Genomic DNA, 72,089 nt, shown 5'->3' with positions numbered 1-72,089 from the left:
TACTTAAGTAAATTTTGAATTCCAGACTTGTACTTGTAACAGAGTACTTCCACATTGCAGTATTGATACTTTTACTTAAGTAAAAAATGTGAATACTTTTTCCATGAATATTCGTTCGTGAATATTCTAGGGTGACACGTTATACCTGCGCGTGCGCATGAAAAATGACTGGCCACACACCGTGGTGTCCCGTGAAGCACTAATTGATGTGTTAAATACAAACCCCAGATCTGCCCACGGTCACATTGAAAAACAGAACAAGTGTGTCTTGTTGTATGAGTTTACAATACAATACACGTACAAGTATGAGTTTACAATACAATACACGTACAATTATTAATCATTTATATAGTATATATATGAGTAATTTATTTTATTTTCTGTTCATTAGTCTTAAAGGATTAGGGCTTTTACGCTGTTTAAACAACCCATCTCTATTGCACAGTTCATAGTTTTAATTTCACAAATTGTTGCTGCCGGGCAGAATTCGATATTTCATCTTTATGGGGTTTTGTTTCCTTCAAAAATGTATGTCCTATATTGATTTACACTTCATCACATGACAGTGTTGCGTTAAAATAGCGGATCTATAAGCTAACGCTGCGAGCATATACCGTAGATTGGCTAACTTTCACATGCCCAAAATAAGGACTCCCAGGTTGAACGTGGTTATATGTCTATCTGTGGGGAATGAATAGTGTGAATAACTACATTGGATCCATTGGAACACAGGGTTTTTTCCCCCCCCATTTCCTGAAAAGTAATGGTTTTGGACATAATGTCTAATGTTTTCGCCCGACAAAATCTTCTGTGCTATTGCGCCTCTCCTTTCTCACAGGCCTTTTTCCAGCCCTGTGTTAGCAGCACCTGTGGACCCTCTCTCCATGAATCCCCCCCCTCATCTATCACCACAGTAAGCACTCTGCTTATCTCTCTTTTTCTCCTTTTTCCCACTTTGTTCTCCAATTGTCTTATTTGAAATCTAATCCCATTTCTTCAACCCCATCCCCCTGACCCTTAACAGACTGTTCCCTAGCTCCAGCCAAAGCTCCAGAGACAGTTATTGAAAATGGATCTGTATCCACTGGGGTTGAGTTGGTTCCTTTTTTTTCATGCCTCCGCTGGCAGACAGCCATGTGCGGAGGCAATGTGTTTTCAGGTTGTTCGACCGCCCCACCGTCGGTCTGTCCGTTCTGTCCGTCCCTCCGTCTCTCCATGTCTGGACAAATACAAGAAAGCTCGCCCCAAAACACACTCGCCCAGGGTCAAATCCGGCGACCTCGGAATGGTCGCCACCAGGTATTCCTAAATGTAACCTCAGTAAAACTATGCAACCTTATTTCTAAACTTAACATCAGTAAAACTATGCAACCTTATTTCTAAACTCAACATCAGTAAAACTATGCCTAAACCCTAAACGTATTCCTAACCTCAACCTCTCCCGTGATAAATGGGGGCGAGTGTGTTTTGGGGCGAGCGTTCTGGTTACCATTGTCCCTCCGTCCCACCGTTGATCCGTCCGTCCGTCCGTCCGTCCATCCCTCCGTCCGTTCTGTCCCTCCATCCCTCCATTTGGACGTCCAGCTGTCTTTACGTACTTCCATCTGTCCGTACGTCCAAACCTTGTGAATGTGATATATCAGCAACGCCTTGAGGGAAGTTCAGGACATCTGCCACGAACGTCCACTTGGACTCAAGGATGAACTGATTAGATGTGCTGTACTGTAGGTGGCCACCAGAAGTCAAAGTCACTGTGCTCTCACCACTATCAGGGGTGTGCAACTTTGATGATGGAGAGGGCCACTGTGTTTCCACACTCACTCCAGGGGGCCACATTGCATATACTGTCGGGCAGTCGTAAATTAATGTACTTCGCCATTCTATGTCACACAAAAGTAGCAAAAAATAGCCGACCTCGGCGCGTTTTGAGTTTTTTTTTTGCCGTTTTTGAATTGGAATCCTAAAAAGTACAATTTTTATTTAATTTCATAACGCGTCACCGAGTGCGCGCTATGTTTTGAAAGATAGTGGAAATATTTGCAAATCTTTGAATATATATTTTTTAAAGCCAACATTTGTAAAATATTTTGTTCCAGGGACCCCCAGAAGCAAAGATTTGAGTTACAAATGTTCGCTTTAAAAAGTATATATTCAAAGATTTGCACACATTTTCACGATTTTTCAATAGCAGAAATAACAGATCTACACAAGCTCATAGCGCGGCATTCTGTGGCGTGCTATGAGCTTGTAGATCGGCTATTTTTGGAATAGCCAAAGAAATCTAAAAATGAGACCGATGCGTTCCCGGTCTTTATGGGTTAACCCATTTTGCACACCTAATTTGCGTGCTACCGTCATTGTCTCTGTTTACATACAGTATAATATACTGTATACTGTACATGCATCATGCACTTAGGGATTTGTTTCTTTCCATGCACACACACGTATACGAGGTGAGTGGCTTGTTAGCTCACATTGTAAATACTATTATCCTTGTTGTATCCTGCACGACCGTTGGCTTTTGTTGCAGGCTGATGAAGTCGATGAAAAATTCAACTTACAGTATAGGAGGCATTGATATGGAGATCTAATAAACAAGCTAGTACTGTACGTCTGTCAAAAGACATATTGAAAGTCCAGGGTTGCCCGATAGCTGAGTTGCTACGTTGTGCTTAACGGTAGGGAAAGTGAACCAAAGTCTTTGGTTAAAATAAGTGTTAAATAGCTCTATTTTCTGATAGCACTCATTGCTATAGAGTGTTTGTTCAGTAACTGGAGTCTCCATGTCTCTCCAGCTCTTTAGGCGAGAGAGTATGTTTTGCCCCCTGTAAGTCCGTCCGTCCGCGTGTCCGTCCGTCCGTGTGTCCTGTCCGTCCATTGCAGCTAATCTCCGGCACCGTTGGCCCGGTCGCTGCGAAACTGCACACACACTCCCTGGATGCCAATTCAGAACCTCTGCCCCCACATTTTTCGCCTGTCATAGCGCCACCAGGAGGCCGATTTGTGCAAAACCCATTTTTTTAATAGTACTTCTACAGATTTTATCCAAACATCACACAAATCGGTACACACTATCTCTATAGTCATGTGATCAATACGGTTCTGTCTGATTTTCCATATTCCATCTTGCTTGGCTAAGGTTGGCTCGCAAAGTTTGCAGGATTGGTCTGGAACAAAATGCCTCGAATCATGAACGCAGCTTGCGATTTCTGTAAAATTACACACGCGCATGCCCACTAGGCTGAGGAACAAATGCCACTTGAAAATTTTCAAATCAGCCTCACTAAAACTGCACCGATCTGCGTGAAACTTTGCACGCACACTCCCTAGAGGCCAAGGAAAAACATCTGCCCTGCATTTTTCACATCTGCTTTTTACAGCACCACCAGGAGGCCAACTTATGTAAAACATTTTTGTGGATATTATTCCTTCAGATTCTGTCCAAAAATCACGCAAATTGGTACACAGTATCTCCATAGTCATGTGATTCTGATGGATCTGTCCGATATTTCATGTTCCATCCTAATTGGCTAACAGTGGCTTCCAAAGTTTGCAGGATTGGTCAGTTTTGAACAAAATGCCTCAAAACATGAACGCAGTGTGCAATTTCCGTGAAATTTTGCACGCACATTCCCACTCGGCCGAAGAAGAAATGCCCCCCTTTTCACATTGGCCTGTTATAGCGCCACCAGCAGGTCTGATTTAGCAAAATACATTTTTTGGAACAAAATGCCTCAAATCATGAATGCAGTGTCCGATTGAAAGGCCTAAGACGAAATGGCACCCTTTTCACATTGGCCTATTATAGCGCCACCAGGAGGCCACAATAACCTACCTGACCAGGCGGAGACCTGTGCGCCGAGGAGCACTTTTTCTAGTTAAACATAAAATGCATTTTCAGGTCGGGATACCAATGTTATCCAATCAGGATAGAGAACTCAGTCGGCATACAGATAAAACAAGTGGAAAAGTGATGACACAATAGGAACTGGAACACTATGAAATTGGCAGATTTTTTTAAACCCAACTTTGTATTTTATGTTTATTGAAGAGCACGTGAGGAGAAAGACAGAGAGAGATATCAGGTGAATGACAAGCAGTGAATGGCCCGTTCGGAGAGCTGGGTAAAAAAAAATAAAGAAAAAAAAAGTTAAATCAAATTAAATCTGAGATAACAAGAATTTCAAAAGAACTTCATATGAGAAAAAATAAATAAACTTTTAAGGAGTGGCCTAGTGGAAATAGCCTACAAGCTCAAAATGTGTTGCAGATCTGTTATTTTCACTAGTAAGAGTCCCGGGGAGACATCAAATTCCCCTTTTGGGTCTCGAGCTAAAAGGTTTGGGAACCACTGCTCTATAGCAATGATTACTATGCTTTAACCTTTTAACAAGAGCATTTTTGTTTTAACCAAAGCTCATCACTTGCCCTATACCTTTAAAACATAGACTCTAATACCTATCAGCAAGTCCCTGGTTCATTCCCAGGCCGAACGGGCCATTCACTGCTTGTCATTCACCTGATATCTCTCTCTGTCTTTCTCCTCTGGTAACTATCAATAAAAGCTCAGAAAATCCTGAAAGCAACAACAACAAATTGAAAGTCAAGACCAGTGATGCCATGTCTGCTTATTATAAGCTGTAAATTCACTTGTAAATATTGGCATTGGTTTTGGGGCGAGCATTACCGGCTACCCTCTCAAAGACGCTTTCCAAAAACAAACTAAGGAACCTTATTAAAGTTTTCATCTGATAAGCCAACTCACGTGCTCTTTTCCTTTTAAATATTAATAATAATCACATGTGTGAGTGTGTTGTTCTTACTTTGCAAGGTGTGAAGTTTGGACATTACTCCACTTGTACTAAAGCAATTGGTAATTAGTAATAATACAGATGTGAAATGCCTGTTTCTTGGTGCATGTAAACCAGTGGTGGGAAAGTACATTTACTCAAGTACGGTACTTTTACTTTACTGGAGTATTTCCAATTTTCAATACTTTTACTTCTACTCCACTACATCTCAGAGGCAAATATTGTACTTTTACTCCACTACATTTTTTCGAAAACTTTAGTTACTTTGTAGATTTGAATTATTATTACAAAAACATACATTAACCACTTCAGCCCTATTTAAACTTCGGCAATTTGAAAATAGCCGATCTACAAGCTCACAACGCGTCGCATCACGGCGTGTTGTGAGCTTGTAGATCTGCTATTTTCAAAAGATTTTTATACATTTTATACTATGATACCTTCTGAAACGGGTCATTCTGCATAATGAGTGTTTTTCCTTTTGGTACTTTAAGGACATTTTGATGCCAAAATACTTTTGTACTTTTACTCAAGTAAATTTTGAATACCGAACTTGTACTTGTACAGACTATTTCTACAATAGGGTATTGATACTTTTTATTTAAGTAAAGAATGTGAGTATTTCACCACTGCATGTAAACACCAGCCCACAATGGCGCCTCTGCTCTTTGATAATAGCATTTAGTTTCCTGTTAGTAGTATGGCTTCAAAGGCCCCAGAGGGCCACGGGGGGGACAAACAGTGGGCTCACTCTGGGCTGTCCCGTCCCGTCTGAGTCGGTTCGGCCTCCACAGGGGGTGTGATCGACTCAGACGCCCCCAAACAAAGTGGTCTGACTCTCCTATCAGAAGTTAATTTTGGTCCAGCGCACTTCTGATGGTGTCTCTGAGTGAACTCGGAAGCGGCGTTGTGCTTTTATTTCTGACGGCTGTTTTTCACCGCTTGTTGTCGGCTGCTGGTGGCTGGAGGGATGATTGCTGTTCTCACTTATCGTCTCAAAGCCGGACGGGTGGAAACCTTGTATGTCGTAAAAATGTAAATTTTCAGGAAATGGAAAACAGAACCTGTGTTCCAATGGATCCAATTTAGAAATGTAATCCTTAAAGTCATAAGGGCTTGTTGATACTTTTAGACCTGATGATGATTCTACAAATGCCTTCTAAACCAGTAGTTCTCAAACTTTTTTGTGCCATGGACCCCCCCCCATTTGGCCGCGGACCCCCATCTGAAAATGTTTTGTGCCAGGGACCCCCCAGAAGAGAAGATTTATGTTACAAAAATCTAAATGATTCAACATTTTCCAAACACTTTCAAGATGTTTCCGAATTTTTCAAAAACTAGACCATACCCGTCGGGATATTATGAGCACCCAAAGTATGTGCAGTGTGGGTTATGCGCTGTGCACAGACAGTGTATCAGGGATGGAAAGGGACTTTGTACTTGGTACCTGCAACACTTCCAACAGACACGCACGCGCTCGTCCCGTCGCCGTGTCGTGGACCCACAGAGAACACACACAAACACCCGCTAATAAACAGTTCCAACAGCCGGAGCCGTGCCCCGTCGAGAACACACACACACACACACACACACACACACACACACACACATACACACACACACACACACACACACACACACACACGGCCGTCGCGCATGCGACCTGTCGCGAACACACACACACACACACACACACACACATACATGCAGCCAGAGCCGCCGCCTGTTGCGAACACACACATTATTACATTACATTACATTACAGTCATTTAGCAGACGCTTTTATCCAAAGCGACTTACAATAAGTGTATTCAACATAGGTAGGGAACGAAAACTACTAATCACCAGAAGTCTTTAGTGCATTTTCTGCAAAAACAAGCAACCAAGAGTATACCTAGCGCTAAGGTAAAAGTGCAATATATCAGCTACCTATTTCCTTAAACAGATGAGACAAAATAGCTAAATCAAATGAGCATGAGCTAAAACAAATAATCGACTAAACAAGATCCAATAAACAATCCAATAATCCAATAAACAATACAGCAATAGAAAACAAGCGTTCGTACAACTAGTTAACAACAAGTAGGTCAGGCAGAGAGGAAGGGTAGTGTTTCCTGAAGAGGTGAGTTTTCAGCCTGCGGCGAAATATGGGCAGTGACTCTGCTGTCCTAACATCAGTGGGAAGTTCATTCCACCACTGTGGGGCCAGAACAGAAAAGAGTCGTGACCGTGTGGATCGGCCAGAAGGACCCTTGAGTGACGAGGCAATCAGTCGCCCCGAGGTGGCAGACCGAAGTGGTCGGGCAGGGGTGTAGGCATCGACCATAGCCCGGAGGTAGGAAGGAGCTGTTCCTTTCACTGCCCTATAGGCTAGCACCAGGGTTTTGAACTGGATGCGAGCCGCTACGGGGAGCCAGTGTAGAGAGCGGAGAAGGATGGTTGTGTGGGAGAACTTGGGGCGGTTGAACACCAGGCGAGCCGCAGCTTTCTGAACAAGCTCCAGAGGTTTGATGGCAGATGCCGGAGCACCAGCAAGGAGGGAGTTGCAGTAGTCCAGGCGGGAGATGACGAGAGCCTGGATGAGCACCTGGGCTGCCTTCTCCGTGAGGAAGGGGCGAATCCTCCTGATGTTGTAGAGCAGGAATCTGCAGGACCTCGTCACTGATGCGATGTTTGCCGAGAACGTCAGTTGATCGTCCAGGGTCACACCCAGATTCTTCGCAGTCCGAGTTGAGGTCACCACAGCATTATCAATGGTGATGGCCATGTCTCGGTGCGGACAGCCCTTCCCCGGGAGGAACATCAGCTCGGTCTTGTCCAGGTTGAGCTTCAGGTGGTTTGTCGACATCCACTCCGAGATGTCAGCCAGACAAGCAGCAATGCGTGTCTCCACCTGGGTATCAGAGGGGGGGAATGAGAGGATTAGCTGGGTGTCATCGGCATAGCAGTGGTAGGAAAAGCCATGGGAGTGGATGACAGCACCCAGAGATGTAGTGTAGAGAGAGAAAAGAAGAGGACCCAGAACCGAGCCTTGGGGAACCCCAGTTGTGAGCCTGTGTGGTTCTGACACAGACCCTCTCAGCATCACCTGGTAGGAGCGACCCGTCAGGTAGGATGCAAACAGGGAGAGTGCAGAGCCTGAGACACCCATCCCCTCGAGGGTGGAGAGGAGGATCTGATGGTTCACCGTGTCGAACGCTGCAGACAGGTCCAGGAGTATCAGAACGGAGGAGAGAGAGTTCGCTCTAGCGGCATGGAGCGACTCCGTCACTGCCAGGAGGGCAGTCTCTGTCGAGTGACCCACTTTGAACCCAGACTGGTTGGAGTCCAGGAGGTTGTTCTGGTGGAGATAGGAGGACAGTTGTTTAAAGACAGCACGTTCGAGAGTTTTAGATAGGAAGGATAGAAGGGAAACCGGTCTGTAGTTCTTGATCTCAGAGGGGTCAAGTGTCGGTTTCTTCAGGAGGGGGGTGACTCTGGCAGTCTTGAAAGTAGAGGGAAAGTAGCCAGATGTCAGAGAGGTGTTAATAAGGTGGGTTAAGAAGGGAAGAAGTTCAGGTGCAATAGACTGCAACAGAGTGGATGGGACCGGGTCCAGAGAGCATGAGGTGGGGCGACTAGAGGTAATAAGGAGAAGGACCTCGTTAGGGGAGAGGGGAGAGAAGTGGGATAGAGAGGGGATGGGGGGGGGAGAGGAGTAGATGAAGGTAGAGAGGGGGGGGTGGCAGGCAGACGGGTGTGGGTAGTGCGCAGGGCACCAGCCGGGGGAGGAGGGAAGGAGGATCGGATATCGTTCACCTTCTTGTCAAAGAAGTTGGCGAAATCGTCGGGGAGGAGGGACGAGGAGGGAGGAGGGGGTGGTGGTTGCAGGAGAGAGGAGAAAGTTTCAAAGAGTTTTTTAGGGTTGGAAGCAGAAGCCTGAATTTTAGTGCAGAAAAAAGCAGCTTTAGCAGCTGATAGAGAGGAGGAAAAAGTAGAAATGAGAGATTGGAAGGTGAGAAGGTCCTCCAGGAGGTTGCCATTTCTCCATTTGCGCTCAGCCGCTCTCAGGCTCCGTCTCTCAGTCCGCACTGAGTCCGACAACCAGGGGGCAGGTGGAGTTTGGCGTGCAGGCCTGGTGGTGAGGGGACAGAGATGGTCGAGAGAAGAGGATAGAGTAGAGAAAAGAAGATCTGTGGCGGTATCATGGGATAGAAGACCAAAGGATTCAGGGGCAGGGAGAGCAGAGAGAACAGAGGAGGAAAGAACAGTGGAGGAAAGTGAGCGAAGACACACACATGCACTGTCGCGAACACACGCACGCACGCACGCACGCACGCACGCACACGGCTCTTGTATGACGAAGTAGGGCATTGATTTATGGGGGAAAAGACATAAAAAAGTTGAAATATGGAGATACAAGGTTTCTTTGTATCTTGAATAGTTGCAGATAGTGCTTCCACAGTCAGCAGAGAAGCAGGCAGACGTCTCTGTTGAGGGTCTGCTGCAGGCTCTGCTCTCCTGTGGGTTTCATCATTCCTGGGAGATGTGAGACATTAAACTTTAACATTTAGAATGTGTCATTATTTTGACAGTTATTAGTTTTGGTCCTGATAGTAATGTTTTGTTGCTTCTTTGATATCAGTGTTCCAGAGAACAGGCCTCACTCAGTGCCCTGGGCTGCATTTGGCAATGATGAATATGGTAGAAAGTAACTACTAGTACATTTACTAAAGTACTTAACTAAATAAAACACGTATGTTGCTGTAGCTAAAATCTAAAATGACACAGATGCTTTCCCAGTTTTAATGGGTTATTTGAGTATGTCCATGTTTCAGTAATACTTCTACTCCACTACATCTCAGAGGCAAATATTGTACTTTTTACTCCACTACAGTTATTTGAAAACTTTAATAATAAGTTACTTGGTAGATTATTATTACAAACACTTTTATACGTTTTCTATTTTAAAATCGCTAAACTATTGAGCTCACTATTATTGTATATTATATATTTCTTCTGGAAAATGGCTACATTTCAATACAGCAACACATTGATATCAAAAAGAAAATGTACTTTGTAATTTGTACTTTTGAATTCTAGATCATGAAGTATTCAAAAGCACATGCTTTTAAATACATCAGTATTTTTTTAAAGCAGTACTCCAGTACTTTAGCTCAAGCACACATTTGGCAGAGCAATTTTCACTTGTATTGAGTCATATTTGACCTGAGTATCTATACTTTGACTCAAGTACTTTGTCCACCACTGACTGTCATCTTTCTATTCAGATTTTTCCATCTATAATCTTTCTGTTTGAAAACCCAATATTTTGCAGGTCCCATTGTACTAAAGTGAACCTAATATAGTTTGAAGGAAGCCAACCCAGGTGAATAATTATATAGCTTATCATATGCATGATTTGACTGCATGGATTTATAGTAACATTTTCTGTCTTCAAGCACCAGCCATGGCCTTATAAATCTTTATATCCATATATATTACAACGATTTCTAGTGCTATTCATCGCTGTTGAGTGCAGACCTTGTATGTCCATTTATACTCAGTGGAACAATGGCGTCGCTCGCTTAACTCTCTCAGTGCCAAGCCCCGAGTTATCCTGAGTTTTCTCTGAATACCCTCCCTGCCAGAACGAGAAATCCAGAGTTTTTACTTTTTACTGTGGTCGCGTTATTCTGTTTATTTTTCATGATCACTTTCACTTTCTGATTCCTTCAGACTCATTGGGTTCCGGTTTCATGAGACAGATTCCGTTTCCGGTTCTCATTTTTTCCCGCGGTCATTTTCGGCCAGAATAGGGAAAGTCACGGTTTTTCACACGGTATAAAAAACGAACGCAGAGCTGCACTTCTATTTTCTATAGTCTGGGTGACGAACAGTCATCGTAGTCGTGTATCACATCGTTTTAAGGCCGATCAGGGATCGTCGAAAATGTCACAACCGGTATATGACCGGATGTGACGTGAGCCTGTTTGGGAGGGGGCGAGCGAGTCAGCGAGGTGCTCAATGTGTCGATTTGATGCTCTCTGCTGGTACAACTGTCGCGTTTAAAACCGCAATCAGAGAATTTATTTGAATGAAAAATTACAAAATTAAAAAATTAAAAAACACGCAAATCGCTGGCACTGGGGGAGTACTTTATGAAAATACTCTTGGCAGTGAAAGAGTTAATAGAACTGATCTTCAAGTTGTTATTTCCGTTCGTCCGTTGAGTATAAATTGATCTTTTTTGAACAGTTGTGAGATATGCTTAATTTCACAGTTGTGATATGCTTATGTTGGTTATGTAGCCTATGCATTTATATAGAATAACTTTAGCTACAGTATGCAGTCGTTTTAATATTCTCATTCAGAGGTAGGACTTTTCACTGCTTTAATCCGCTGCAACACGTCAGCCAAAGCCGTCAACCATGATCAGATGAAATATGGTACAGTATATAGTTTTGGTCCTCAGCACTCATCATCGGAAACCCTTTTTGTTGAAGCACATTTCCTCTATAACCCCATCCACCCCCTTCCTCCATCGTACATATTTTTAACCCATTAAGACCGGGGACGCATCTTTGTCATTTTAAGATTTCTTTGGCTATTCATTCATAATTTTTTTTAGCGTGGAAAATTTGTGCAAATCTTTGAATATATATATATGTGTTTTAAAGCGACCATTTTTAACTCTGATATGTGCTTCTGGGGGGTCCCTGGAACAACATATTTTGAGATGGGGGTCCACGGCCAAACACATTTTGGGGGTCCTTGACATGGAAAGGTTGGAGCACCACTGATATAGCGAGAACATTTTTATATATGTATTTGGGCACGGACTCCCCATCTCAAAATTTTTAGTTCCAGGGACCCCCCAGAAGCAAAGATTTGAGTTACAAATGTTCGCTTTAAAAATACACATACTGTATTCAAAGATTTGCAAAAAAAAAAATCAAGATTTTTTAAAAATAGCAGATCTGCTCATAGCTATGAGCTTGTAGATCTGCTATTTTTGAATAGCCAAAGACATCTAAAAATGACACGGATGCATTCCCGGATTTAAAGGGTTAATTGAAGAGTATTGCAGCGCATATTGCAGCAGCACATCCACCCAGCGCGTTGCTCTTTGGTGTTATAACATCTGAACATATTTCTAATGTTTAATTCAACGTGCAGCGCCCGGCCTTTTGTGTGTGATCAGAGTGATCACACGGAATTGCAGAAAAACATGTGCTTCAAGAGTTATGCTTCTTTTTTTGGCCTTGTTTTGTTTGGGGTTCTATTAACTTTCAACGCACAATCCTATAACTAAAGTGGTCTATTTGTCTATAGCACTATTTTATCCAAAGCACTTTGCAATGTGCGTTACACAGTCACCCATTAACGTAACAATATATTTGACTAAGTAAAAGTATCAATCACAATTTAGAAATTCTCTGTTACAAGTAAAAGTCCGGTGTTAGAAATGTACTTAAGAGTACAAAAGTATTGGCATCAAAATATACTTAATGTACCAAAAGTAAAAGTACACATTTTGCAGTATGTCCCATTTCACACGTTCGGTGTGTATAAAAATCTTTAGAAAATAGTAGATATACAAGCTCACAATGTGTTGCAAAGCGTCGCGTTGTGAGCTTGTAGATCGGCTATTTTCAAATAGCCAAAGTATATAGGGTTGAAGTGATTAAATGTTTTGTAATAATACTCAAAATCTTCAAAGAAACTAGTAACTAAAGTTTACAAATGTTCAAAATTGCTGCTGATTAGCTGCTCACAGACAGACGGACACACGGACGGATGGACAGGGTCCGTCCGTCGGAGTGTCCGTCTGTCTGCGAGTAGCTAATCTCCGGCATAATAGTGTTCGGGAGCACCACCTACCATCAGCTTCCAGTACTTGCCTTGAAACAGTTTCTGGGATTGAACCCAGAACCTTGTGATTCAAAGGCGAACGCTCTACTGACTTAGCTACCCAGACACACAACCGTACAGCTACAGTATACAGATAGATACATTGATAGATGGATGTATGGATCATCACTCAGTGGCAGGATCATCACTAATAATGGAGTTGTGTTCCTGTAGAACAAATGCCTTGTGTGTGTTGTGTGCGCAATATGTGCATGTGTGTCTGTATGTTTATGAACAAAGTGTCAGTCACATTGCATGGTCCTAATGCCAGCTCAGCAACACAAAGCTACATTATAATTCTCCCTCCTGTCAGAGGAGTCATTCATTCACACACACAGATAGTGTGTCTTTATCACAATGCCCAAATATGGATTACTGATGTCATAGTACTGACACAATTCAGATCATAGATTTAGCTAAAATTGCCATTCAGGTTGAGTAACGTCATTAGCTATTCCACCTAATGATGACATCACGCAATGATATCAGATGTAGCTGTCCTTTTAAATGTCGGTATTGCAGGGAAATCAGTTTTCAGCAACTTCTGGAAACAGATTGCCCTGTCTTCTAGCAGCCTCTTCTGTAAATTAGTTGCGCTGATTCACAAAGTGGTGCTGGTGTGTGAAATGTTTCACTGGACGACACATCTGAAAGGAGGACATGGGCTTATCTACCCAGATGCTGTGTCAGTCGGACACAAGCTGTACTCATTTGGAGGATACAGTAACAAGAACAACAGTGATCAGATTGAAGTCCACATATTCAACACAGTGTCTCTACGCTGGAGGAAGTTGCCCCCATGGACAAATGGAAGAGGAGAACATCACCTTGAGGTTCCCCGCGTGCGCAGGGGCCACAAAGCTGTTCTGGTAGAAGATATTGTCTACATCTGGGGGGGATATCCTTACTGTAACGTGATTTATGCATTTGATGTTGACAACCACAGATGGTCCAAACCAAATATTGCCGGTACTGTTCCAAAGCCGAGGCACCACCACTCAGCCTGTGTCTTGAGGAAGGTCATGTATATTTATGGAGGAGACATCCAGCTGATTGGACGCACTAATGACATCTACAAGTTGGACACCACTACAATGGTCTGGTCTTTAATTAACACCAGGGGCACACCACCACCTGTTTCATCAAGTCACTCTGCCACCATCATCGGGACTAAGATGTTTGTATTTGGGGGCTTTGGGGACCAGAGTAAAGACTACTACAACAACATCACAGTGTTTGACACAGAGACCAACTGCTGGCTGAGCACGCCTTCTGTACAGCTTCATCCAGAAGGAAGTGGTGGTAATTCAGCCTTTGCCTACAATGGAGAGCTGTACATATTTGGTGGCGGAAACTGGAGCCCGACCTTCAATGATCTGTGTAAATTCAATCCACAGACCTTCTCATGGAAGAAGGTTGAGCCCAAAGGGAAATCCCTGTGTGGGAGCCGGTATTGGATGGGTTGTTGCATGGTGGGAGAAAGTATCATCATCTTTGGAAGATGCTACACACCTGATGACATGTATATCTTAGATTTAAGTCCTAATCTGAAGATGGTATGCAAGCTAGCAGTTATTCAGTATGGTGTGGAGCAGTGTGAACTCACACATGACATCAGGTGGGAACTGGCTGTCATGACTGCCAACAATAACTGAAAACAACATAGCCCTATAAAAAGAGAAAACAACTGTGATCCCACTATAAATAAATAAACAACTAAAGAACTAAACAAATACATAAATACATAAAAAGTGCTCCTCAGAGCACAGGTCTCCGCCAGGTCAGGTAGGTTATTATGGGCCAGCATGTTCGGAATTGGCCAGTCAGGATGGAATATAAAAAATTGTACGGATCCGTCTTGATTACTTGACTATAGAGATAATGTGTACCGATTTGCGTGATGTTTGGACACAATTTGTATAGGAGTAATATGAAAAAGAATTTGTGCAAAAAACGGGAGGCACTATAATAGGGCAATATTAAAAGTGCTGCATTTCTTCCTCAACATAGTGCAAATCTGCGTGCAAACTTTCACCGCAATCGGATGATTTGCGGCATTTAGTTCAAAACGGGCCACTCCTGCAAACTTTAGTGTCAATCTTAGCCAATCAGGATGGAATATGAAAAATTTAACAGAACCGTCTTGATCACATGACTATAGAGAGCATGTGACCGATTTGCGTGAAATTTGGATAAAATCTGAAGGAGTAATATTAAAAAAAGGGCTTTACATAAGTGCTTTACATACTATAAGTCCTGGTGGCGCTTTAAAAAGCAGATGTGAAAAATGCAGGGCAAACATTTTCCTTTGGCCTCTATAGGGAGTATCCATACAAAGTTTTGCACACAGGTGCAGTTAAAAACGCAAATTTGCCTGTTATAGCGCCACCATGAGGCCGATGTGAAAATGTTCAAGTGGCATTTCTTCCTTGGCCTAGTGGGAATGTGTGTGCAAAATTTTACTGAAATCGCATGCTGTGTTTATGATTTGAGGCATTTTGTTGAAAAAGTTCTGCAAACTTTGGAAGCCAATCTTAGCCAATCAGGATGGAATATGAAAAATCTGGAAAACCTGTTTTGTTTAATGACTATAGAGATACTGTGTACCGATTTGCGTGATGTTTGGATAAAATCTGTAGGAGTACTGTCAAAAAAATTGTTTAGCAAAAAACTACCTCCTGGTGGCGCTATGCCAGGCCCATGTGAGAAATTTGAGGCAGAGGTTCTGCTCTGTTATCCAGGGAGTGTGTGTGCACAGTTTTGCCACGATCAAGCCAAAGGTACCGGAGATTAGCTGTTCACAGACGGACGGACGGACAGACAGGGTGCAAAACATAAGTCTCCCCATGCCTACAGCCTGGCGGAGACAATAATACTGAATGCATGAATGAATGAATTCATTTGGTAATAAAAGGAAAGAGCACATCAGCGCTTCCATGACATACCGTATGACAAACACAATATCACCGAGGATAAAAACCACAATAAATTCCCACGGCTATTTTCCATTGTGAACCGTCCTCCAAAAAACACAGAACAATCACACTAAAATACTATATATTAAATACCTAAGCCCTATACCTAATACCTAATGAAATGAAAAAATGGTGATCAACAGTGCACTTTATTAACTTGCACTGCTTTATGAATGCAAAGCTTTATTAATCTACATTAACTTGTATTAAAATATTACAGATGGCTGTTAGATACATGTTATTCACATTCTATAATGTGAGCATTACTAAATAATGAAAATATGAATGTAAAAGATAATGTAATGCCTACAGTGCATTATTGAGCAGAATATAAATGCAGACGAACCAAAGCAAACACACAAACTACCACATGCAGCCACAGCCATCATGTAGCTGTACCATTAACACAATGGCACCGGTAATCAATCTGTATTGAGTAAAAATACAAAAAGTATTTGGCATCAAAATAACCCTTTCAATCCAGGAACGCATCTCTGTCATTTAAGATTTCTTTGGCTATTCAAAAATAGCAGATACACGCTCATAGCGCGGCACTGGGTGCCGCACTACGGGCTTGTAGATCTGCTATTTTTGAAAAATTGTGTTTTTTGTTGCAAATCTATTATATTTTTTCAAAGTGAACATTTGTAAAATATTTTTTTACAGGGACTCCCAGAATCAAAGATTTGAGTTTCAACTGTTCGCTTACAAGCTCAGACCGAGTGCCGTGCTATGAGCTTGTATATCTGCTATTTTTGAATAGCCAAAGAAATCTTAAAATGACACGTTCCCGATGCGTTCCCGGTCTTAATGGATTCATGTACCAAAAGTAAAAGGACTCACACAGAATGTCCCGTTTCACAAGTTAATGTGAAACAGTTTTCCCTTTCCGTCTTAGCCAACAGATCCAGTGGTTGGTTATGGAACATGATCTGTCGTTCCATCCTCTGTAAGGAGCATCAGGGCCGTTGTTAAACTCAACACAGTCTTCTCTTCCGTTGTTGTTATTGGGCTGACCAGGGAGCCAGTACCTGGAGAAGAAAAGACATTTAATTAATTTACAATACCTTGAATATACCAAGGTATATATTGAATACCTTTTCTCTCTAAACCTTAAAAAAAATAGTTTTTTTTGGGTGTAGTTCACCCAAATAATTACTTTTTATTTTTAAGATTTTCAAGTGGGCTCTGATTCAGAAAAATAAAATTTTTGAAAATGTGTGCAAATCTTTGAATATATATATTAATTTTTTTAGTTGGGGGGGTGGGGTCCGCGGACAAATACATATCATTTTGGGTGGTCCTTGACATGAAAAAGTTTGAGAGCCACTGATATTATAGCAAACATATTTTTTAACTGTTAGGATTTAGAAGACATTTGTAGAATCCCAGAAGCAAAGATTTGAGTTAAATAAGATTTGCACAAATCTTTATGATTTTTCAAAAATAGCCAAGGTATAAAATAATGGTTATAGCTAAAATGTAAAATGACATAGATGTGTTCCCGGTATTGAAAGAGTTAAATGTTTGTTGAAATGAACAAGAGAACAATGAAGGTAAAGTCTTACGTTGGTGTGGTCAGTGGGGTTCCATTCACCCACCTAAATGTGCCCTCTTCCTCTCTGTCAGTCAAACCCAGCCACACTTTCTGGTTTAAACGGTCAACAAGGTCCTGGACAGAAAAGCTGCTGGTTACTTACTTAACTGTACATTTAGATCACGCACGCACACACGCACGCACGCACGCGCGCGCACACACACACACACACACACACACACACACACACACACACACACACACACACACACACACACACACACGATCACGCACGCACACACGCACGCACGCGCGCGCACACACACACACACACACACACACACACACACACACACACACACACACACGATCACGCACGCACACACGCGCGCACGCGCGCACACACACACACACACACACACACACACACACACACACACACACACACACACACACACACACACACACACACACACACACACACACACACACACACACACACACACGTACACGCACACACGCACACACACACACACACGTACCAGAGTATATCTACATTGCAGTATTGATAAAACATCGCTACACACACACCATACCTGTAGTTCTTTGCTGTTTATGACCATCAGGTCGGCTCGTCTGTCTCTACAGTATTGTCTGCTCTCCTCCCAGGTCTTCCTCTCAGTAGAAATGTAATAACGACCTCTGCCAAACTTCTGCCAAATGTCTGCGTCGGTCAAGTTGTTCTTATTGGCCAGTGACTCGCAACTGGTTGCTCGTTGGTCCCTCACCACCATTTTGCACTGGTCTGAATGGGATACAATATTTCCAAAATGGAAGATCCATTATTTAAAAATACTATTATTTTTTGTATTGTCCAATTATCAATGCTGCTACAGCTTTTGTTATCACTAATACATCTATTTTTAAAAATCTTATGACCTTTGTTCAAGAGTTAGTATAGCGCCACCATGGGGGTGATTTGAAATAATTGAGCTTTAGTGATCTACTGGCCCACCACTGGTGCCATGCATGGAAATCAGCACTTTTGCGTTAGTTCCTGGATTCAGACGGTGACAAAAAACATAATCTTTGTCCCCCGCCTTTGGTCCTGAGATAAAATTAAAAAATAACATTGTTATGAAACTTGACTTACAGAAAGTTAGTCCGAGAGCAGTGATGAGGACAGCTTGAGCAACACACAGCCCTAAACCTACTGCAACCAGCCTGTAACGACTTGTGACAGAATGACACACACACACACACACACACACACACACACACACACACACACACACACACACACACACACACACACACACACACACACACACACACACACACACACACACACACACACACACACACACACACACACACACACACACACACACACACACACACAATATGAGGGAGTGAGAAGCAAGTTCATATATAGCACACTGTGTCTCAGAGGTGGGCTGCGGACAGTTCAGAATTCAGAAAGTTCTGAAACTCTTCCTGGAAAGTTTGATATACGTTGAAATAGAACATAGAAGCCCCTGTTTAAAATCAATACAATATTTTTTTATCTTGTTTGAAATGAATGACCACTAACATGACTTCCTGAATGACTTCAGTCGGCACTAGTGATGTGCGGATCGGGAGAGAGATAAAGTGAGTTTTGGTGTTTTTTCTTTCTTCCGTGGGTTGACCCGCTTCACCCGCCCCGCGACAATTGCGTCGTATAATCTATAAACAGTCCGCCCGCCCCGCAGTTCAACCCGCCGGACCTGCGGGTTACGGGTCGGCCCGCGCATCACTAGTAGGCACATTTTCAACCCATCCACAGTCCACCTCTGAGACACAGAGCATGTAGACGAAAATGCCACCGTCTCGTAGAGAGCATTAGCACCACTGTATGGAGGTGATGTTGAAATAAGTGAAATGTTCCTTTAACCGCTCAAGCCTATAGGCTATATACTTTGTTGCTTGTCAAATAGCTAAAGTAGTGTTCACCTATTTATGCCAAAATGTTCACGTACCAAACCTTGACAGGCCCAGCATGGGGACAATACACAGAGCAGATGATCGCATTATGATCGGTTGTTTTGTTTCATTAACATCTCTCTTAGACTGCTGCATCTTCTGTGGATCTTTCTCCTGATGAGCTGTAGTCTTGGTCACAAAATTCTCATAGATTGGATCCTCTTTGACGTTGTTTTCAGAATGCCCAGCTACCGCCATTTCTACCGTTATGCCTTTTATACAGGCATTTGATATGATTCACCTCTTCACAACAGACTGAACAAAAGAGAAGTGTGGTCGTAAAAAAAAAGAAGCATTTATTAGTTGTCATACTTTACCATGCACAGCCCCGCGCCCCCTCCTTCCTCCTCTTGTTTCCTCAGTGGCAGTATATCAGAGGCAGTGAGTTCACACCTCCACCCCCTCCACCACTTTCAGTATGTGATCACCTTCTACGTGTTCTTAAAAGATATTTCTATGCATCTTTAGCCTTTACAAAGTTTACATGACAGAGACAGGAGACAGAGAGACATTAGGGGAATGCCAATGATGCAGCAAATGGTCCAGCTAGAGCTCCATGATCACGCCATGTTAGAATGCAATAGACTTGGTTGTTAAACTAAACTAAAAGGGTGTGATCTCTAAATGATGCTTTTATACGGTCTAAAATTAAAGATAAAAATGTATTAATTTGCACCCATATGGAATACCACTCTGTTCTTTTTTTAAATGCATATTTGTATTTGTAGTGTGCTCTCTTGAAGGGATAGTTCACCCAAAACATGACTTATTGTCTCCGCCAGGCCGAAAGGCATGGCGAGAGAGTATGTTTTGCCCCCTGTCCGTCCGTCCGTGTGTCCGTCCGTCCGTCCGTCTGTCCTGTCCGTGTGTTACCAGCTAATCTCCGATTTCAGATTGGCCTGTTATAGCGCCACCAGGAGGCCGATTTGTGCAAAACACAATTATTGATACTACTCTTACAGATTTTCTCCAAACATCACACAAATCGGTACACAGTATCTCTATAGTCATGTGATCAACACGGATCTGTCCGATTTCCCATATTCCATCCTGATTGCCTAAGATTGGCTTCCAAAGTTTGCAGGACTGGTTCATTTTGAACGAAATGCCTCAAATCATGAACGCAGCATGCAATTTCAGTGAAATTTTGCACGCATATTCCTACTAGGCCGAGGAAGAAATGCCACTCTCATATTGGCCTGTTATAGCGCCACCAGCAGGTCTAATTTTGCAAAACACATTTTTGGAACAAAAATGCCTCAAATCATGTATGCAGTGTCTGATTGAAAGGCCTAAGAAGAAATGGCACCCTTTTCACATTGGCCTATTATAGCGCCACCAGGAGGCCACAATAACCTACCTGACCTGGCGGAGACCTGTGCTCCGAGGAGCACTTTTTCTAGTTTTCTATAAATTACACACCCATGGGGTGTGTAATTTATAGAAAACTAGAAAGCCTTGAATTCATGGAGATTTTATTTATTTTTTTGTGGCATTTCAAAGCCAATAATTAGATCACCAGCGGAAAGATGCTAATGTCTCCGGTAGGAGACTCAAAGATGACTCTTTTGAGTCTCCTCAAGCCTCCGCTGGTCATCAAATTGGCTTAGGAATGCGACAAAAACAAAACAAATCTCCATAAATTCAAGGCTTCATGGGGTGTCTCCATGGGGTGAGTAATACCCCATTATGAACTGTATCAGAAAGGTAAACGGCCGGGGTGGCCAAAGAGTGGGTGAAGAGGCCAAGCCTGGTGAACTATCCTGATCGCAGGAATCTGCAGAAGACTCTTCTGCAGAGCGGTCTGGGCCCAAGCGCTGTTTGGGCGTTTTGCTAGAAACCAACAAGTGTAGAAGCCAATCGGCATCTTTGCTCAGGGCCCTGTGATTGACAGACGCTGATTGGCTCTTCCACTTTTTGGTTTTTCTGCAAAACGCACACCAGACCAGACCGGTCTGTTAGAAGACTCATGATAATGTGAATTCACACGACCGCGGGATGGTTTACCAGCCTAACAGAGGCCGTCGGGGAATCGTTCTACCTATGGGGCGGAATCTGCCAATGCTTTTCAATGGGAATGGCGTGGTTTGATGGTCTTGCGCATCTTTCCGTGTGTCGCGCACACCTTGCACTCTATACGCCATGTCTATTTGAAGCAGGTAAATGCTCGAGACAGATGCTGCTTTTCCCCCCTCTGTCCAATCGGGTGAGTCGAAGGCGAACCGTCCCAAGACTCAGGAGCTCGCGATAGAGCAACTGCGGGCTACGGGGAGGGTCCTGAAAGTGAGTGACAGATGCGTCACTGGTTATTGGGACAGAATACGCTGCAAGCTACTCCGTTTATTAGAATGCGCTGGCTGCAAAAAACTATCGGCCGCGCACAACCTGAGTTCTATCAGCGGGCAGCCATAGTTTGGTGTGTGACCGTGCCCTAAATAAGAATTTCACCTCACTTTTACCTTGTATCTGTGTTGTGACAATAACGATTGGTTGATTGATTAGATGGCATGTTATGTAGACAGATGTCAGGTTCATTTGCTGACCTGGCATCCTATAGTTTGTATAGTTTCAATATACATATTATTATTTGTTTTTATATTATAATGTTTAGACGCTGATGCTGGGTTCTCGGTTTAGATTACTGAGGCACTATACACTGTCTCTATGCATTACCTTGTGTTTACCTTGCTAACTGTAAATCGCTCTGGATTAAGAGCGTCTGCTAAATGCCTAAATTGTAAATTGATTGATTGATTGAGGTCACAGCGCGTTGTCCTGTGACCCGTTGTGATCGATTGGAAGTGTTTAACCTCTACTAACCCCCAGTACTGCTCCTGTCTCCGGGTGCAGTATTAAAAGCATCCACTGCTCCTAATAGTTAGGATGGGTAAATGTAGAGGACCCCTCTACGTAATTTTGTGCAGATTAGGGCAAAATGTACTGTAGCAAATACCCCAACAACAACTACAGGGGACACAGTTGTCCTTGCAGTTGCACTGAATATGAAGTAAAAAAAAGAAAAAACTACGACCTGATTTCAGAAAGCTGTTTGACTCAATTGTAACCGAATCCTTTTTTTATGAAATGATAGTTGAGTTTCTTGATGTGAAACACTCGTACTGGTTGCGTTGCAACGCGTTGTGACCTTGTAGATCTTCTATTTTCAAAAAAATATCTTGAAAGAAAACATTTATTAACTACACCAATCTTGTATGGGGATCCCTGGCACAAAATCCTTATAAGATGGGGGTTCGCAGACAAATACATATTAATTTGGGCAGTCCTTTACATGAAAATGTTTGAGAACCACTGGTATAAGCAGCATATACTGTAGGAAACAAGCCCAAATAAGCAACTACACTTATAATAAGCAGACATGGCAACACTGGTCGAGGGGCGAGCGAGGAGTGGGGCTGAGGTGTGAAATGACCTCACATCCAGGAAACAAGAGTATGACGTTTTTATCATCCCCAGCAGGGGAATTTGGTTAAAACATATTTTTTTCTCTTAAGCACTGGGACAACAAAATGCAATAATAGACGTACATACACATGAAGACAGACTACAGTTAACACTTCATCATGCTGCTATTATCACCTGTCACACCAGAGCCATCAGAGAGCTTAGCGGAGCCAGAAATGGAACGCTGTGTGTCACACCTTTACAGATGTGTCACAGCCTCCGTTTATTTAACCACATGAACCCCAGCATCCCTGTTCATGGGCATGACATCATAATAGGAAGAAATGAGTGAACATTGAAGGCAAAAATGTATGAATATTTCACAAAGAATACAGGGGGGAGTATTGTATACTCGCATCAATTAACACACATGTAAAAACAAACAAAAACGAAGTAATAATGCAACAAAGTGTCTTTAACCCATTAAAACCGCAAAGCATCTGTGTGGCGTGCGTGCGTGTGCACGCGTGTGTGTGTGTATATATATATGAAAATAGCCGTTCTACAAGCTCACAACGTGTCACAAAGCGACTTGTTGTGAGCTTGTAGATTTTCTAAGGATTTTTATACATTTGAAAACTGCATTTGAAAAATGCAGGGACATTCTGCAAAATGAGTACTTTTATGTTTGGTACTTTAAGTACATTTCTATGCCAATACTTTTGTACTTTTACTCAAGAATGTTTTGTAACAGACTAATTCTACCATAGGGTATTGATACTTTTAAGTAAAAAAATATATACTTCTTCCATCACTGCTTGTGGTGCCGTATTATACAATCACTTTGTTGGTCTGTCAAGACACACACTGGCTATATGGTTATTTAATTCCCTCTAAAACAGCTTCCTCGTTTTGTCTGCTCCCATGTGTAACACAAGCTAATCCTTACAGGCTTGTCAAGCCCTACTTTGTAATGCAAAGTTCCAAGTCTTTTGCTCAGAAAAGCTAAGGCATTAATTCACTCCCAACTCACGCACGGAATGGGAACGGCATAAAAAATAAAATAAAAAATATCCCTTTATGTCTGTCGCTAATGGAAATACCCGCACATAGAAATGTTATTTAAGTATATGATGCAAAGAGTCACATTTCAGGCTCCTCAAACGACCTGAATGATGATTGCATATTCATACTCGAGCCGCTTCTTCACAGCTGATGACATAGTTCAGCCATAGAAAAGGGACCTGTTTTATGTCGGGTGGTACGGGTGCAAAAAATGATTTACACTGTGTTATTACCAGCCAAGAGGGGTCATAAACGTCCCTGGGGCATGGCTGAGTGTTTATTGGAATGTGATGGAGAGGGTATTGACTGTTATCGAGGGTGATGTTGAGCAAACAATTGCATTTATCGGTCATGCATTGGACATAGTGTGTGGATGTGTGTGAGCTTTACATTGTACAGTATGGTTGCCGTCGGGGGTTTTCCAGTGGATCCACTGATAGTTCTCACAAGCTGTTATTGAAACGTGTAGCCAGGGCCGGATTAGCACTATGTGGTGCCCCAGGGCGACCTCAAATTGAGGTGCGAAATCGTGCACTCGCGCGGTTTTTGGTTACTTTATTTCGGTTTTAGGGTTAGGGTTATGTTAAGGTTATGTTATTCAATTCTTATTATTTTAATTTTTTTTTTTTTTTGGGTGCCCCCATTGGCTGGTGCCCCAGGGCACTAGCCCCCAACGGCCTATGGATAATCCGGCCCTGCGTGTAGCATCGCAACACATTGTGAGCTTGTAGACCTTCTATCTTCCCTACTTTTTTAGCTCATGCTCATTTGATTTAGCTATTTTGTCTCATCTGTTTAAGGAAATAGGTAGCTGATATATTGCACTTTTACCTTAGCGCTAGGTATACTCTTGGTTGCTTGTTTTTGCAGAAAATGCACTAAAGACTTCTGGTGATTAGTAGTTTTCGTTCCCTACCTATGTTGAATACACTTATTGTAAGTCGCTTTGGATAAAAGCGTCTGCTAAATGACTGTAATGTAATGTAATGTACTTTTGCACAACACATTATACAATGAAGTATAAATAGGGCATTATTAACCCATTAGAACCGGGACTGCATCTGTGTCATCTTAGCTTTGAGCTATATACAGTACCAGCTATCTCCGGTGGACTTAGCATGGTTTAGCAGAAAGTTTGAGGATCCAATGGAGTTAGCTGGTTTTGTCAGAAGCGCTTTTTAATGCTTTTCATTGGTTGAATATTAGTTCTACCAACACACAGACGTGTGTTGAGGGTGTTCAATAGCACTGATTTATGCAAAAAAAATGCAAAAGCTTCAAAATGGAGTTTCTGCCGGACAGCAACGAGATTATAAAATAAATATTGTTATTTTAAGGGGCACCAGTAGGGCCCTGGACCACAGTTTGGGAATGGCTGGCATACAGCGTTCACAGTGTCTTGGTGCTACAGAGAGAGAGGCTGATTACAGAGAGCAGGGTGGTGGTCATGCCAGCACAGGCGCACACACACACACACACACACGCACACACACACACACACACACACACACACACACACACACACACACACACACACACACACACACACACACACACACACACACACACACACACACACACACACACACACACACACACACACACACACACACACACACACACACACACACATATATATGCAGGCTCAGTCTGGTCAGGTGCGCTCGAGGGCTGAGCACTAAAGAGAGGGCAGGCTGTAAGTTTTGGCTGTGGGGCTAATGGGCTATTTCTCACCACTGCAGAGCATAACTCTGCCATCTGCTGCAGGGACAGCCTCTCTCTCTCTCTCTCTCTCTCTCTCTCTCTCTCTCTCTCTCTCTCTCTCTCTCTCTCTCTCTCTCTCTCTCTCTCTCTCTCTCTCTCTCTCTCTCTGGAACATACTGTAATGCGAAATGAGCTCAACAGCTGAGTACATATACACACAGACTTCAGCTCAGATTGGGCCTCATTCGTATGGAGTCACGTGCAGCGTTGCCAAGTCTGCTAATTATAAGCAACTTTGGGCTTGTTTTCTCTGTAAAGTTGCGTGTTTAGCTTTTTTTTTCTTGGTCTTGTTTCTGAAGTGTATAATTACATTTTCATGTAAAGACCCCCAAATTAATATGTATTTGTCTGCGGACCCCCCCCCCATCTAAAAACATTTTGTGCCAGGGATATCCATACAAGATTGGTAAAATGATTCAAAACATTTTAAGTGTTTACATTTCTTTAATTATTATTATTTTTTTTATGGCCGATCTACAAGCTCACAATGCGTCGCGATGCGTCGACAAAGATGGCTGTGTTAAAAGGAGAGCGGAGCTGGCGCCTGCACACATACATTAGCTGTAACCTCATTCACATGAATGAGGTTACATGGAGCATGGAGCAAGTACTAACCACTTACACCCCATACGTTGTTGAGAGGAGTCCCTCAGGGCTCTATGCTATAGTGACTTTTCTGTTGTCGCCCTACATGTAAATATCTTTGCTGAAAACAGCCGATCTCCAATCTTACACCGCAACGCTAGATCGGCTATGTTTTTCTTAAGTCCCCCCCCCCAAAAAAAGTCCTGTGTTTTTCACTTAAAACACAAAAGTATTGGTATTAAAATATACTTAAAAGTACCAAAAGTAGTGCTTATGCAGAATGTCCCGTTTTGCTAATTTCCCTCCAAAATGTATATAATCTATAACTATAATCTATAATCTATAAACTATAATCTATAATCTATAAACTATTTTCGAATAGCTGAAGTATAAGGCTTAAGTGGGTAATGTATGTAATCTAAATCTGCAAAGTAACAAAAGCTTGTTGATCGGCTATTTTTTTTTAGCATTTGGAAAGAAACCTTTTAAGACAAATGTTCTCTTCTTGGGGTCCCTCCTCCTACTATACTGGAAGAACTCAAGCTGGGCTCTGTGAGTTCTTCCAAAACACAGCCTTGGAGCTCCTACCTGTAGAAGAGAAGTGGTTCTGACCTCCCCTCACATATAAAAGCCCCCCACGCTCACACCCACACACAGACACCCACACACACACACACACACACACACACACACAAAGTGCTTTTGAAATATGATCAGAAACGTCGGAAGCTCAAATCGTTTCTCAAAAGGTCCATTTGTAAGGCTATACTGTACATTTCAAATACAGAAGCAGTCCGTCCATGCTCACATACACTGATGATGAAGGCCAGATGTCCGCAAACTAAAATAAAAGGCTACTGAAAACGATAAGACTGAGTGCCAGTGGTGGAAAAAGTACTCAAATGTTGTACTTAATCAATACTGCAATGTAGAAATACTCTGTAACAAGTAAAAGTCCTGAATTCCAAATTTACTTGAGTAAAAGTACAAACGTATTGGTATCAAAATTAGTAGAACGTAGAAAACAATATCATCATGCACAATGTCCCCATTTCACAAGTTTTCAAATCTTTTGAAAATAGCAGATCTACAAGCTCACAATGCGTCGCGATGCGACACATTGTGAGCTTGTAGATCGGCTATTTTCAAACGGCCGAAATGTATATAGGGCTGAAGTGGTTAATGTATGTTTTGTAATAATAATCAAAATCTACAAAGTAACTAAAGTCTTCAAATAATTGTAGTGGAGTAAAAGTATAATATTTGCCTCTGAGGTGTGTGGAATAGAAGTAGAAGTGCTGAAAATTGGAAATACTCTAGTAATGTAAAAATACCTCAAAATTGTACTTGAGTAAATGTACTTAGTTACTTTACACCACTGACTCGCATACACTGATGATGAAGGCCAGACGTACGCAAACGAAAGGCTATACTGTAAACGATAAGACTTGAGTGCTTTATTCCATTGAGGATATAATAGGAAATGATCCCAGGCATTTAAATCACCATGTAAGCAAGTATGCAGTAAAAAAAAAACATATGAGGAACATGAAGACTTATTCACTACTAAATGAAATGGTTCTTTAGTAGATGACGATCAATTGGTCATTGATTGGATTGAAATTAACCGTCTTTTCTATCTATCTATCTTTTACCAAATGATGTGGTAATGCTTAGACGTGGCTTTTTATATCGTTGCTATAGCCCAGTGCGGTTCTCAAAGTGGGGTGCTGGGACCCTCAGGGTTCCTTGAGGGGGTTGTAAAGGGACCTTACTGGTCTGTTAACCCTCTGTATGTTGGTCCTTGAAATAAAAAAAAGTTTGAAAACCACTGCTTATAACCTAACAAATTAAGTTGTGGTTAAGGCTCACATAATTACACACATAATTAGCCTACCGTAGACTTGTAATGATTTATTTCCAGTGGATTTACCCCCAACTCTTATTATAATACTGTTTGTAAGGTTAGAGCAATAGCGTGGTTTCAATGTAATTTTGCTTGTGTAAATGGTTGGTTCGAACTAACAACGTACGCCCTTTCTGTTGTAATTTTTGCCTGTATTGCTGTAGGCTACTCTACATGACTCCACTTTCTGTTTATCTCTGTGCAAGCGCAACATCCTTTTATGTATGTAGGCTACCAGCAATATAATATGCAATTGGGAGTACTATAAAATAAACTTTTTTTTTTGTTGTAATTTTTGCCTGAATTGCCGTAGGCTAGTACTTTAACTCCACTTTGTTTTTTTTAAAATCTCTTGCAAGCACGCCATCCTTTATTTTGTAGGCTGCAATATGCAACGTGGAGCACTATAAAATACATTTTGCGCATAACACTGTTCTCTTTCATTCATTGTTTAACCCACTTAGGGGAGACGGGGGGGGGGGGGGGGGGGGGGCGTGGGGGGAGGGCTACTACTACCAAGTTAGAGTGCCCCTGCTCTTCTACTCCTAGCATTCTAACTCTCACACAAAGCACTATAACTATAACAATAAAGATATTGTTTAAAAAATCGCTCCAACTCAAGTGGATGGCGGAGTCCACACCGCGACTACAACAACAATAGTATATAGTAATCGTTATAGTGCTTGGCGTGAATGGCCCTTAACTTTGCTCTGCTCTTCTCCAAAACACAGCCTTGAAGCTGCCTCTAGCTGTTGCCTGTAGGCTACCTGTGGAAGAGAAGTGTTTTAACTTTTTAACCTCACATTATAAAAGCCAACACATTCACACCCACACAAACACCCACACGGATACAAAGTGCTATTGAATGTGGTCAGAAACGTGTGCACGAGGCACAAATTCAAATAATTTCTCAAAAGGTATTTTTGGGGTAAATACAGAAGCAGTCCATTCACTCACATCACGCACCGGTCAAGGTCTTACGGCCTGCACACGGTTTTGAATGGAAAAACTACTGGATAAAAAAAAAGAGAACTAATTTCATGAATTTCAATTAATGGAGGCAGTGGTTCTCAAAGTGTGGTCCAGGGACCTTGAGGTGGTCCCATTTGCACACTCTCAGAGTTACCGGGGGGACCTCGAAATGAAAACGTTTCAGAACCATTCAATTGAGGATATCGTTCTGTCGGGTGAAAACCTAATTTTGTTCAAAAATAAAAATAGCCAAATAAAAAAATAGCAAAGGTAGCAGATGTACAAGGTCAAAACGCCTCGCTTCGTGCCGCGTTTCGAGCTTGTGGATGTGCTACTTTTTTTAAACAAAAAATAAATCAAACATTTTTCAAAAAATGTAATCTAAAATAGCAGACGTACAAGCTCGCAGCACAGCACGAAGTGATGTGCTGCGAGCTTGTAGATCTGCTATTTTTGAGAACCACTGTTCTAAACCAATGTTCTAAATCCTAAGCGTTTTCTGATGTTGATATACAGTATAGCTAAAATCTAAAATGACATAGATGCTTTCCCGGGTTTTAATGGGAAATGTACAAATTGTGTATGTTAGCGGTGGTGGAAAAAGTACTCAAATTTAAAATGGGGAAATACTCCAGTAAAGTAAAAGTACCTCAAAATGTTACTTAAGTACAGTACTTGAGTAAATGTACTTAGTTACTGTCCACCACTGTGTGTTAGTGATACCCCCTACATTGAATGTAGATGTCTCCAGACGTTTCGGTGTAAGCAGAGATCTCCGTGAGACTAAAGGTTGCCATAGCCTAATCCCTAGGAAAGATGCAGCTTTAGCTCTACCCAGGTCACATAAAAGCTGGGTATTTGATTAAATATACAGTACAATATATATCCTTAATCCTTCTTTAACCTATAGAAAATTACACTGAGATTTGCATCTCATCATTTTCAAGTGTGCCTTCAAGTGTGCCCTTATGAGAGATAAAAGGCAATATTGGCGATATTGGTGGATAAAACCATAGATATATATAATATAAAGGCTAGATGGCTCAAGGGGGCGTCGCAAGCGTAGCTCAACCGCGGCCATCTTGCGACAGTCATTCATAACATTATGTCTATGGTGCATGTACTATTGAAATAACCATAGCGTGCTCAATTTTCATCCGATTTTCAAACGGTTTGGTGTGTTGTAAACACCAAAGATGTAGTTATGATACTGCATACTTATAATTTTAATCATGTTTTTTTTTTAAATAACATTAAGTATGCAGTATCATAACTACATCTTTGGTGTTTACAACACACCAAACCGTTTGAAAATTGGATGAAAATTGAGCACGCTATGGTTATTTCAATAGTACATGCACCATAGACATAATGTTATGAATGACTGTCGCAAGATGCCCGCCATGTGGCAACGTCGTACTCCATTGGCCAGCAGCGCCGGTGAGTCATCTAGCCTTTATATATATCTATGGATAAAACAGTGCAAGAAAGGCATAAAGACGAAAGGCATAGAATAAATAAATAAAATAATGTCAATGTTGGGTGAACTACTCCTGTAATGTACCAATTGTGTATGTTAGTGATACCCCGCTACATTGAATGCAGTGGTGGAAAAAGTGACCCGTCAGGGTCCATTTGGAACCATGAAGGTCCCTGGACCACCCTTTGAGACCCACTGGTGTAGCAGAGCGTTTCCAGTGAGCCAACATGTACAATGACTAGAATGGAACAGAGCCTTCATTAGTATCATTGGTAACATCTGTGAAGGAATTAAGGAAGAGGCCCCAATTCCATCCAATATGGCTGCGGTGCATAGAGGCTATTGTTAAATCTGACATAAGGTGCTTGAGCATAGCATTATCATTGGCCTGTGATGGCATCTACCCATAGGTATTCAGGCCAGAAATTGTATTGTATTCTGTTTGAACAGCAGTGGAGTAATGAGAGTGAAATCAAACAGCCTGCCTCTACTTTGTAGCAACTCTCTCGCTGACCACTTGGTTATTTAGCCAAACGTCTAAACCGGTTGTTGTTGGCTGAGCACCATGTGTGCCATTTAGCAGCTAACTTAACTTCAGTGGTGTAAAGTAACTAAGTACATTTACTCAAGTACCGTACTTAAGTAAAATGTTTTGGTATTTTTACTTTACTGGAGTATTTCCAGTTTTCAGTACTCTTACTTCTACTCCACTACATCTCAGAGGCAAATATTGTACTTTTACTCTACTCACTACAGTTATTTGAAAATTTTTGTTACTAGTTACTTTGTAGATTTTGATTATTATTGCAAAACATACATTACCCACTTCAGCCCTTTATACATTTCGGCCATTTGAAAATAGCCAATCTACAGGCTCACAATGCGTCGCAGTGCGACGCATTGTGAGCTTGTAGATCTGCTATTTTCAAAAGATGTTTATACTATTTATACATTTGAAAGCTTGTGAAACGCAATGCATAATGAGTACTTTCTACTTCTGGTACTTTTAAGTACCTTTTGATACTAATACATTTGTACTTTTACTCAAGTAGATTTTGAATTCCGGACTTTTACTTGTAACAGAGTATTTCTACATTGCAGTTGTGACCAGGGCACTTAGGCCCGGAAACAGGATACCAGACTACGCCACTCTGGGAGTTTCACCCAGAGAATATAATATAATGCACAACCTTGAATACTAGACCACAGGTTATTATAATAAGAGGAGCAGAGACATGTGTTTCCAGTTGAAAGAGAATATTCGTTTTATTTATAATTAAATGCAAAATAAGCAATAATGCGTCAAACTGGAAGAGGTCAAGTTCATGAAATTTAAGAGTTATATTTATTATCAATTACAAAGACTAAGTAAAATGTAATTCAAAATCAATCAAACGGTATCAAAAGGGTTAAAATGGGGCAATAGCCTAGAATACCAGTAGCCGGGTGCATAGGTGTCCTAGCTTGCACACAGGAGGGAGGCAGGGAGTGAGGGAGTGAGGAGAGAGGAGTTTCACCGCCACCAAAAGCGCACAAAATGGCACACACGCACTGAAAGACACAAGAGAAAATGTTAAAAACCACACAACACTGAAATCTTAAAACTAATCAGCATGCAGCCAAAACAGTAGATCATGCACTAAACTAATACAAACTCCAATACAGCCTATCACCAGTGACCCCCCACCTGTCGGGACCACAACTATTAGCCACCCTAGTACTGGTACGGCCGGAGCCAAAGATACCTCAGTTTATGTTATACATCTATTATAGAGCAGCTGGTTTGCACAAACACAATAAATAAAATAAACCAAAATAATATAACCAAATCAAATCGTAACCAAAATAATAGGACAAAAACAGCAGGGGCAAACGGAGCTTCTCCTAACAAAACAAAAAGGACATAATTAATAACCTGATCAATGACATAAAACAAACTGCAATGTGCGCAGCGCGACTGCCTTACCTCTATACATAAAATAGAGCAGCACAGACTGGACAGACAGACAGCACGCCACGCACACCGGGAGCAGTAGCAACTTCGCTAACGAAGAGAACAGGTCGGGGAGGGGGGAGCAGTGAGCACCTGCAGAGTAGAACAACATTAGGTTTCGCTAGGCTCACACAACAATATACAGTTAACACACATAGTTACATACGGTACCTTCAACGAGAAGCTGAACCGCTACGCTCCCGCAGGCAACCCACGACCAGGCAGACGGACAAACGCCAACTAACTAGCGGCCACGTACAGCCGCCTATTAATCAGCCTGGTGATTACGGGGGCGTTGCGTTGCATTGCGTTTCTAGGGGCAACCAGCGAAATCCCAACCCACTACACAGTATTGATACTTTTACTTAAGTAAAAAATATGAGTAATTTTTCCACCACTGCTTAACTTCATACAGCTGTACCAGCTGGGCCCTATTCCTCGAAAGGTGAATTGAATAAGCCTGGATTTAAGTCAAATCCAGGCTTGACAAAGTCGGTCCGTATAGCCTGGTTTATTCGGTTCCTGGAACGCCAAGCCAGGCTGAAAAGGAGCGACTTTGTCGAGCTAGGCCTTGTCAAGCCAGGCTGTGTCGAGCCAGGATAATGAAGCCAGGCTTCACGTATTTCTATAAAAGACCATGAAAGTCGATAGCAGAATCCTTGAACTTGACCAATCACGGAGTCCAAAACCAGAGCGGCGTTCTTCTCTGTGGCTGAACAGCAGCACTGCAGCAGCTCATGAAATCATACAAGGAAGTAAAATGTATTTAAGCAAGAAAGGAAACGCGACTGCAATAAATAGATCCAGGGAGAAAGCGTGGCAAAGTATTGCAAGCACACACAGAGTGTGTGTGTGTGTGTGTGTGTGTGTGTGTGTGTGTGTGTGTGTGTGTGTGTGTGTGTGTGTGTGTGTGTGTGTGTGTGTGTGTGTGTGTGTGTGTGTGTGTGTGTGTGTGTTTGAGACGGACGGGCAACGGGACGGGACGGGACGGGACGGGGGGGACGGGGGGGACGGGGCGGACGGGGGGTTGACCGCGACGGGGGCCGTGACAGGATGAGCGGGGGGGACGGGACGGGACGGGGGGGGTTGACCGCGACGGGGGCCGTGACGGGATGAGCGGGGGGGACGGGACGGGACGAGACACGAAATAAATAACCCCACATTTGCAAGACCACTTTGGTAGAGGTTTGGGTTGTGTAGTTACCTTGCCATCATGATGTAACTCCAAAGGTGGACAAGAAATAAAAAATAATTTCTCCATTTTTAAAATATATTATCAAACATCTAACAACAAGATGAACTATAGTGTTAACTATAACAGAGTGACAATTACATATCACATGAGTCATTGTGAAACAATTATGATTATGATTCATGGTCACACACTATTTCAGTAATATAATTAATTTGATTATATCTTATTGTATTTATTTCATTTTATTTTATTTGAATGCAGGGTCATTAAAATGAGTCCATATACAAACACATGTTTTGAATTAACTGTGGAAAAACTTGAAGAACAAGGCACTGGATTAAGTAAGCTTGGCTGTTAGCCTGCTCCTGACCAGGCTAACTTCACAGCTAAATTGCCATGGTAACTAAGGTAGGCTTGCTTAAATTCTCTTTCGTGGAATCGGGTCATGGCTAAACTTAGCCAGGGTGAACTGGCTAAACTAATCTTCAAGATAGTTCAGCTTTCTAGGAGCCGATTCAGCCCTAATCCTGGCTAAATGAAGCCAGGATAGGGGTTAAAGCCAGGCTTTAGCTCTAATTCACCTTTCAAGGAATAGGGCCCGCTCTGTGCCAAGAGACACAAGTCAAAGAGGCACAAAGCCTCAAACAAGCAATTAAAGTGCCAATCCATGAACCACATGAACCGTATATATTCTGAACATGTCATAATAATTGGAACATTTGGAACATAATTTCTTATTTATTTAAAGAGTTCACCCCCAAAATAACTTATTTTCTATCGATTACTCACCCCATGGAGACTTGAATTCATGGATCTTTTTTTTTTGTCGAATTCCTCGTAAGCCAATAATTTCACGACCAGCTCCGGTTCCGGTAGGAGACACAAAGGAGACTCTTTGTGTCTCCTATTGGAACCGCTGCCTACTGGTCCGCTGGTCGTCAAATTATTGGCTTAGGAATGCGACAAAAACAAAAAAAGTCTCCATGGGGTGAGTAATCGATAGAAAATAAGTCATTTTTTGGGTGAACTATCCCTTTAAAATATTGTGATGAATATAGTATCGCAGACTTGTCATGATATTAGTTAGATCAGTGGTTCTCAAAGTGGGGTCCGGGGACCCCCAGGGTCCCTTGAGGGGGTTCCAGGGGGTCTCCAGTAAAATGTGTTAACACGGCATCACAATCTTTTTAACCACTTCATCCATTTATACGTTGACTATTCAAAAATAGCAGATGTGCAAGCTTGTCACTTCGTGCCGCATTGCGAGTTTGTACATCTGGTAAAAACACTGCACTACTAAAATCCTTGCGATGTGAATGCCATTGCCCCATTATACATAAACCTCAGTAAGCTCCTGCACACTGTCCCCGTATGAATGCTGTTTAACCCATTAAGACCTGAGGCTGAAGTTTTTTGTAAAAGAAAATATATATATACATCTAAAAATATTTTCTTCCAGGGACCCCCAGGAGCAAAGATTTGAGTTACAAATGTTCCCTTTAAAAATATTTCTCTGCTGTCCGGCAGGAACCAGCTAACTCCAAAATGTTCATTTTTCAGGAAATGAATAAAAGTGGAGTTAGGAGGTTTTGTTCATTGATAAGAACAGCTGAATGGACCTCAAAGCTCACAATGAGGTTGGAGGTCAAAAGGGGGTGGAGCCTGGAGTCAGCAAAACCAGCTACAGTGGTTACCTATTGACTTCCGCACCTGAGTCTCCCAAAGATTCCGGTGGAGTTAGCTGGTTTAGCAGAAAGTTTGAGGATCCAATGGAGTTAGCTGGTTTTGTCAGAAGCGCTTTTTAATGCTTTTTATTGGTTCAATATTTTTTTTAGCAACACACAGACATTTCCTGATTTATGGAAAAAAATGCAAAAGCGTCAAAATGGAGTTAGCTGGTTTCTGCCGGACAGCAACGATATTATTCAAAGATTTGCACAGATTTTCACGATTAAAAAAAAAAATAGCCAAAGAAATCTAAAACGACACAGATGCGTTCCCGGTCTTAATGGGTTAACTGAGATGTGAAGTGTAGTAGAAGAAGCTTCGGCTCTGGCTGTGTCGTTGCGTTGTGCCATCGCTGCTGCCACGCTGGCCTGTTCTGTCAGGTCCTCTGCAAAGGGACAGATAAGCAAAGCTCTGGGAGTGATTCTATCGGACCGGCGGGGCAGAAAAACTGACGACTCTATCGGAGCCTCGTCACTCAGACGGACAGGCCGGCCTCAGAGTAGAGAGAGAGAGCCTCTGGAGGGGAATGCAAAGCCATCGTTTTTTTGAGGTCAGCGCTTTTCTGTGGCTCTGCTATACTTGCAGGTCCCGTGTGTGAGTTTATTTTCCATACAGGGTGGAGAGACTTGGGGGAAGAAATGGGTCGGGTCGTGTCAACAGGGAGTCCGGGGAACTCTAGGGGGTCCTCAGATATACTGCAGCAGGGGGGCCGCCAAATCTATGTGTGATAGGGACTTTTTTTAACCACTTGAAACCTCGCAACCCTATTCTGGGGGGAACATTAGCCGATCTACAAGCTCGCAGCGCGTCTGCTTGTAGATCGGCTATTTTTGGCGAGGAGGTTTGGTGTACAGGGAAAAAAGAGCAGACCAAGTACCGAGTCAAAGGTCAAGTTTACAAAGTATTGAGGGTTTAAGTCGTTAAATGTCTGAAAAGGTAGTATGTAGTGGGGGTCCCTGCTTCATCTCTCTCTCTCAGCTAAGGGGGGTCCTCGGCCTAAAAAACTTTGAAGACCCCTGACTTATTATTATACTTCGTTGTGTGTGTGTGTGTGTGTGAGATGGTGTTGCATAAAAATATAGCTGATCTACAAGCTCACAACGCATCAGATTGCGACACCTTGTCAGCTATATTTTCCTTTGGCTACTTTCACTGTTTTCGACATCTTGACAAATGATGTCCAAAATAGTGATGCCAGGTTGAAAGTGGTTTATGTCTGGGAGAACAAAAAGGTTATTGGAAAGTTCATCCGTGTATAAAAAAGTGTGGCGTGTTTCACACTATGTGCCAGTGATCCATCCTTATTGTTTTTGTTCCTTTTAGTTTGAGTGGCCATAAATATATTCCAATCCAGTAAATGTTTTTTTATATGCATCCAGGACTTTACTCTACATTCACATTATTTTGGTGTATTTTTTCGTGCAAATAGTTTGCCCAGAAATATTTTCATGTCATGTTTTTATCATGAGTACGTACACACAATGTGAATATTTCGCAGCAATAAAGCGAGGAACTTTTAATTCAGAACGAGGTCTATTTTTCACGCTGAACTATATGAATAGTTTTGACGGTGAAATACTTTTCATAAACTAAGTTAATAAAAGCTAGACGGCACCCCATGGTCAACAGTAATAACCAGAGGAAATGCGTTTAAACGAGGTGCTTGTTATATAACGGTAAAAGAAAGAATAAGTGTCACTGTGCATGACTTAAGGACAGTGACAAGGTGACATACAGGAGGTTACACAGTGAAAGTAATAACGTCTGGGAGCAAGGAAATTACAAACACTTTAGCAGATTGACAAGCCCGGGCGGGCAGGCAGGCAGGCACGCACGCACACACACACACACACACACACACACACACACACACACACACACACACACACACACACACACACACACACACACACACACACACACACACACACACACACACACACACACACACACACACACAGCCACATCACTCATGTTCTGCCATTGTTGTATGACAGCAGGGGCACACCACACCCGTGCGGTGTTCACATGCAGTATACTGTGGCTGTTGGTTTGGAAACCTTGTATGTACAATACACTTTTTAAACTGGTGCCCCTATTTTGGGAATATCAGAGAATGTTTTTTTTTCAAAACTAGCGGAAATTGCAGATCTACAAGCACCCAACGCTTTTTCCAGATGGAAAACCATGTACACTACAGTATTCAGAATGTCCAAAGCAATTACAACTATTGTGGATGTCCAGTGGAAATCTCGTATGTCCAAAACAGCTGTCAAAATGACGTCCCTATGGGTATTTCATTATAAGCTGTGTTGCCAGATGGGAAATGTTGAATTATTGTACCGGAGGCTTAAAATCATCGTATTTTATCGTACACAGCCAACAAAGATAAATCACAAGTGTAAATATGTAATTTCACAAAAAAATAGCATATATAGTGTAAGAAACAACCTTTGTTTGAGACTCCTACGTGACAAAATCACATCACTTACGCAGCGCTGAGTGGAAGCAGGCAACTTCCTGGACCAATACACAAATAAAAAAGCCTGAAACTGGACTGGAAAGACACGACCTGTGTTTTTAATGCTTCCAAGAAAAGATCTAGGGTCAGATTTACTGATTTCCAAGACCTTTTTTGAAAAGCCAAATCGGATCCCGAATCAGCAGCCAGGGAATTTAGTAAATTCATGCACTTTTTTTGTGATATGGCAAAATTAATTTGGGCATTTTTGGAATTATTGGTCGCACATCGTACAGAGGGCAAAATGATTGCACAAATACAATAATTATCGTACATCTGGCAACACTGATTATAAGAGAAACCTTTCAAAACTGGCGGAAAATTAGCCTGGTAAACCCTCCCTCCGGAAATCTCATTTCCATTTGATTTCAGAAGTGAGTCTGGCCTGATCGCCCATTCTGCAATATTGGCTGTGGGCTGGAGTTGGGCGGGAGTAATACCGTTGACTGACAACCCCTTCAGCCAATGATCGTTTTTCCCCTTCAGCCAATTGCAGTCCTTTTTTACCACCTCCGCGACTAATGTGACTTAACGGGACTTTTGAGATGGCCATGCCCAAAATAGGTTGCCTTATTCGGATACATATGTGTCACTGCCCGCCCCTGCCGGTTCTCTGAATTTTTATTTTTAAATAGGCTCTGTCATGATTAATTGACCACATATATGAAGTTAAACAACTAAATTCTATCCAAACGATATCTTATAAGTAAATTACGTGCCTCAAAAAAGAAGTTTGAGAGCGTTTTATAAACGAAAGTAAGAAGTGAAGGCACTCGCACAAACAACAATGGCTGCCGTTCGTCTTTTGTCGGCTGCACTCAGGCTGCACTCGGCTTCATTCGGGCTCACTCGAACTCGCCACCTGATTGACCAACTGTCGCTGTCAATCACAGAACGATGAGCGACGTCGCTGATAGGCTCGTTTTTTTGGTAATGCGCTAGAAACGCCCATACAAGCCATCAGGCCAGACTCACGTCTGAAATCAAATGGAAATGAGATTTCCGGAGGGAGGGTTTACCAGGCTAGCGGAAAATAGCAGATCTCCAAGATAGCTTTTTCGGCTATGTCTGTGCTACACAGTCCGATTTATTTCATACAGAGGGATGGTCTTCCTGCTATAGGCCTTGGGCCTGTCGCACCTCCAACAGTGCCCATGGTGGACTATGCATGACAGGGGCGTCGTCTTCCCTGAGCCAGGCCTAAACCTGACCGCATACCCAGTGGTGGAAAAAAGTACTCACATTTTGTACTTAAGTAAAAGTATCAATACTGCAATGTAGAAATACTCTGTTACAAGTAAAAGTCTGGTATTCAAAATGTACTTGAGAGCAAAAGTACAAAAGTATTCGCATTAAAAGTACTCACTTTGCAGAATATCCCATTTCACAAGTTTCCAAATGTATGAAAATGCTTTGAAAATAACAGATCTACAAGCTCACATCGCGTCGCAAAGCTGAAGTGGTTAATGTTTTGTAATGATAATCAAAATCTACAAGTTTTCAAATAATTGTCATGGAGCAAAAGTACAATATTTCCCTCTGAGATGTTGTGGAGTAGAAGTAAAAGTATTGAAAATTGGAAGTACCCCAGTATAGTAAAAGTACCTCAAAGTTTTACTTAAGTACAGTAGGCTACTTGAGTAAATGTACTTTGTTACTTTACACCACTGTCCATACCAAACAAAGTATAAAATAGGGCATTCATTCATTCATGTGAAATATGGAGATACAAGGTTTCTATGACAGTGATGATGTCTGGTGGTAATTCATGTGCATGTTTTTGTGTGTTTATGTCATGTGGTGTGTGTGTGTGTGTAATTATGCAGATGCACACATTGCACAATGGGGGGGGGGGGGCAGTAGGTGAAGTACAGAGGCCGTCTGGGAATTGGAAGGTCGCCGGTTCGACACCCATGCATGGTTCACCTCTAGTCTGGGTGTCGAGGTGTCCCTGAGCAAGACACTTCACCCCTAACTGCGCCACTGGTGCTGTATCAAAGGCAGCCAATACTCCTAAATAGTTAGAATGGGTTAACCCATTAAGACCTGAGGCCGATTCTACAAATGCCTTCTAAATCAGTAGTTCTCAAAGTTTTTTTTTGTGCCAAGGACACCCCAAATTGATATATGTTTGGCCGCGGACCCCCTTCTGAAAATGTTTGTGTATTTGTGTTAAAGAATTTAGTCAATACTTTCAAGATTTTTCAAAAATGTTCAAAACTAGCAGATGCTATTTTTTGACCCTTACGGCGAATACATAGTCCCATCCGACATCCAAAGAAGTTCGGACAGGGTAGGCATTAACTACACAAAATTAAGTCATTCGGAACTTCGTTCGGGCCTCTCAGAACTTTCTTCGGACACTCTCGCACCCCCTGAGATGTTCTGAAAAAATGTTTTCACTGCCGCCGTTTTTTCCCTTTTCTCCTTATAATGGTGTTTGTATTTGTTGATGACATGTAATATTTTGTACATTTTTTATGCTACGTTGATGAATTGAATACATAGGACCACAATGGAAACAAGTCCCCAGGACCTTTTTGTGTTATCCTTTTAGCCTTAACCACTGAGTCCCTCATGGCTCAATGCTAGTGAATTTTCTGTTATTGTGGGGAAAGCTTTAGCTGAAAATGGCCGATCGACAAGCTCGCGATGCAACGCGTCGCGTTGTGAGCTTGTTGATCTGCTATATTCAGTGAAAGCTTTCCCCACAATACCGATGCTGGGGTTGAAGTGGTTAATGTCTGACTGTACCACATGCAATCAATCAATGAAGTTGTGGGGGTCCTTGGAATTTTGTCTTTAATAGGGAACCACTGATCTAAATAAATTGGACCTGTATGCACTCTCTCTCTCAGTGAGTGAAATGAAGTGTCAGGATTGTTCATGTTTTCATGTACAACAAGCCTGGGCTGTTGGGAACAGGCGGTAGAGTAGCGTATGTTCCCTCTGAGCAGCCATGCGTAGTCGCAGACAACAAGCCTTTGTGTTCATAATGTCGTGTGGTTCTGCCTCCGGCATCCACTTCTGTCAACAACCAACGGTGGAAGAAGTACACTGATTTTCTACAAGTACAAGTATGGAATACCACAATGCAGAAATATATAATGCATACAAACAAGTTAAAGTTCTGTATTCAACATTTTAGTGGAGTAAAAAGTGCAAGTGCCCGGTATACCCGGTATGCCCGGTATAAGCCTCTTGTTAACCCCTTAAATCCTCTCGTCTTAGCGAAACGGACTTGAGTTAAAACTGTGCTCGGACCACTTTTTCCTGTCTACAACAAAGCGCGGAAAATTGTCGCTTCACCAACGCGTTTCACCGTTTTAGCGCTCTTTCAGCAGCCATTGCTTCAACATTTCGCTCTTGCTGTGATAGTTGAGACTTCTTTCACTTTTGCCCTGCCGTCTGGTGGCCCCCCAAAGGTTGGTTCAATAACAGCTGACCAATTGGGGGCGGGTTATTTAAGCTGACCTCAGTCTGTTCTTCCTTATGTGCCGTATGTGTCCCTGGTTTGTTGCTATGCACCTGTTTGCTCCCACCGCCACCCCAGCACCACCTGTGGGCTCTGCTATTAGTTTTGTTCCCCATGGGGAGTTGTTATTGTTCTTAATGGTTGATGATGGTTGTCTAATTGTGCTGAGCAGGGAGAATAATGTAGCAGAGCCTGAACGCCAAGATAAAATATGATATTGTCACTTGTATTCACATTCTATTATACAATATTGGTTCAAACTATTCAAAATTTCTACTGCTGAGCTGTAACGGAGAGCTCATTTGGGAAGGTGATTTATTTCCCTTTGAGGTTCATGCAGTAACTCCTGTCAACCAATAAGTGGCGTATCGGACCACTGGAGCATGGAGACCACCTCCGACCGCCGCTGTATTATTACACTGCTTGGTTGAAATGCTTGATTCTGATTGGTCAATCACTGAATTCAGCGGGTATGTTATTTTTGAATAATGGGTTCTCTCTCAATTGAATGAATTTGGTATCCCGACCTGAAAAGTTCTTTTCTGTTCACTAAAGAACTGTAGACACTATGATACGTTACTGTTACTGAATAAACACTCTATATAGAAAGAGAGCGTGACGTCACGCCATTGAAAGTAATAGCTGAAAACCTCTCAAGATGGCCGCCACCCGTCCATTGAACTCAATGGACGGGGTCGGGCGGTCGCTCGTTCTAAATAGCAACGCTTGCTGTGGGAATATAGAGCTATTCAACACTTATTTTTAACAAAAACATATTTCTTTATAAAAAACAACAACGCTGAGGATTCCCCTGAGCTCTGCAGCAGCTTATACGTTCTCGACAGTATAGCAGCAACATCATTTACACTCCAGGTTTGTCGGGGCACATAAGGACATCACCTCAATCAACAGTACACAAACAGGCTCTGTGTTCAAAGGCAGGAAGAGAAAATTAATGGATGATTTGTTCCACTTTACGCGAGCTCTCTGTCACACTTTTGACATTACGTGTTATGTTTTCTTTTCATTTCGTTTAACCCATTGAGAACGGGAACGCGGTCCGTGTCATTTTTTGATTTCTTTGGGCTATTCAAAAATAGCAGATCTACAAGCTCATAAAGTGGCACCGAGTGCCGCGCTGTGAGCTTGTAGATCTGCTATCTTTGAATATATATATATTTAAAGCGTTTTAAAGAATTTTGTGACTCAAATCTTGCTTCTGGGGATTCTAAAAATATATTCTAAATCTTAACAGTTTTTTGGAGAAAATGTTGCTATAATATCAGTGGTGCTCAAACCTTTTCATGTCAATGACCCCCAAAATGATGTATTTGACCGCGGACCCTCATCTGAAAATATTTGGTTCCAGGGACCCCCAGAAGCAAAGATTTGAGTTAAAATGTATATATATATATGTATATTCAAAGATTTGTCAAAATATAAATGATTTAATTTTTTTTTGCAGATCTACAAGCTCATAGTGCGGCACTCGGTGCCGCACTATGAGCTTGTAGATCAGCTATTTTTTGAATAGCCAAAGAAATCTAAAAATGACAGACGCGTTCCCGGTCTTAATGGGTTAATTGGTGTGTGGAAACACGAAGACAAATCATTTAGACGTGTGTGGCGTTTTGGAACGCGGGGTTAATGTTGATGGATGGAAACGAGCACAGAAATACATCTTGTCTCCTCCTTTTATCTGGCATTTCTGCTCAAAACGATGCCTTTCTAACAGGCTCTTACAGTGTATTGCAGCAGACAGGGTGCCCTCAATAAGTGGCTTATGCCTGATTTATATGTGGTTTGCGCGACACCGGCTTATCCGAGTATAAATCGGTTGAGTTCTACCCCAAGTTAAACTTCTCTAAATGTTGTCGGTCCTATATATTCAACCCATTAAGACCTGAGGCCTATTCTAAAAATGACTATATACTTTGCTATGCTATATACTTTGTTGACTGGTGTCCCCTAAGGGTCAATATTGGCCCTCTCCCTTTTTTCCCCTTCTATACCAAATATAATATATTTTTATATTTTTACTATATTTTAAGTATTAAATCAACACAAGTTCCTCCCGGTCCGGGGTATAATAGTCCATGTTTCCATCAGGCTCCCAGGTTTGCCTATAATGCAAGAGAAAGCCAAGTGTCTGTAGGTATTTCACCAGTAATAATATGAATAGAGGAATAGCGGGAATCTTAGGCTTACCGCCTGAGCATGCACCCGTTCACCGGGGTGAGCCAGTCAAGACTGAGGCAGAGTGAGTGAGTGTTTGTAGTGTGCCCCACCTATAGCCGGTCAGCGCAGGTGCCCTCAGTTCAGGCTGATTGTGGAGGTAGATTGGCAGATACCGCCCCCTCTATGATGCTGCCTAGGCTGGGGCGCTGACCTCTGGGCTGTACTCTCTGCCCCTGTCCCGCTGTCTCGCCTCGGTGAGGTGCTTACCTGTCAGGCGGTTGCCTAGCGAGACTCCACAATACATACACCCACGACAGTCAGTTGGTCTCTTCACATTCAACCCCACTCTTCTTCCTTCATTCTCATTCGCTAACAAGCTAACGTACACACACACACACACCCTCATCCCCACAGTTCAGTTTAGGCGGTCTTCTTAAGCAGACCAACACCTCTGTTCATTCTATAGGCTCTATGCACAGCAGCCATATTGGCAAGAAATTGGGCCTCTTCCTTACTTCCTTCACAGGTGTTACCAATGATACTAATGAAGGCTCTGTTCCATTCTGGTCAAACAGAGTCAGGGTGCTGCTAGCTCACTGGAAACACTCTGCTACACCAATGGGTCTCAAAGTGTGGTCCAGGTACTCTAATGGTTCCCTCAGGGAGTTCCAAATGGTCCCTTACAAGTCAAGTGTTTAACTCTGAGAGTATACAATTGGAACCAAATGGACCCATAGGGGTCCATTTGGTTCCATTTGTACACTCTCAGAGTTATGGGGGTCCTTGAAATTACAAGGTTTGAGAACCACTGTGCTACATGAAATGGAACAGAGCCTTCATTAGTATCATTGGTAGCACCTGTGAAGGAAGTAAGGAAGAGGCCCAATTTCTTGCCAATATGGCTTCTGTGCATAGAGCTCATTATGCTCAGCATGGTCACAGAGCTACGTTCTGCAGCCCATGATCATCCGTGTTCAAACTCTCCCCGGCCTCCTCCCTGTGGCATTTAAGTTTCACATGTTACTGGATGATTTTGTGGATTGTACTGTGATATGTGGTATCTTAACTATGCGATTGAAAGGTTCAGTGTTATCAGTGGTGTAAAGTAACTAAGTACATTTACTCAAGTACTGTATTTAAGTACACTTTTGAGGTATTTTTGGGCGGTGAAACCGCCCCTATATGTGAGGTTTGGACATTGCACCCCCCCAACCCTGCGCTGTGATTGGCCACCAGTGTACCCCCCTAACCCTGCACCGTGATTGGCCAATCACAGTCTATTCAGGACTGTGATTGGCTAGTGAAACATGACACATGTGCATAGCCCTATAAATAGGACTATGCACTTAAAAAAAACACATTTATGATTTTTTTTTAGTTAGGGGTGTACAATGGTTGGTCCACAATATTACTTTTCTTTAAGTGAACTTCCATCACTGTGATGACCACTGTGACCACACCGCCCACTTCACACTGGGTGTGATTTTTTACTTTATTTGAGTAATTCCAGTTTCCAGTACTTTTACTTCTACTCCACTACATCTCAGAGTCAAATATTGTACTTTTACTCCACTACAATTATTTGAAAACTTTAGTTACTAGTTACTTTGCACATATAAATTATTACATTATTAAACATACATTAACCACTTTAGCCCTATTTTATACTTAGGCTATTTGAAAATAGCCGATCTACAAGCTCACAACACGTTGCATCGCGACGCGTTGTGAGCTTGTAGATCTGCTATTTTCAAACATTTTAGTACTTTAACTTTTGGTTCTTTAAGTACATTTTGATACCAATACTTTTGTACTTTTAATCAATAAAGTAAATTTTGAATTACGGACTTTTACTCGTAACGTTACATTGCAGTATTGATACTTTTACTTAAGTCTTAAACATTTGAGTTCTTTTTCCACCACTGAGTGTTATGTTCATGTAATAACTCTGTATTTTAGGCTCTGTGTCTGGGGGATTAGTAATCTCAGATTCTGTGTCATGCTTGTGCAGATAATCTGTAATATCACAGGAGTCACACTTCCCAACTGACTGCAATAGCATTGCAATAAATGGTAAGGTTAATCCTGAGCTGAAGCGTCTAACTTTAGTTATACCAGGTAATTAAACAATGAAGCCAGCATCTAAATTACATTTTTAACATTGTGGTCAAGAAAAAACAAGTCTAACAGTAAGACAAACATGAGAACAAATGGCCAACGTTATAACGTATGCCTGCACGGTCATCATTATCTAGGTTAAGTGCTACACCGTACCGCGAGTGCAGTTACTGTTCAACTTGGCAAACTCAGGTGACAGCTCGGTTCCAAATTAGATTCATGAACACGGCCATGAAATATTAACCCATTCAAACCGGGAACGCATCTGTGTAACCACTTTAACCATTTATACTTTGGCTATTTTAAAATTGCAGATATACAAGCTCAAAGCGCAGCACCGAGTGCCGCGCTATGAGCTTGTAGATCTGCTATTTTTGAAAAATTCTTGAAAATGTTTGCAAATCTTTGAATATATATATTTTAAAGCGAATATTTTTAACTCATATTTGCTTCTGGGGGGTCCCTGGAACAACATATTTTGAGATGGGGGTCCGCGGCCAAATACATATCATTTTGGGGGTCCTTGACATGAAAAGATTGCGAACGACTGATATTATAGCAACATAAAAAAAAATCCGAAAACTGTTAGGATTTAGAAGACATTTGTAGAATCCCCCAGAAGCAAAGATTTGAGTTAAAATGTTCGCTTTAATTTTTTAAAAATATATAGCCTATCTATTCAAAGATTTGCACAAAATTGTTACGATTTTTCAAAAATAGCAGACCTACAAGCTCATAGCGCGGCACTCGGTGCCGCGCTCTGAGCTTGTAGATCTGCTATTTTTGAATAGCCAAAATTAATCTTAAAAATTACACAGATGCGTTCCCGGTCTTAATGGATTAATTTGTGCGAGAATTATTTTCTCACAGCCAAAGCCGGGGCCAGCTAGGCTAGGCATTGGCTGCTCTAAAGAAGCGCTGCGGGAATCTCTCTGTTCGTGTGTGTAGCTTTGTTGCCGAGGCCACTGGATCCATGCAGAGTTTTTTGACGGAGCAAACGCCGACATCAATAGGAGCACATCAAAAGAGACCATGCAGAGTCAGATTGATATCCATGCCTTCACATAACCGCGTCCCACACAGAGGAATACATTTGAGCCATGCTTCTGCTACACTGATTCAGATCAATGCCACTTGTGATCTGGAGATGTAGCCGTGTTGTAGATCTAAAAGCACAGATACTAGACTACTGCTGTGTTTGCAAAGTCATGTTGACGTCCCGCTGTGATGTGTTTGCGCACCTGGACGTGCGCTAACCCCAGTGGTTCTCAAAGTGGGGTCCGAGGACCCCCAGGGGTTCCTTGGGAGGGTTCCAGGTGGGTCCCCCAGCAAAAGTAGTTAATATAGCATGACAATAATTTTAACCACTTTAACCTTTTATACTTTGGCTATTCAAAAATAGCAGATATACAAGCTCATAGCGCGGCCCGAAGTGACGCGCTATGAGCTTGTATATCTGCTATTTTTCAAGAATCTTGAACATTTTTTACGGAAATCTTTGCTTCTTGGGTCCCTGGCACAATATATTTTCAATTTGGGTCCTTATGAAAAAGTTTGAAAACGTTTTCATATCAAGGAAGGAACCCCCACATTGGTATGTATTTTGGCTGCAGACCCTCCCCCCCAACCCATTAAAGTAGTAGTTCACCCAAAAAAAAATCTTATTGTCTCCGCCAGGCCGAAAGGCATGGCCGAGACTATGTGTTTTTCACCCTGTCCCGTCCGTCCGTCCGTGAATAGCTAATCTCCGGCACTGTTGGCTTGATCGCAGGGAAACTGTGCACGCACACTCCCTGGATGCCAATTCGGAACCTCTGGTCCAAAATGTTCACATGGGCCTGTTGTAGCGCCACCAGAGGACGCTTTTTGCAAAACAATTTTTTTGACAGTAGGCCTACTCCTACAGATTTTGTCCAAACATCACGCAAATCGGTACATATTATCGCTTTAGTCAAGTGATCAAGACGGATCCGTCCTATCTGTCCTATTTTTCATATTCCAGCCTGATTTGGCGAATTCCGAGCATTGCTGGCCCACACTAACCTACCTGACCTGGGGGAGACATGTGGTCCGAGGAGAACTTTTTCTAGTGTTCTATCAATTACACACCCCATAAAGCCTTGAATTCATGGAGATATTTCGTTTTTGTCGCATTCCTGAGCCAGTAATTTGATGACCGGCGGAATCTCTAGTAGGAGTCTCTGCAGCGCGCTGCAAGCTTGTACATCTGCTATTATTGATTTTTTATTAAAATATCTTGAAAGTGTGAGATCCAAGGATTTAGAAGGCATTTGTAGAATTGGCCTCTAGGTCTTAATGGATTAAAAAAGTATTGGTCCAAAACACCAATCGGGAGCTGGATCACACAAACAGGCTTAGTCTGGCTCCTAACATCAGAGGAAAAGGCGCGAAAGCCTGGGGGTTCAAGCCATTTCGCAATACGGGGGCCGCAGCCAGAGGCGGTGGCTGTTTGGAGGTCCTTACATGTTTGGTCCCTAGGAAATTATTTCAACAAATATTTTTAAACATTTCCTGCAGATAATGTCCATGTTATATTTTGTCTCCTGGAAACCTCACATGTCCAAAACTGTTACTTTTCAGGATTCAAATTCAAAAGTATCAAAAGTAGCAAATCTACAAGCTCGAAACGCGTCGCTTCGCGCCATGTTTCGAGCTTGTACATCTGCTACTTTTGATACTTTTGTGTGACGTTGTAGTATGATCAAGTAAATTAATTTACTTAAAAACACAAAAAGTTAAAATATGGAGTTAAGAGGTTTCTGCCTCGACAGCAACGGTTTATTCCAGTAACACGGCCAAATGTTACATATTTGCCCCTTTGCCACTTTACAAGCCTAAATCTGTCAGGAGCTGACTAGACTTTGATAAGCTTATAGGGAGGTCAGGCCAGGTTGAAGCTCCTATCTATCTACAGTCAGTACTGACTACAAAAAAAAATGTGTTTGCACCACGTTGACTGGATGGTATGTGGACCACATAATCCCTGATTCCATTCAGTCCGCTAGACCTGAGCTGCATGACCTTCCTCCCCTCTGCCCTCAGCTTCACATCTTTCAAAAAAAAAAATATATATATATATATTGTTGCTGTCGGGCAGAAACCTCTTATCTCCATAATCTAACTCATACATGGGCGACTGGCGGGCCAGGGGCCACATGCGGCCCTCACCTTCAGTTAATCCAGCCCGCAGGTTAATATTGGAATACTGATGTATTATTGATTTCAGCTGTTACAATTCCAAACATGCAAACATGACCCGCTTTAATTACTTCTGTCTATATAGTAGCTTAATGACTAGTATTAAAATGCTATCGTCTTTTTTATGTCCAATGTATTCGTATTTAAGTTCATAAAGCTAACAGAAGTATAACTAAATGCATTTGAAATTAAACGAAAATGTAACTTTTCAGGATTCCAATTTAAAAATAGCAAAAAAGAAATCTGGATTCAAATAAAAAAATAGCTAAAATAGCAGATCTACAAGCTCAAAACGCGTTGCACAGCGACACGTTTTGAGCCTGTAGATCTGCTATTTTTGCCCCCCCCCCCCCCCCGGAACCCCCTCAAGGACCTATGGGGGTCCACACAGACCTCACTTTCAGAACCCCTGCTATAGGTGATAAAGGCCAGCCGAGGGGTGAAAAAAGTATAATCATTTTCAGAAATTCTGAATGTTGACATTTTTGTGCAACGGGTTATTCCATCGCTCATTTGCACGTCGCGTCATGTTTTAGGTCAATGAACCTTGTCGGAGGAGTGGGCGACCTGAGTGTAGTTTGTAAAGCTAGACAGAATACTGCCCATGGGAACTATAAGGTCTCCCTCCTCTCCTACGCAGGAGTACAAGATGGGGAAGGGGTGAAGCTATAGGCGATGTCGATTACAAGCCAACTAGCACATTATTGATTCGGTCGGACCTTTCACTGAGGTGACATCGTAAAGCTTCTCTCTGATTGTATTGACTAAGACTTTAGCTCAGCTAAAGGGACTTTCCAAAGCTGTGTGGGCTAAATTAAAAGACGTCTTTCAATGTGCCTAATTAGCCAAGGAGGTTGTTACGGTTCATTTAGTTCCCTCAGTTGGACCCTAGTTTGAATGTTCTAATAAATTGTGCATAAAGACATGGTATTTAGGCTGTCAGGCTCACATACTATAATTCGATACCCTTTTCCCTCCTTTTTGTGAAAGGGGGCGGGGGAGGGGGGGGTTCGGTTTTGCTTAGGGGCGCCATACGATGATCCTAGATTACTATGTCTTTGCATTTTATTTATTACCTCGCCTTTACCTTGCTTACTGTAAACCGCTCTGGACTAAGAGCGTCTGCTAAATGCCTACATTGTAAATGGTTAACTGCAGTCCCCCACGGGTCTATAATCAGTGGTGTAAAGTAACTAAGTACATTTACTCAAGTACTGTACAAGTAAAATGTTGAGGTATTTTTTACTTTACTGGAGTATTTCCAATGTTACTTTTCACTACATCTCAGAGGCAAATATTGTACTTTTACTCCACTACAATTATTTGAAAACTTTTTACTTTGCAAATATAAATGATTATTATAAAACATACATTAACCACTTTAGCCCTGTTTTATATATAGGCTATATGAAAATAGCCGATCTACAAGCTCAGAACGTGTCGCATCGCGACGCGTTGTGAGCTTGTAGATCTGCTATTTTCAAGCATTTTTGTACTTTTACTTTATACTTTAAGTATATTTTGATGCCAATACTTTTGTACTTTTACTCACAAACATTTTGAACACGGGCCTTTTACTTGTAACAAAGTATTTCTACATTGCAGTATTGATACTTTTACTTAAAGTAAAAAATGTGAGTACTATTTCCACCACGGGTCTATAATAGGCCCCCTCCTTTCCCTTCCCTCTATGTCCGCCCCAGAATACAGATGCTATGTGGTTGAAGGCTCTCAAACTGGAGTCAAAGTGTAAGTCAATCCTTGACGAATTAACGATGACTCATGTTCCTATGAGGAGCGGACAGAGTGGATAGAGAGCATTCTGTCCTTGGTAGCTTCAGCACCATCCTTTAAACATTATCCTTGATCGTCATGATACTAATGCACTCACTATACTACAGTAGCTATCGTTGCTGTCAGGCAAGAAACCTTGTATCTCCATAGTTTTTGTACAATTTAGGCATTTAAGTATACGCTCTTAATCCAGAGCGATTTACAGTAAGCAAGGTAAACACAAGGTACTGCATAGAGACAGCTAGTGTATTAGTGCCACAGTAATCATAGATCATAGGTAAACCAAGAACCTATCATCAGTCTAAACATTATAATATCAAAAAATAAATAATATACAAGTTTGACACTTTACACACTATGGGATGCCAGGCAAATAAACCTGGCATCTGTCCATATAACATCTAAATTACATTTTCTGAAGAGGTGAGTCTTCAGATTATTGTTACCAATGGTGTAAAGTAGGAGTAGCCAGTAGTGCAGATATAAATTTTTACATTATAAAACATACATTATCCACTTTAGCCCTATTTTCTACCTAGGCTATTTGAAAATAGCAGATCTAAAAGCTCACAACGCGTCACGTTGCGACACGTTGTGAGCTTGTAGATCTGCTATTTTCAAACATTTTAGTACTTTTACTTTTGGTACTTTAAGTACATTTTGATACCAATACTTTTGTACTTTTACACAAGTACATTTTGAATTCCATTTGCTTGTAACAGAGTACGTCTACATTGCAGTATTGATACTTCTACTTAAGTAACACATTTGAGTACTTTTTCCACCACTGATTGTTACTTGTACCTTTTGTTTTTGTAAATTAATGCCCTATTTCGTCATACTACAGTGTCACACAAAAGCAGCAAAAATAGCTGATCTACAAGCTCACAACACGCTGTGTTTATGGTTATGAGCTTGTAGATCTACTATTCATGCTATTTAAAGTGAAAGTGCATGGTTACATCTCTGTGGGTTTTGTAAATATTGATTGAACCAACAAAACGTATTAGAGCTTGCTACTAAATAACAACTACATTGTATCCACTGGAACACAGGCAGTGTTGCCATGTCTGCTTTTTATAAGCAACTTTAGGCTTGTTTTCCTGTAAAGTTGATTGTAAATATTGGTAGTTGCGGGTTGCTTATTTGCAGTGCTGGACGAAGTACTCGACCCCAGTACTTGAGTAAAAGTACAGATACTCCTGGTCAAATTTACTCTACTACAAGTAAAAGTAGCTCAGTCAAAATGTTACGACGGTTTGACACATTATTGCTGAGGCTTGGAATCAAACCTCTGACCTTTGCCTTCTCAGACGGGTATTCTAACGATTCAGCTATGGCCGCCCTAGGTTACCATGTTACTCAAGTAAGAGTACAAAAGTCATTGCTTTTAAATATACTTGAGTTTTCAAAAGTACATGCTTTTAAAAATACTTAAAGTACAAGTAAAAGCAAAAGTAGATGTACATTTCTTAATTTTTATATCAATGAATTGCTCTATAGAGACTCTATAGAGATCTCTCTTCGTTATACGTTTAATTTTTTGGATAAGAAATAGATCCCAGCCCACCCACAAATGTATGAATCCAATTACAGTCAAACAGTATGGAGTATCAGAACCCTCATTGATGCTTATTGTCACATGACTCACAATACCATTTCTACCTAATTTGGTAAAAAAAAAAAAAAAAAAAAAAAAAAAGATATCTGAGGCAAAGTGTTTGTGAAGGGGTGGATCAGGTCCTGAAGGTCAGGAGGTGACGTGACCTTGACTGCCTTGTAGGCCGTCACCAGTGTTTTGAACTGGATGAAGCGTCCTTGAGCAAGGCACTGAAGCCCTAACTGCTGCAGATAAGCAGGTTTGTTAAGAGCTACAATTATACTGTGTAATTTACACATTCTATTGTAAATGCAACCCTCAATGTAAAATGTAAGGATTAATCCTGTCAATCAGTGTGATTGACAGGAGAGATGATCAGAGGAGCAGAGTTTGTACCACCAAGGTTGTTACCTGGACAGAAGAGTGGGTAGAGTCTCTCAGCGAAGGTGCAGCCAGGGAAAGAGTAGAGATGAACTCTGGCCTCCACATCGTAAAAGGAGACCAGACCCTCCTCATAATCCACAAACACTGCCACTTTCTGGACCTCCTCTTTTACAGGGAGGAGGTCATGACGGTCAGGTCCATCAGCCATGTACTTATTTCCATTGCTCAACCATATAATCCAGTAACCAGTGTTGGTTACTGGACTATAGATGTATCCCGTCCTGTTGATGGACTCTCTGGCCACTCCTATTTCCCAGTGAGTCTTACCTCCAACCTGAACCTCATAGTAAAACCTTCCTGAGGAGAAGCTTTGTTTTCCTAAGACACAGATGACCCATTCAGAGAATCTCTCTCCGTTGTTTGGGAGATTCTTCTTTACGTTTCCTCCATTCACTTGTTTTCCATCCTCAGACAGGATGAGGTAGGGATTTCCGGTATCGGGTCCAGAGTTACATCCACCTCATATTGTTGGATCCTCCTCATCTCAGCATCGCACAGCTTTCTCTCCATCTCTTGACTGCAGTGTCTTCTCTGGCTGTCTAGAACGGTCCCAAACTCCTCAAGTTACGATCCAGTAATGGTCAGTTTTGACTTCCACTCTGTGCTCTAATGGTTTCAATAAGAGGATGTAAAAGCCGCTTCTCTTTCACTAATGTCCTCACACTGTGTGGAATCAGCCTTTAAAGCTCCTCAAATCTCGACTCATCAAATATGACATCATTTTCCTAAAAATTGAGTTCCATATGACTCCAGACCGGCCACAACGTACTGTGATACACACACATCAGGTAACCATGGCAACATGGGGCGGCCATAGCTGAATCGTTAGAGAGCCCGCCTGATAAGGCAAAGGTCCCAGGTTCGATTCCAGGCCTCAGCAATCTGGTGGAGCTTGTAGACGCCGATCTATAAGCTCACAACACATCACTTCTGCTACGGATTGTGAGCCTGTACGTCAGACATTTTCAGAATGCAAAGATGTCGTACAACGAAGTATACGTCCAGCTGCCTTCCCCTTGGATCTGGTCCTATTTTAACTCGTTCACTGCCACTCTCATACATGAATAAACTCGCCCACTGCCAGCATTTTCGTGTTTTGAACTGGTCACAGAAAATTTAGATCCATTATGATCCATCGTCGGACCGTGTGTAGACACAAACAGTATCCATGGCCGACCCCCAGAGGGAAAAAATGTCACCCGCCAGGTAACTTTCCTTGTCGCAGGCACGCTGAAAACAGCATCTACGGTCAAAAATGCACGTCTTTCCCACCTCCCCAACTGGCTACAGAACATTTATATACATTATGATCGCTTGTCAGACCGTTGGTAAACACAAAGGGGATAAGGATAAGGATAATTCATTTAACAGGTCCGTTCATGAAAGTCCTTGCGGTCTTGTTTCCAATGAGGGCCTGTGAGCAATTAGGGGTTAAGAGTCTTGCTCAGGGACAAATTTCATTTCATCGACACATTTGCTGGCCTGGCCTGGAATCGTACCTGGGGGAACCAGGGCCTCTGGCTCCCTAGGCAGGCTCACTAACCACTCAGCTATGGCCGCCCCTACCCGACCACTGATCGTCGTCCAGAGAAAAATATATAAAACCGGAGCTGTCCCTTCCTTTGTTAGACCATGTTGAAAATAGGATGTCTCGCGAAATACAGTGGAAAAAAGTCAACTCAAGATAGAGCCGTTTCCAGGAAACCAATAAACAGGAAGTGGACGGAGGCGGAAACCTTCGGATGACGTTATTTCCGGATCCGGGTAGGACACTGTGTCAGTGTCCTAACAAAGCAATGGATTAACTAAAAACAAGGGGGTCGACTGGAGAAGTGGTGACAAATATTTCACTCAAATAACGTTATAAACAGTGTTGGCCAAGTTACTGTAAAAAAGTAACAATAGTTAAAGTTATAGTTACTAGTTAGGCTACTGCTCTCAAAAGGTAAATAGTTAAGTTACTTTACTTAAAAATAATAATAATAAAATAAAATAAAACAGCCAACTTAAAAGTACTCAGTACTTTACAGTCTTCCTAGAAATGTACTCCGGTAAAAGTCAAATATTTGTCTTGGAATTGTACTCGAGTAAAAGTAATACGTATCAAAGCAATCTAATACTCAAGTAAAGTACAGATCCTCAGAATCTGTACTTAAGTGCAGTACATTTACTCTGTTGCCGTCCACCACTGCTTATTTGGGCTTGCCTCCTAATGTTGTTAAACCAGTGGTTCTCAAACATTTTCATGTCAAGGACCCCCAAATTAATATGTATTTGTCCACAGACACCCCTTCTGAAAACCCCCCCATACAAGATTTGTGTTGTTTAAATGTTTAAAAAATATTCCCAAATTACTAGATTTGTATTAAATAGTTTTGAAAATAGCAGATCTACAAGCTTGTTTGTGAGCTTGTAGATCGGCTATTTTCAAATAGCCGTAGCCTAGTCGCTTCTTTTGGGCTTGTTTTCATAGACCTGGTTGCTTATTTCTCTCGCGAAATCTGGCAACACTGAAGACAGGTTATTTTGTTTTTCATTTCCTGAAAAGTAACAGTTCTGGTTCCCACCCGACATACAGTACGCCACCTTGTGGCCACTTTAATCCAAAGCCCTTCAAACCAACGAGTGGATCCTTTCAGTCAGCTACAGTGCCATCCATCCTGTGCCTACACACAAGGCCATAAGGCTGGACCAAACCAAAGTCCACCTCTCAGTTAATCAAATGCTGCTTCGCCCCGATAGGGCCAGATGTCGCTTATGAAGGTGGATAACAGAGAAGAAGAGGTGTGCTGTGTCACTGGGAGCGCTCTTCAAGCGAGAAAGGCACTTCCTTCCTTCCATGTACTGCCAGTGGGGACTGGCGAAAGGTCACGGAGAAACGCAGAGGGAGAGAGGCGTTGAGTAACCACTCACAATACCAGACACACATCCAGCTGTCTGTGTACAGATGGAAGTCTTCTTCACAAACAGGCTCATTTTAATCCGTTAAGACCGGGAACGCATCGGTGTAACCACTTTAACCATTATTTTATACTTCGGCTATTCAAAAATAGCAGATATACAAGATCAGCTATGAGCTTGTAGATCTGCTATTTTTGAAAAATCGTGAACATTTGTGCAATTCTTTGAATATACTGTATATATTTTTTAAAACGAACACTTTTAACTAAAATCTTTGCTTCTGGGAGGGGTCCCTGGAACAACATATTTTGTGATGGGGGTCCGCAGCCTAATACATATCATTTTGGGGGCCCTTGACATGAAAAAGTTTGAGAACCACTGAATATAGCAACATAGTTTTTTTTCTTAAAAAAACTGTTCAAGATTTAGAAGACATTTGAAGAATCTCCAGAAGCAAAGATTTGAGTTAAAAATGTTGGCTTTAAAAAAATACATATTCAAAGATTTGCACACATCTTCACGATTTAAAAGAAATAGCAGATCTACAAGCTCATAGCGCCACTATGAGCTTGTATATCTGCTATTTTTTAATAGCCAAAGAAATTTAAAAATGACAGATACGTTCCCGGTCTAAAAGGGTTAATTACCACCACAAGTCAACAGTCTTCATATAAAAACCCCTACAGAGAGCGCCAACAAATCAAAGGGTCCACTATAAAAACAACTCATGGACACACAGTCAATGTCGATGTTTATTTCACCCCAGAAGAGTGTAGAAATGTACATGTTGCGTATTCTCTTCAGACTCTATAGATTAACACTTCTGGCCCTGACACGCTGAAAACTGCGCTCATTTTATTGACTCTGACGTGAGTCATGCGAGGCCAACTGTTCACATTGTCGACCTGTGTTTCTAGAACATTCAAACAAGTGAAAACAAACATGCATGCACTGCAAAACACATTTGAAATAAAAAATAGGTTGCTTTTCAGCATATAGCTCCAACTCATTTTTGAATGATCTGTGCCGCACTTCGACCCTTTCATTGTGTCAGGGCCCGTGGTGGAAAAAGTACTAAAATCTTTACTTATAAGTACCAATAAAGCAATATAGAAATACTCTGTTACAAGTAAAAGTCCAGAATTAAAAGTACAAAAGTATTGGCATCAAATTGTACTTAAAGTACCAAAAGTAAAAGTACTAAAATATTTGAAAATAGCAGATCTGCAAGCTCACAACGCGTGGCATCGCGACGCATTGTGAGCTTGCAGATCGGCTATTTTCAAATAGCCTATGTATAAAATAGGGCTAAAGTGGTTAATGTATGTTTCATAATATCATAATTTATATCTGAAAAGTAACTAGTGACTAGTTTTCAAATAATTGTAGTGAAGTAAAAGTACAATATTTGCCTGTGAGATGTAGTGGAGTAGAAGTAAAAGTATTGGAAATTGGAAATACTCAAGTAAAGTGCAAATACCTCAAAATTGTACTTAAGTACAGTACTTAAGTAATGATTTTACTCTGTGGATCTGCGTGTGTATGTGAGAGAGAAAGAGAGAAAGAGAGAGAGACAGAGAGACAGTGATAACGATTGAATGAGGGGGAGGAAGAGACACGTACAGCTTATGCTTGCTGCTTGTATTGGAAAGCATTTAGTCAGCGTAGTTTCAAGGTTTCAAGGCTTATAATGCACGCGTGCATGAGCGTGCCTGTGCGCATATGAATTGTACCTTTTATTGCCTGCCTTTTTATTTGATGTCAACTCTAATTCAGACCATTAAGGACGCTGTTTGCAGCTAAATGCAATGCAACGTTGCCAAGTGCTTGGTGAGAGTAGACACAGTATGTATCGGTCAAGAAAATTACATCCTGTTCATGCATAATAGTTGCTGTCGGGTGGAAAACTTTTAAGTCCAAAACCATTGGTGTAAAGTAACTTACACATACTCAAGGACTGTACTATTGTTAGTGTTTACAATTTTCAATACTTTTTTTTTATAGAATGAACAGGTAACCACTGTACCCCACTGCATCTCAGAGGAAAATATTGTACATTTTCTCCAATTATATGAAAACGTACAGCTAGTTACTAGTTACTTTGTAGATTTAGATTATTATTACAAAACACACTAACCAATTCAGCCGTATACATATTTTGGCCATTTGAAAATAGCCGATCTACAATCTCAGACTGTGAGCTTGTAGATCGGCTATTTTCAAAGGATTTTTTATACATTTTGAACTTGAAATGGGACATTCTGCACAAGGAGTACTTTTACTTTTGGCACTTTAAGTACAGCATATTTTATATATATGATGATACTTTTGTACTTTTACTCAAGTACATTTAGAATATGGGGCTTCTACTCGTAACAGAGTATTGTGTCTCTTAGTGTCTCCTACCGGAATGCGTAAAAAACGAAAAAATATCCATGAATTTCAAGTCTCCATGGGGTGACTAATCGATAGGAAAAAAATAATTTTGGGGGTGAACTATGTACATGAACTATGAACTAAGTAAAACATGTGAATACTTCTTCCATCACTGTCCAAAACCTTACTCTTTTACTTTTGGCGTGACACTCTCATAACGACGAAGTAGGGCAATTATAAGAAAAAAAAAACATGAAAAGTTGAAATATGGAGATACAAGGATTCCGCCCGACGACAGCAAAGATATGGAGCTTATTGGAGGACGTTGAGATGAAGACGCTCTAAAATCCCTCCGTCTATGAATTCAAAAAAGAAAGGAGGAGAAAAAAAAAGGTTGTGACTAATACGTTGGACACATTTGTCACACGTGTCATAAGCTCCACGAGGCTCTGTGACAGCCAGGCCCCAGCTCCTGTATTATTAATCGTATCTGGGGTTTAAAGGAGCTGATGAATAAATATGAGCTTTGTTTAATTATGGCCTCCAGGTTGGACTGGAAGAGAAGTCCTCCAGATTGATTGGGAGGAGGAGCTGTCAGATACAGTATAATCTTTTAGCACCTGCGAGACGGCACACATTCAAAGTGGCTTCTTCAATCACAATGTGTCCATCCTGAAATCCCTGCAACGCTTTTTCGACAGAGCGTATAGTCGTCGGCACACACGTCTCTCAGTGGAGATGTGAAAGAGGACAAGAACAAGACACATGGAAAGACTGCTTTGCTGCACGGCATGAGGGTGTTACTTGCCAAAACAAACAGATCTGCAAAGCTGACAATGTTGTTAGCTTGCAGATCTGTTCTTTTTATAGGCCAGTGGTTCTCAAAGTGGGGTCCGGGGGCCTAGGGTTCCAGGGTGTCTCTAGAGTCTAGACTGTGTTGAATAATCAGATTTGAACTGGGGAGCCCCCACCCTGACTGAAGAGCTTGGAATTGTAGGCATTACATTTATTTTGACTCGGTTCCACAGATATACAGGGAACTTACAAGCTGTTGTTGGCCATGTTGGTATTAAAAACATCTTAAAAGTTATTAAATTGTAACTTTAGAAATGTGCAGATACCCTGTATACACTTATACTGTAGGGACACTGGGGTTTGTGAGTGAGAAATCAATGTTGCACATTAAGCTACTCATCTGGGTCCCCCCCCCCCCCCCCCCTCGACAACCCTGGTTTAGGGCAACCGTCGTATACGATGGAGTAAGAAACTTTTATTTAACACAGACGGACAGAAAGGCGACCTAACCTCTCTCTAGTACAGGAAGGAAGGCGTGGCCGACCCACCGGTCCTCTCCAGTTCAGGCAGCTTCTCCAACTCGACGGCCCCTTCAAGTCGACGCCTTAAGCCGTTCAATCCGGGAACGCATCTGTGTCATTTTAGATTTCTTTGGCTATTCAAAAAATAGCAGATCTACAAGCTCATAGCGCGGCACCGAGTGCCGCGCTATGAGCTTGTAGATCTGCTATTTTTTTTAAAACAAATCATGAAAATGTGTGCAAATCATTGAATATATACTATACATTTATAACTCAAATCTTTGCTTCTGGGGGTCCCTGGAACAAAATATTTTGAGATGGGGTCCCTGTCCCCGGACAAATACATATTTTTGGGTGGTCCTTGACATGAAAAAAGTTTCCAGACGCAAATATTTAAGTTACACATTTTCGCTTTAAAAACATATATTCAAAGATTTGTAAAAATGATCAGGAATTTTCCACACAAATAAAATAGCAGATCTACAAGCTCTGCTATTTTTTAATAGCCAAAAGTTTAAAATAATGGTTATATAGCTAAAAGAAAAAAAAAGAAAAAAATGACACAGAAGTATGCGTTCCCGGTCTTAAAGGGTTAAACGCTATGGCTGCTGCCTGGGAAGCTTATCAGCCTCGCCCAGACAGTGGGGTTGAGCAACGCAGAGGGAGCAGCGAGGCACTGAAAGGGAAAGGAGAGAGAAGTTCACCAAGAGGAAACCAAATTCACACACTCTGGGGTCATGTTTTTTTTTCTTTTTTACTCCAGCACTCCCTTTTTGTGGCTGCATTTTTCCCAGGATGAAAAGGGAGAAGAAAAGCTTTGCTAGAACAAGCGCTGTAATGTTGCTCTGAGGCAGTGGTGGAAAGTAACTAAGTACATTTACTCCAAGTACTACACTTAAGTAGGCCTACAATTTTGAGTTTTTTTGTTTGTTTTTTACTGTACTAGAGTATTTCCAATTTTCAGTACTTTTACTCCACTCTCTCAAAGGCAAGTATTAGACTTTTACTCCACTAATAATTATTTGAAAACTTTTGTTACTGCTTTGTAGATTTTGATTATTATTACAAAACCACTTCAGTCCTATTGTAGTTCACCTCTGGCGGTGCCCCCCCCCTGCTTTGAAAAGCACTGGGACAAAGTGCAGGATTCACACTAGGATTCTCTCCTCGTACCCCCTCCTCCATCAGCAGGCCCTGCTGTTCCCTCTCCATGCATCGATTGGTCTTATAACCCCACTCCACCCTGTTCCCAATACTGAGCCGAGTCCCAGCACACATTTGAAATATTTATTCATATCCACATAAACAGAAGTACAAGAATGTATTGTACAAAGGACATAAACACTGCCAGTGCAGTCAGATAATGGGAATGGGAAAAAGTGCATAATAAGGCAGTGTTACATAAATAAAAAAAAATGGCATACTTGTCAGACACAGCAGACAACAATCATGGGTAAAGGAAACAACACCTCCTTGAAATTGAGCGGCTTCCTATAATAGCTGATATTGAGCTGTACCTTGCTAATTGTTTAGCCCTCCTTGTGGAGGCCGGCCATTTGAAGGCCCCTCACAACCAACTTGTGCACGTGCCCTATAGAGGCTACCAAAGATAAAAAACCTGTAGCCTAGCTGAGAGATGGTCTGCTGCTCTAACTGATGATATTTTAGCACTTTGGTTAGGAAGGCTTCCTAAGCTGTAATCAAAAGCACACACACACACACACACACACACACACACACACACACACACACACACACACACACACACCACCCACCCTCCCCAATGTTGGATTTACTAAAGGGCACAAGTTGAGGGCCGCTGGAAACGCTACAGATGAAAAGAACCGCGGTTCAGGGAGAAGGTCGTCTATTCGCACACCTTTAAAAGAGCATGTGATTGCCGCTCCGTCTCACGGGGGAAACAAGAAATGTTTTGCTTGCAATAATACCACCGTTCTGTTGACTCTGAAATGCACGCACACACACACACACACACACACACACACACACACACACACACACACACACACACACACACACAGACAGACGTTTGCTTGTTTTTAGCTCTCTCGCTCTCCCCCTTTCTTTCTTTTTTTTTTGTTGTTAGATTTTTTTTCTCTGTACTCGGAAGGAAGCGTGTTTTTCCTACAGTATTCCCCAGCCGCCTTTCCGCCGGGAAGACTAGATTAATCTCTGGCACGCGCGGCGTGGAGTTTCTCTCTCCATTGCCCTCGCACACCCCTCCTTTCCCATTGCTCATGTCTTTACCCTGACCTTTCCCTTCACTGACTGCACCCACCATTATTCCAGTAATAAGTAGGCTTTCACTCAGGCCTACACACACACTCCCACAAACAACTGCCTAGCTCTTGACCCTGTGTTTTTAAATTGCCTGCCTGGATCCACGGTCCTCCCCCCATCCCCCCCAGTTGTTGCCGTCGTCCTCGTTTGTTTATTTATCCTCGCGGGTAAGGTGTTTACCCGAAACGCTGCGGTTTTCTGCTGATGTACGAAAACATGTCGGGGCTAGATTTAACGCACGCCGCCGAGGCTGTTGCAGCAGGGAAAAGAACCTGCAGATGGATAAGGACTGTCTGTTGAGCGGCTGCAGGAAATTAAAGTTGCATCTTTTTTGCCTCTCGTCCTTATCCCCCCCTCTTCAATCCCCCCCTTCTCTCTCTCTCTCTCTCTCTCTCTCTCTCTCTCTCTCTCTCTCTCTCTCTCTCTCTCTCTCTCTCTCTGCTATCACCACTTCAGTGTGTGTGATGATGGCGGCTCTCGCACTCGGGGAGGAAGAGGAAAATGTCTGATTACAGTATGTAAAATTGTGAGAAGCAATTCGGTTTTCGTTGACCATAATTCACTCGGGTGCCATCCATTTTGCCGCTACTTAACCCATTCAATCCGGGAACGCATCTGTGTCAATTTAGATTTCTTTGGCTATTCTTTGGCTATATAAAAAAATAGCAGATATCTGCTATTTTTTTAAAAATCATGAAAATGTGTGCAAATCTTTGAATATATATTCTACAAATAGTTTTAAAAAAAAAACCTTATGTTGCTATATCAGTGGTGCTCCAACTTTTCCATGTCAATGACCCCGAAAATGATGATGATATATTTGGCAACGGACCCCCATCTCAAAATATGACCCCCAGAAGCACAGATCGGAGTTAAAAACGTTCGCTTTAAAACATAATTTATATATGTATATTCAAAGATTTGCGCACATTTTCAAGATAAAAAATAACAGATCTACAAGCTCATGAGTTTGTATATCTGCTATTTTTGAATAGCCACAGAAATCTAATATGACACAGATGCACTCCCGGTCTTAAAACGTTAACCACTGGAGCCCTACTTCTCAGGGCCGTGTTAATCTCAGAATGGGCCCTATAGGCAAAGCCCGATTTTCGGGAAACCCCCCCCCCCCCTTCCTCGCTACCAGTGGTTTTGAAGGAGGTTAAGGAGGAGCCACACTTTTTGATGTCTGTTAGTAGGGCATTCCACATTTTGGTGGCATAGTATAGTAGAACAAATTCAACCCCATGTTTGTGCAGAATATGGGTTGAACAAGATCAGTGGAGCTCCATCTGGTGTTGCCCTGCCCTGCCAGGGACCGTTTACAAAATATTTCAAGATTTTCTTTTGAAAATAGCAGATCTACAAGCTCACAACACATCGCATCGCGACGTGTTGTGAGCTTGTAGATCAGTGATTTTCAAATAGCCTCTGTACTCGTGTGGCCTAGTCGCTTCTTTTGGGTTTTGTTGTCATAGACCTTGTTGCTTATTTCTCCCGCAAAAATCTGGCAACAGTGAGCCACAGCTGCCCAGTGGCGGTGGGGCCTTTGTGACACCAGGCTTGAACACATTTCCGGACTGTATTGGAAAGGTTAGCTGCTGTGTTATTGTACTGAAAACCCCCCAGGATATAACCTTCTGATGATAATGTAATGGTTACAAGGGTTTTTTGGCTTTAAAGAGCCATCCCAGCCTTTTTGACAAGTGTGTCCTTTTGTCACTCTTACTTTGATAGGAGTTCACTCCTCAAAACTGTTTGATATCTCTTTTTTTTCTGATGTATCGGCCTTATTCATGATGGTTATTGAAGTCCGATGCCTCTCAGATCTTATCTTAAAACACCTCAAAGTCTCACAAAACTAATCACACATCAAAATACTATTCTGATGTTGGCGTTCTCACTTACAGTAGATGTCCTAATTTAGATCCAATGTGCCTTAGGGCAAGATTTCCCAAACCTTTCAAGCCAGTATGGTCCTTTAATTAATGGGTGTTCTGACAATATAACATGAAAAGTGCCAACGCGACAACATCAAATCAAGCAATGATACAGTATGATACATCTGGAATAATTAGCCAGTGTGTTAAATAAACAGGTCATCTCCTAGAGTCAAATACTATGGCTTGTGGCTTTTTGGGGCAAGGCCACCTGGCCTTTGGTGTTGTCAATTTGTTGAGCTCACAAAGGCCAAATGCCAGTGAAGGAAGGCCATCAAATAAAACACGATTTTAGTCCATTGAAATAATTAATTGATTTTAAGGGTTAAGGATGATTTTGACTATCTGCAGTGAAATTAATAAATTATGGTATTTACAATCTGATCCATGCTCAGCCCTGCACCAATCAAAGTTACTGGATTGGTTTAAAGATGGGGACCTAGGGAAGTTAAGAATTCAGAATCTCAACATAAGACACTGGTGTCTACATGACAAGAAAGAGACACTGGTGTCCACATGACAAGAAAGAGACACTGGTGTCCACAAAACAGGAAGAAACACTGGTGTCCACATGACAAGATAGAGACACTGGTGTCCACATGACAAGAAAGAGACACTGGTGTCCACATGACAAGAAAGAGACACTGGTGTCCACAAAACAGGAAGAAACACTGGTGTCCACATGACAAGAAAGAGACACTGGTGTCCACATGACAAGAGAGAGACACTGGTGTCCACATGACAAGAAAGAGACACTGGTGTACACATGACAAGAAAGAGACACTGGTGTCCACATGACAAGAGAGAGACACTGGTGTCCACATGACAAGAGAGAGACACTGGTGTCCACAAAACAGGAAGAAACACTGGTGTCCACATGACAAGAAAGAGACACTGGTGTCCACATGACAAGAAAGAGACACTGGTGTCCACATAACAAGAAAGAGACACTGGTGTCCACATGACAAGAGAGAGAGACACTGGTGTCCACAAAACAGGAAGAAACACTGGTGTCCACATGACAAGAAAGAGACACTGGTGTCCACATGACAAGAAAGAGACACTGGTGTCTACATGACAAGAAAGAGACACTGGTGTACACATGACAAGAAAGAGACACTGGTGTACATGACAAGAAAGAGACACTGGTGTCTACATGACAAGAGAGAGAGACACTGGTGTCCACAAAACAGGAAGAAACACTGGTGTCCACATGACAAGAAAGAGACACTGGTGTCCACATGACAAGAAAGAGACACTGGTGTCTACATGACAAGAAAGAGACACTGGTGTACACATGACAAGAAAGAGACACTGGTGTACATGACAAGAAAGAGACACTGGTGTCTACATGACAAGAGAGAGAGACACTGGTGTCCACAAAACAGGAAGAAACACTGGTGTCCACATGACAAGAAAGAGACACTGGTGTCCACATGACAAGAGAGAGAGACACTGGTGTCCACAAAACAGGAAGAAACACTGGTGTCCACATGACAAGAAAGAGACACTGGTGTCCACATGACAAGAAAGAGACACTGGTGTCCACATGACAAGAAAGAGACACTGGTGTCTACATGACAAGAAAGAGACACTGGTGTCCACATGACAAGAAAGAGACCCTGGTGTCCACATGACAAGAAAGAGACACTGGTGTCCACATGACAAGAAAGAGACACTGGTGTCCACATAACAAGAAAGAGACACTGGTGTCCACAAAACAGGAAGAAACACTGGTGTCCACATGACAAGAAAGAGACACTGGTGTCCACATAACAAGAAAGAGACACTGGTGTCCACAAAACAGAAAGAAACACTGGTGTCCACATGACAAGAAAGAGACACTGGTGTCCACATGACAAGAAAGAGACACTGGTGTCCACATAACAAGAAAGAGACACTGGTGTCCACAAAACAGGAAGAAACACTGGTGTCCACATGACAAGAAAGAGACACTGGTGTCCACATGACAAGAGAGAGACACTGGTGTCCACATGACAAGAGAGAGACACTGGTGTCCACATAACAAGAAAGAGACACTGGTGTCCACATGACAATAAAGAGACCCTGGTGTCCACATGACAAGAAAGAGACACTGGTGTCCACATGACAAGAAAGAGACACTGGTGTCCACATGACAAGAAAGAGACACTGGTGTCCACATGACAAGAAAGAGACACTGGTGTCCACATGACAAGAAAGAGACACTGGTGTCCACATGACAAGAAAGAGACACTGGTGTCTACATGACAAGAAAGAGACACATGGTGTCTACACATTGACAAGAAATAGACAGAGAAGAAAGTGGTACAGTCAGCTGGGGCATTAGGCCACTGTGACCTTAGGGACATTTTTGAGGGGCACAAGACCAAACTGGGGGCAACGACGGCCATGGCCTTCATGGCCTCCCTGAAATTCCTGCCCTGGTTGTGAGTATAGTTTTGTTTTTGTTTATAGGTTAATGTTGTGTAGGCTGGTGGATTGACCGCTGTTCCTTCTTGGGTGCAAATTAGCTGACCACCAGTTACTGTGAGCAAGCGGGCTAGCGCGCTTCCGAGCATAGTATATTTTCCTTATTTTTATAAATGGAGTGTGGAGCTAAATAGCTGCTGCTTTGAACATTTCTTTGTATTTGTTTGTTTTCGTGTCCTCCCCACTCTATCAGGTGACTCAGCTGCTTTGTGCTCTGGCTGTAACCATTAAAGCGAGGCTTCCTTTTCACTCTCTTTGGTTTTGTTGTGCTGAAGCTAAACTAAGTGGGCTTGGTCGTGTCTAAATTTGTCGTGCCCTTTTCCCTCTTTGCTCTGTGGAGTTTCAGACAGTGTGATCTTGAATGCTAACGTGCCAAGTGCTGTAGTGTGTTGTGCTGTGTTGAAGTGTGTGTGATTCTCAGATACATTGCCTTCTGTAAGCCTGCAGCCAACAGGAGTATTAGCACAAGCCTAGCCAGCTGGGGAGTCGGTAGCCAGTTGGTGGAAATGTCAATTGTTGTGTCAGTGTGTATTATTAACGCACACCATGCATTTCAATGATTTAGACCAGTGGTTTTTTCAACCTTTTTCATGCCAAGGACCCCTAAATTGATATACATTTGGCCGCGGACCCCCATCTGAAAATGTTTTGTGCCAGGGACCCTCAGAAGGGATGATCTGAGTTAAATGTATATATATATATATATATTCAAAGATTTGCACACATTTTCATGTTTTTTTTTCTTCAAAAATAGATCTACAAGCTCATAGCGCTGCGGCACTCGGTGCCGCGCTATGAGCTTGTATATCTGCTATTTTTGAATAGCCAAAGCTACACTGTAAAAAGTGGGACTGGGCTGGATTAATATTTAGTAAATAAATATTAGTAAACTACACATAATAAAAAGGATATGTGCAGTTTGTAATTAAATTGAGCTGAATTAAACTATTAATGTACTTTATTACTTTATTTTACTTATTTAGTATTTAGAATTATTTAGTAGAATTTAATTGTATTTTTCAGTAATTTAAAATATGCAAAAACAATGTAAGTTTTACTCATATGGGAGTAGCTGATTTCATACTATTTTGATTATTTATTAATTGCATAATTGCATTTTACACAATTTAGTTTGTATAAAATCAGCTCTCAATTACTGAGTAGAATTTAATTGTATTTGTCACTAAAGTCATTCACCTGTTTCCTAGGCTGTGTGTTTTCCACTTCCTGTCGATTTGATCCAATGAAATCCATTGAAACTGGTCAGATGACCAATGATATCCAATGAAATCGACAGGAAGTGGAAAACACAGCCTAGGAAACAGGTGAATAGATGCAGAAAATGTGTAGATTTTACTCATTGGGATGTCTTAGATTTTCTTAGATCAGTGCCCCAATCAGTTGAACCACATGCAGCTGTTGAGCATTTCACCTGTTTGGTGTGGAGCAGTTCATTTCTCTCTGTGGGACTGAACAGAAAGGGACATTTTTGCAAAGCAAGGTAAGATAATCTGTTTATTTATTATAACTTAAGTTGCTGTAGGAGCTGAACATTGTTTTGTGTTACTGTTTAGCCGTGAAACATCACTGTTTGTGCTTAAAGCTGTGTCTTTTATAACTAAAATCATAGCAAATATTATGTTCTAGCCTGTCTGCTCAATGTCACTATCCGATGTGACTTCATGTACAACAGTTAACAATAGGCTGATGCCTTTTTAAGATAGGCATACCTGCTAATCTAGGCCTACTTCAATTTTGCAGGGGTCATACCTATGTTCCCCGGACCTATGTTCCCCCACTAAGGTTATGGTTAGGGTTAGGTTTAGGTTAGGTCCTATATTCCCCGCTCTCCTAGGAAAGCGGGGAACATTACATGTGATTCCTCAACTTAACCAAACAACCTGAGGATTGGGTTCTTACAGAGGTGAGCAATTAGGAGTTACATAGGATGACCAGCATCGCTACAACATATTGTAGCGATTTCTCTTGATAGTAGATATTGTTTGTTATTTAACAGGAGATTATTGTTTTTTGCAGTATGGTAGTGTTGATGTGGTCGTTTGACACTGATCCTATCAGACATTAGATGCAAGTTTATTTGTATTCTTACTAATTATATGGCAGGGGAGAACAGGATACACTTTGTCCTAAAAAATACATAAATATTGAAATATGCCAGCATACTATGTCTGGCTTTAGTGACATGGATTGACACAAACATACAGTGAAGGAAGTAGATCAGCCAGGGAAACAACATTTTCCCTTATGAATCGATGCACAGCTGAATAATTCTGGGTAACTGGGTAGCTTAACACTGTGGTGTTCCACCCCCTAAAATGTTCTTGGGCTCATAAGCTCCCCCAAAACATTTCCCAATCCTGTCACCTTTTTCACCACTGTCCTGTTTTTATGCCTGAATTTAAAGGAAATGAAGAGAGGCATGAATATCATAATTTAACTGCTTCACACTTTACAAAGATGTGCTGCTGTAAGATGAGCCGATCAAGGGAATGTTGTGTCCACGCTTTTAATCGTGTCTCTGTATGTTCTTAAGTCTGCTTTATATTTAGTGGCACGGCTGTGTTGCACACCAAAATTAGCATATCTACAAGCTCACAACCTGTCGAGGATTCACGTGTTAGCTTGTAGATCAGCTATCTTCGGCGTGCAACACCACTGTACGGCGAAGCATAAATCAGGCTTAAGTCACTATAGTTACTTCACTATGTATGTAACCTGTTATGTGTATATAATATGAATTGATTACATTGAATTAAAGCTCATCTAAATATCTTTCCAGGTGCAGGTTTCAGGTTAAGCTGACATATCAAGAGGTATGTATCATTTACTGTATATGCAATACACCAGTGGTTCTCAAACCTTTTCATGTAAAGGACCCCCACACTATTATGCATATTTGACTGCAGACCCCCATCTGAAATAATTAGTGCAAGGGACCCCCATACAAGATTTGTGTTGTTAAATGTTTCAATATAACATTTTTTTTATTAGAACCTCTGCAATACATGATATGCTATAATGTTTCACATACATGGCAGAGTGGGCACTTAAACACTGTGGACATCTCAATGTGAAATTGGCCATGTGTTCATTATTATTTTTTGAAATAATGTAAAGTACAGCATATGTGGTTTGAACATGCACCGTACATCATTACCAGTCTTAAATATACCCCAACTGTTTATGCCCACAGGTTTTGTAGCTATTGTAAGAACATTAGACCTTGTCAAATGTTCAACCATGTTCAAATCATGTTATACTTTACATCAGACAATTAACATTTTGAAATAAAATAGCCAATTGAATAAACATTGAACACACTTCTGGTTACAGTGTACGGTAGATTATTTACACAGGGAATTAAGACGCAAACTTTCCTTTATAAGGGCTCAGACAAAGTCAACAGCCCTCAAGCAATCCCTCAAACCTACCATAAACGTAAAACTATAGGTGGAAATGCCCACGAACATGGGGCCCTGATGTTGCCACTCATTGTTGGCTCACAGGTGCCTGAGGGTGATTCTGCCTGGGAGCTTCTATTGACTTTAAAAGACATTGTTGAATTGGTGGTTGCCCCTGTTCACACAGTTTAAAGTCTTGCCTACTGTACCTGTCCTGTAAAATATCAGAACATTGTGATGGATTCCAATCAGTTTTTCCTGAACAGTCACTGTTACCCAAGCACCATTTGGAACAGCTGCATTGATCGAATAATATGTGCCATTGATTTGTGTATGGACAATGCGCTTTGAAGCTAAAAACAGCTTTTTTTTAAGCAAGTGAGGTAAACAAAGAATTAAAAAAATGTTTTGTCAACCCTTGCTACAAGACACCAGATGATGATGACATACCATGTGCATACAGATGTTGGAAAACAAGCATTGTGTCACAAAAACATCTGTAATGCCTTTAGATGTGCTGCATTCAGACATACAGGAAGCTTTAAGAGAAACATCGCCACTCATGTCTACTGTACCTTTAGCTAACTCTGTCTGATAACTTAACCTAAACTTGGTGATGTGTACCCCTTGGCTGCATACAGTGTGGGAGGAAACAAATGTGAACTTTTACATGTGTTTGTCTGGAAATATGTCAATACAATTTCCTTTTTACATGAATGGAAAACAGCCTACAGTACATAGGATTTTAGTGGTCAAATATGACAATACATAATTATATTTCCTTTATAAAGATTGTCAAATGTTATATTTTAATTACCATTAACATTCTGTTTCAGTTTATTTAAATGTTTTTAACTATTCTTGTGGCACACTCCAGTATTTATTGTACTTACTGTATGTTTGGTCTCATCTACAGTATATCCTTTTGTCTATTTACATTATGTTCAGGCTGGCAGAGATGGAGGCAAAACTCAGAGTAATCATTAACGAAGAGAGGATTGAGAAGTTGGTCCAATTCCCTCAGGAATCCCACTCACTGTGGAGGAGCTGCAGACTGTCGTGAAGGACACTTTCGAACTTTCATCTGATTTCAAGATTATGTACTTGGACTCAGAGTTTGATAGGTACTTTAGTCTTCATAGAAGTAATCAGATTAAACACTGGACACCATCAAGCTGGAGTACCAGGCCCCAGCAGTTCTGAACCTTTTTCCACTTTTAACAGTTTAAGTCAACAGTCAACTGACTGACTCTGCATCTTTTGCGGAGTCCAGTGCATCGTATGCAGGGTCCAGTGCATCGTATGCAGAGTCCAGTGCATCGTATGCAGGGTCCAGTGCATCGTGTACAGAGTCCAGTTGTTGCGTTAGAGAGAACTCATTAACGCTCTGGACCAGGGCTAGTATCAGAAGTAACCTAATATAAGCTAATGTCTTGTCTTTGCCTTGTCTTTTCTCATAAGATTGGAAAAATCACCGTCAAAATCCTGGAACTCCACCCACCAAGACCCTGCAACTCCTACAATGGACCAACACGTATATACGACCTCACCGCAGCAGATCAAACTGGCAAAACCACCGTCAGTCTGGGAATCCCAGATCGCCTCATCACAAACCACTCCTCATACACCTTCACAGACCTAAAAAAAATTCAACACCTCACTCAAAGCCACCTTAGCCACCACAATCAATCACACAAACACAGGACATGCACATCCCACAACACATACACACAGTAGAAATGCACCAACATAACACCATCACGACCATCACCGGACCTACAGTATAACAGCAGGCAACATCACCACCCAGATGCACTGCACCATTTGCCGTAAACAGCCCGAGCACTTCGACCCCAACACTGACACCAATAAATGCCCACACTGCGACTGGCGCCAGATATCAACAGATTACACATCAAACACATCAGGCACAATTATCGTCACCACAAAGCCAAAGCCACCCTAAAACTACCCGCATCAACACTCACTCACTATTTGAACACCAGCCACCTCCAACACACCCTCACCACCCCACAATTGATAGAAGAGCACCTGCTGAGCACACCCACCTTCACCGTTCACCATACCACCAATCTTTTGATCACCTCACTTAGCTCACTAACCCCATGTACAGACAGCGAACCATCGACCTCATCAGCGCAACCTGGACCAGCCCAACCACAACCAACCAAAGACACCCAAGAACACCCTGACATTGATGACGAACCACTCGCAGCCAGCCAGACAGCCAGAGAAGACTAAAAGCAACAGAAAACAGCATCAGAGAAAATAAATAAATGTTCTTATTTTTTTATAAATATTTTTTTGGTCCAAAATATTATTTGTTAATTTATGTTAAATATAATTATTTTATTTATAAATAAAAAGGAATTGATTAAGGAAACATGTTTTCGTCCTTTAGAATGTTATATGAATGTTATTGTATAGATGCATTTTACAACTATAGAAGTTATACAATGCCGCACATTACATTTTGACAGAAGAAACTAGTTGTAAAATGTTAATGTTTCTTACAGAATTAATACTTTGTACAAGAGGTCCCTTTGTCCAAAGGCAAATAGGATAACTCGTATAATACTAATAGATATCCTTTATTACAATCAACATTTTGGAACTGTAATAGCGCCACCAGGAGGCCACAATAATCTACCTGACCTGGC

The sequence above is a fragment of the Gymnoscopelus braueri genome (genome assembly GCF_963280865.1).
Source record: "Gymnoscopelus braueri genome assembly, chromosome: 16".
Taxonomy (NCBI): domain Eukaryota; kingdom Metazoa; phylum Chordata; class Actinopteri; order Myctophiformes; family Myctophidae; genus Gymnoscopelus; species Gymnoscopelus braueri.
The sequence above is the reverse complement of the archived record's forward strand: the minus strand, read 5'-3'. Positions refer to the sequence as shown.